The sequence below is a fragment of the Rhincodon typus genome, chromosome 3, assembly GCF_021869965.1.
Source record: "Rhincodon typus isolate 14 chromosome 3, sRhiTyp1.1, whole genome shotgun sequence".
In the NCBI taxonomy this organism is placed as follows: Eukaryota; Metazoa; Chordata; class Chondrichthyes; order Orectolobiformes; family Rhincodontidae; genus Rhincodon; species Rhincodon typus.
This window is the reverse complement of record NC_063334.1, coordinates 8,240,107-8,291,300: the sequence shown is the minus strand read 5'-3', so window position 1 is coordinate 8,291,300 and position 51,194 is coordinate 8,240,107. Positions and strand designations below refer to the sequence as shown.

General features: G+C 40.8%; 1 protein-coding gene across 1 annotated transcript; it reads right to left on the bottom strand.

Annotated features, from left to right (window-relative positions):
- Positions 1–314: 314 nt before the first annotated feature.
- On the bottom strand, positions 315–32,036 carry ak3 (adenylate kinase 3). The gene is made up of 5 exons (XM_048592360.1): positions 31,658–32,036; positions 12,734–12,853; positions 9,447–9,619; positions 4,389–4,507; positions 315–2,770 (listed from the first exon to the last, which is right to left on the bottom strand). Exons 1-5 carry the CDS (start codon positions 31,803–31,805, stop codon positions 2,671–2,673), a joined length of 660 nt encoding a protein of 219 aa, XP_048448317.1. The 5' UTR covers positions 31,806–32,036; the 3' UTR covers positions 315–2,670.
- Positions 32,037–51,194: the final 19,158 nt, after the last annotated feature.

The window sequence follows — 51,194 nt, the reverse complement described above, 5'->3', positions numbered from 1 at the left end:
ATTTTATTGAAGAGTCAGAGATTTAGCTCCATTGCCCTGGCCAATATTAATCTGTCATATCAAGATCTCAAAAAGAATTGGTAATCTTGGTCATTATAACAATGCTGGCTGTGGGACTTTACTGTGCTCAGCCTGCCAACCACACTAACTAGTATATGAGTATGCTTCAAAAGTACTTCACAAATTAGTGGCATCATTTGCTTCAATCCTGATACCAAATTACTAATAGCCCTGAACTATTTTTATGTTCATGAAAAACAACTTACTGCAGCTATGTGTGAGACATACACAAAACTGATCAAACAAATGATTTTCTTCAGAGACACCTTTTTGATTTTTATTGATCTAATTGTACATAAACATTTAGTCATAGCATGACATAGGAAATTCAATAATAGTTTAGTTTGACTAATCTTTCATTTTTCTTTTCAAAATCATTCATACAATGAAGGAAGTCTGAAGACAAAGGTTCCTGTATCTAACCAGTAAGGTCCAAGATGCCCTCTACATTAGTAATATTTAAAAATGTTGGTTTTTCTTGTAATTATGCATCTTTCGATTTTTAGCCTGTGCCTTCCTTTCTTGATAAGAATAGAATGAATTTGAATAGCACTCATGAGTAGCTAAAGTCAAATGTACTGCCAATGAAGATGGAAAATTGCACCGTGAGACAAACAATGAGATAGAATGTTCTTTAGTGCAAAACAGTAGATGAATATAGCAGAGTGTAGATGATAAAAGAATTTGAAAGATACAGTGAATGCAGCAGGATTATTTCTTCTGGTTGCAGAATCCAGAATAAGGGGAGGCTAATCTTGATTTCATTCCAAATGGATTAGCTAATTAAGTAAATCCCTCACACAGAGTTGAAAAAAGTTTGAATACTCTTCCCTCAAACCTGGGGATGTTGGGCCAATTAAAGTTTAAGAGCAAGTTTGATAGACTTTGTTGAGTACATAGGATGGTGTACTGTTTAGTTTTTTTTGCAAGAAGAAAACCAGGCCAAAAATTGAAATACTTCCAGATTAAAATATTACAGCATAAATCACGTCCTTTCATATGTCCACAAAAGTCCAGCAATATTTTACATTCCACAACAAAACTTGCATCTCTGAATGCATGGTCCTGTGGTTGTGTTCATTCTAGATACTCCTGGAGTACTCAAAAGAATAGACACCTATAAATGTCACTATCCTGAGTGTTTTTGCTTACAATAGCAGATGACCAGCGTATAGCAGGAGGAAGCATCAGACCTAAACCACCTGACTCATCAAGGTGTGACATTTCATTGACACATAGGACAGAAAGTGTCATAAAATACTTTTCATTGCTTTCAGATTCCTGCCATGATAGGGGACTGGAACTATGAAGAGAACTCAAAGCTTGGGAGCAAACTGGTACAATCTAGGTTGGTTGCTTAGTTATCACTTTGCCCGAAATGCTGCATTTATGTAAATTAGCTGGAGCAGGCCACTCATAGGCTGCCTTCCTTAGAAGTAACATTTTTTGATGCTTCATATCAAAGCTATACAGCTGGGCAGTTAGCACAATTCAGTAATAGACAGATCTCATTATTTCTTGCCATGAAACTTAATTTATCAAGAACAAAATTAGTGACTTGCCTTCATCCAAAACATGTTTTAAACAATTCTACTAAAATTTTAACATTTTACTCTAAACTACCATTTCCCTTTTATATGTATTTAGATTTAATTGTCCCAGGTACTAAAACACACCTTGTAATGCTGCTTTCTCTATATTAAGAGAAAAACAGAGGTTCCTGCTACACCTTATGTATTTGATATAGAACCATGCTGTACTCAAGAAAAACACTGCATGTATTGGAATTTGAAATTAAAATGAAAAATACTGGAAATGTTTCACAGATAAATGAGGGTTCACAGCTCCCCATCTTCACTCCATGGCACCCCCCTGTGCGTCTACTGTTTGTATGCATGGCGTGCCAACAGTTCCCCTTGACACTTGGTTAGTCTGGTATGGTCAGTCGCACAAATACTGTACTGTACATCCACTCACAAAAGGGAGCGACACTACTGGACATGATTAAGGATACTTCTGAATGACCCAAGAACTTTATATCCCGTCCTGTACTGGATTTTAGTTTATAAATTTCACACAAGCCAAAATCAGAAAGAACAAATGGATTGGTTAACTGTCGGAGAGTCACATGCCTCATGTTCAATCAACCAACTGACTTGCAGTTCCCAGCTATCAACATGACAATATGTGAAAACTTATTTTTTCCTTCCTCTCTCGTTTGGAAAAAAAGTGCCAAAATCAAAATGTTTCTAGTTAACCATTCAGAGCATGCCCTTCCAACTGCATTTTAAATCAGTTGTGTCAAGTTTTGGTCATTTACAATAAGTATCAATAGTACAACAAATGATCAGCTATGTAAACAAACCTTTTGCAATTCTCAATTAAGAAAGTTTTGCTGGTTTACTCTGGTCAGACATGAAAAATGTTTTAAAAATTTTGAAAAATTATTTGTATTTCTGAGAAATACTCATTTTAAAAGTCCACATCAATTTTCTTTTAAGACTGCAATTAAAAGACCATTTCAAATTTTCTTCCTTCTCGAGCTGGCTAGATGATCAGTCAAGGTGCCACCAGATTCTCTACCATTGTATTGCAGCCGCACTCTTTACTTTAAGAAATTGTTGCTATCTTCTGGCTGAGAAAAGCCTGCACTTCAGGCCAAATCTTGTTGGTTTCTGTTCCCGAGAAGACTTCTAAAATGCCTTTATTTCTATAAAACACAAAAATTATCTTTCATTCACAGAAACAGAAAATAGACTGTAGTTCAGTTGGTATCATCTTCGCTGATCCAGATTAAATTCCCACTCCTGAATTTGAGCACAAAATTAAAAACCAGCACTTCAGCACAGTACTGAAGGGGTTCTGCACTGTCTTTTGGATGAGACTGTATCTGCATGCTCTAGTGCAAATAATTGATACTTCCACATTATATTGAGAGCTGGGGGATGTAGCTCCCATGCCCTGACCAATATTGATGCGTCAGGTCAACATCTCAAAACAAACAGGTTATCCTGGTCATTATAACAATGCTGCTTGTGGAATTTTATGGTGCTCATACTGACAGCCAAGTTATCTACTTTCAACAGTGAGTCACTTCAAAAGTAGTTAGCTCATGGTCATGAGAAGTGCTAGGTAACTGCAAATCTTTATTTACGAAGATAAAGGAACCTGACAAAATATTGGCATAAGTGAAGATAATGGAGGCAATGGATAGTGCAAAATTTACAGGGAGGATGTTCTTGGAAAAGCTTTGCTTAGAACAGTTAAGCTACATGCTTGGTTACCTTGGAAATTGCTAGAGGAAGTGGAGTTAGAGATTGCAGAAGGACTTGCTTTGATCTTTCAAGCTTCTCAGATAAAAGGGAAATGCCAACGAATTGAACAGTGGCAAATATTCTTCAAGAAAATGGCAAAGACAGTCCAAGCAACTACAGCCAGTTATACTGATATCAGTAAAAGGCTTTGCGATCTTAAATCTTGGGAAAATAAAATCAACAGGAACTTGAATAAGTTTGAGTTAATCGAGAAAAGCCAGCACAGAATTGTAATAGGCAGATCGTGCTCAACTATCCTAATTGAATTTTTTGATGAAGTAACAGACAATGTTGGTAAATAGAATGCAATGAAGTTGTCAAAATTAATTTTAAGAAAGCAGTTGACAAGGTCATACCTAAAAGGTTAGTTTAAGAAAATTTTGGCTCATAGAATTGAGTGGTTTCAGGGATGAGTAGTTTTAGTTACAGAGTTAGATTGGAATGGCTAGGTTCATACTTCTTGAAGCAAAGAAGAGTGGGGTGATTTGATAGAAGCTTACAAACCAATTGTGATGGGTTTCGATAAGGTAGGTAAGGGAAAACTCTTTCAAGTTGCTGATTGTACAAGGAATAGGGGGAAAACAGATATTGTGGTTTGTGGGCAATAGATGCAGGGGGAATGTGAAGAAGAGTTTTTTTTTAAGAAAAGTGTGGTATTGAGCTAGAGTTCTCTGCCCACAAGTGTGATGGATGGGGGAACAACTAAAGAAGGAAATTGGTCGTGTACTTAGACAAATAAATTGCAAGTCTATGGTGAAAAAGCAGAGGTAAGGCTGGCTGGGTTGTTCTGCTGAGAGCTGGCAGGGACTCAGTGGGCCAAAAGGCCTCCTTCTGTTCCACAAATGACTGACTTCTCAATCATTTCTTTCCTGTTGAATATGTACCAAATTTACAAATGCTTATTTTTAAAAATTTCTTTTACTGAACTACTCTGTCTCACGAATACCCAAGATGCATAATTTATAAAGAGTTCAGATTTTCCTTCTGCACATTAAATAGAATTTCACCACTCACCGATAGTATTCCAAAACTGGCTGCGTTAGTTCTTCATATGCCTGGAGTCTCAAAGTGACAGTTTCTGGTTTGTCATCATTACGCTGAATCAAACGTTCACAAGTGAGATCATCAATTCCCTTCAAATAATAGAGAATGAAGAAAGACAAAGTAGTTTAGATTCTCATTCCAACTACCCCACCAACAATTAACATTTGCCCTTAGAATAACACTCTTACCACACCACATGCCACACCAAAAGCATGCCTCCAGGTACACTGTTAACACATGATCATGGGGGTGCAGCAGGTGATTGCACAACACATGGTTTCTGAAATCAACTGTTTGAAACTGTTACAATTATGAGCTTCATAAGATTAGACTAATCCTAAATTTAAAGCTACAGACCTGGAAAAGTGAAGATGGAGTTATGTGACCAGTTCTACAGTCTGCATGTCAGGTGGTTTGGATTGTGCAAAATCAGGGGAAGGCTTAGATTATTTTGCTGGGAAGAAGGTACGAGATATTTGTACTTGTAGATTCTGAATTTATGATGAGTAGATTTGAAGCGCATAACATCCCAGAGGTAGTGTTGGATTGTAAACAGTTGTGCTTTAAACCATCCATTACTTCTATGTTGAAAGGGATCTGGGGGCTAATGATAGCTAATTAATCTCCTATTCAGGTAGAACCGCTAATGTGTTTCATGTTGCAATGGGAAAGACGACTAGGGGAGCCATTTTTGAGATCAGGTTACAGGCTTCCATACTTACTAGGAAACGAATACAAAAGTAAGGAGGTTATAAAAACTTACAGGTCTCCATAGATGTAACAAAAACAAAGAGTATAACTCTGAAGAATTTTAATGAAATGGAACTGCATAGGAGGCTGCTAATCAGAACATTGTGCCTATGCTAACTATTTGATATGATGTGGAGGTGCCAGTGTTGGACTATGGTGGGCAAGGTTAGAAGTCACAAGACACCAGCTTATAGTCCAACAGATTTTTTTAAAATCACAAGCTTTCAGAGTGCTGCTCCTATGTCATGTGAAGTGAATTTTAATCTGAAGCTTCTGGCTTAGAGAGAAGAACAATATCATCATGCCATATGATTCATCTATGTCATAGAATCATAGAATCCCTATAGTGCAGAAGAATTCCACTCAGCCCATCAAGTTCACACCGACCTACACCCTTACCCTATCCCTGTTACCCTGCATTTCCCATGGCTAATCCACTGAACATACACATCCCTGGACACTCCAACCTACATAACCTGCATACTTTGGACTGTGGGAGGAAACCAATGCAGTCAAGGGGAGAATGTGCAAACTCCACACAGACAGTCACCCAGGGGTGGAAACAAACGCGGTCGCTTATCCCCATTTTATCCCCTACATTTCAGAATTTTGTATCACCTGAAAATTGTTCCCTGTATATCCAAGGCTAGGTCATTTATATTTTTTAGAAAAGGCGGTGATCTTGATATTGACCCTTTGGGAGAACCACTGCCATCCTGGAGAAGAGTCACACGGGACTCCCAAAATGTTACCTGTTTCTCTCTCCATAGTTGCAAAGTTTCTCCAGTGCTTTGTTTTTATTTGGGAACACCACTGCACTTTTCCCTCCAGTCTTAAAAACAATTGTACACTACTACAATCTACTTACCTAGAAAATTTAGTATTTTTATATTTAGCACTGATGCTGTCACTGTTCCATTAATCCTGTTCCATTTTAGTAATACATCGATTGTGTGGGACTCTGTCTAATCCCTTTGAAAATGAATAAACACATGACCACACTATCCTCATTAATAATCTCCATTACTATAAAAGAACTAGATTAAATTTGCCAAGCATTTGCCTTTAGCAAATGAGTGCTGAGGTTCATTAATAATCTGCTGTTTTTCCAAATTCCAATTCTGGATTGCTGTTTCTTGAAACTTATCCATCATGCATGTTTGGTTGTTTGAGCTCTGATTGCTGGTTTTATCTCTGTTTCCTATTGAAACAGAGAAGTTACAATTACACTTTGGCAACAGCTTTCATATATGAGGAGACTTGGAAGGTTAAAGCTCTACAATTTCCACAATAACAATGGATGAGTCCCATCTGGTCCAGCTGATCTCTCTACTTTGGTGATTGCCAGCCTTTAAGGTGCCTCTTCTATCAATTTTTATCTGCTCCAATATTGCGACTGATTTAATCTTTACTGTTACATTGGTCTACACCAAACTCGTAAATGCTGTCTTCGTATTTATTTAACATCTTAGCCATGCCTTGTGCCTCAAGATTTCCATTGTGATTCGTAATCAGCTCCAACCTTCCACTATTACTGATTATTTCTAAAAGATTTTTAGCTAGGTATTCTAATGTATTCTAATACTCACTCTTTGCCTCTCGTATTTCCTTTTTTAAAAGCAAAATCACTCTGTACTTTCTACATTCAGCTTCTAGTGTACTATAATATGGATCTTTCCATTGTCATAAGCCTCCCTTCTCCAACTCATTTTAAAATCACTATTTTGTTTTTTTGTTTCGTTCTTGCTTTGGATGCCCTTCCTTTCCCCTACATGGAAATGTGTCTATTTTGTACTGGCGCCAGCTCCTCTCTGAAGACTTTCACTGTTCAATTCTGTATAACATACCAGTTCTTAAATCCGATCCACTTATCAACTCTTTGAAGTTGACACTTCACCACATGAGAAGTTGCCTTTTTTTACATTTACAGTCAATGTTTAGTAGCAGTACTTCCAGATTAGCTGATGAGTCCGAGTGACAATCACTTCAAGACCCAAACTGACAAAAGCATTAGTCAGCATCCCATCATTCTGTTGAGAACATTAGCGGTAACATGAAACCAGGGTATGTTGTGAATTGCACCAGTCAGCTTGACATTTACAAAGCAGGGGATTGTACACATTGTGATTATGCTGGTAGTAATTGGGAGGCCTGGACTACTGGCCTAGAGAACACATTCAAATCCCACCAGGTCAGTTTGAGTTGGTTTGGTAAAAACTAACTATCAGTCTGTTAGATTGTGACCAATGGGTTCATTTAAATGCTTCAGTGAAGCAAACGTACTGACCTTTTTGGGTCTATAGGTAGATCTAGTCCCACACCAATATTATTGACTTTAAACTGCCCTAAGTGTTCTAGAATCACGCCACAACAACATAGTGTAAACATCTTCACCACACCGATGGCAGTTGTGACTGTGGGTTAAATAGTTATGCGAGCCATCTACTAAACTACTTCAGTTTTCACCTACATTTCTACATGTTGTGCAGACCAAGAAAGGTTATGTCTACCAGCCCTAGATTAGTAAAACAGGAAGAGAACATTTCTTTAAACGTTTGCTTTCTTTCTTGTGGCGTTAAACTCTTGCGAGCACTCTCTTTTAAATCTTGATTAAAAGGATGATGAAAGAACCGTTAAGTTATTGGGTATGTACTACAGACCGCCACATTGTAGGAAGAATTCAGAGGGGAAACATTGTGGGCAAGTAACTGAAAGACACAAGATTCACCATGTAATGAGAAATTTTAGTAATCCTAGAAAAGACTGCGATAGTGTCAATGAAAACAGCAAAGTGGAGGAGAATTTCAGCAACGTGGGCGAGAGAACTTGATTAATCACTAAGGTTTTGGAGTAGATTTGTAGCTCGGGTTGTGGGTGTTGAGGTTGGTTGGCTTGCCGAGCTGGTTTGTTGTTCCGCAGACGTTTTCCCCAGGCGGGAAAACACACCGGCGCTTCATTGGAGGCTGCACTGATGATGTTACCCAGCAGGGTAATGAAACGTCTGCAGAACAACAAACCAGCTCGGTGAGCCAACCAACCTCAACATTTGATTAATCAATATGTTTCCATTCCCAATTTTGGGAAATGAAGTGAAGCAAAGGGAATATGTTTTCAGGGAGCAATTGGGAGACATTGGTCACATCAGCATCAGGTTTAGAACAGTTCTGGAAAAGAACAAAGAACAATCGAGGGCAATAATATTGAACTGGAGGAATGTTAACTTCAATGGGAAACTGTGTAAGCTTCTGTTCCCTTGTCAGAAATATTCCATGACAATATATACAAAATTAAAGCGAGCATATGCCCAACAAGTTTCAAAATTTATACTTTGAGTAGAAAGAAGTATTGCCCAACAAAGTCTGATTGAAGAACTTTATTTAGAAAATTAATTCTAATGGGAGTTAGACAGGTAAAGAAACCAAAATGTTTCAGCTTTGTAAAATGGCTACCTACTGGATTCCAAATCAATACTTACTTTTTAACAAGTTTGACAGATTAATTTAAACTTTCCTCTACATAAACAATAGGCGTCAGCCTTGGATGAGGAAGCTATGGAAGTACTGCACAAGTAGTAGTTTTTATCTTTCAGGTGAGTTTTTTTTCAACTGAGGCCCCATTTGTGCTCAAGAGGGTAGAAAAGATTCCATGACACTGTTCAAACAAGAATGCAGAGTATCTCCCAATGTCCTGGCCAATGTCTACCTCTCAACCAAAATCAGATGATCACCTGCTTGTGGCATCTTTCCACTGTCTCTCATTTCTTGCACTTCAAAAATTATTAAATTTCATACAAAGCTATCCAGATTGTAAAGCACCTTGGAGTGTCATGCAGTTAATGAAATATGCCATATAAATGGAAATCGTTCTTCCTACACCTTTGAATTATAGTCCCCAGGAGACAAAGGTCAACATTCCATTGCCCATTTGAATTACTTTTGTACCTGTTCGGTAGATTTGTGATTTCTAAACACGGATCTCAGCTTCTCCCCATCTAGAAAATACTTTTAACCAACATTTAATGTCCAAAGGTCCAATTTGCTTAACTACTTTTTAAGACAGTATTTTTGAACTGTGAATTAAAGGGACTGGAATTCATAGGAAATAGTAATAGGTATTATACTTCCACAGTACAGAGTCATAAAAATGGCTCAGTGACGCGCTATGCAAACATAATCACTTCTAACAAGTAGCAGACAAGAAGAATAACAGAATTTTCTATGCATTTGTGAAACATCATATGCTTTATAAAACCTACTACTTTTAAACTGGATACTTAACTGTTACTTTTGGAGGGTTGAAGTCAGTATTGTACACTCTACCACTGCCTGGATGGATCCAGCGAGATGTCAGTCGCTTTTTGATCGTCTCAAATGGGACATTCAAGTTAATCACAGTGTCTGGTTGGTAAATTTTATGCAGTTCTTCTGCCTGTGGGAGTGTCCTGGGAAACCCTTTAAAATCATGGTGAGAAATAGATAATGTAATGAATCATATTTTAAACATTACCATGTCACCATAAAGGGTCACAGGATTTCATATAGTCATAGAGATGTACAGCATGGAAACAGACCCTTCGGTCCAACTCATCCATGTCAACCAAAAATCCAAAATGTATCTTGTCCCATTTGCCAGCATTTGGCCCAGATCCTTCCTAGTGTTTAAAAAGGAGCTTGTATTTATTAATACCAAATAACTACACCAGTACTGCACTCACAGGCAAACTACAAAGATTGTTTCTGTGATATCTTATGGAGTTTAAAAGATGCACTTAAATTAGCCACAGCCATTTATTTAGCAGTGAAGAACTAATCATTGCCATTACTATTACTTACCAGTCTTACCTATGCTGTAAAAATGTTGTAAACAACTCATATTGAATTAGGGAGGAACTTTGCTTCTTAATTAGCCCTGTATACAGGCTATTTGGACGAGCCGGATCCAGATTCAAAAGACTGATTTTAAGTTCCAGAAAGAGAGACCAGAACAACATTTCTATCAATTTACTTCAAAAAGTAATTATGTTAAATATCCTAGTAAATCTTTGAATATTTATTTTCTCTCCTTTGGACCCTCTTAAATACATGACAATTTGAGGTTTCACCCAGTCCTTTTTATGGTTACAACAGGAATTGTACACAATATGATTGTGCTAGTAGCAATTGGGAGGCCTGGACTACTGGCCTAGAGAACACATTCAAATCCCACCAGGTCAGATTGAGTTGGTGCAGTGAAAAATAACCATCAATCTATTAAATTGTGACCAATAGGTTCATTTAAATGCTTCAGTGAAGCAAACCCATTGACCTTGTTGGGTCTATATGTGATTCCAGTCCCATGTGTGCGCAAGTAGCTGAACTAACAGGGAGTTTAAAATTTTTCTCAATGCCTGTTTGAAATCATCCAGTTGTTACCAAGTTCGTCCAGCTATCTGAGATTAGGAAAACTTTTTGTGCGAGCAATCACGGATACAGTACAAGCAAATCCTCCACTGTCATTACAGAGGCAAGTGTCAACTCAAGGATAACTAGGTCCTCCATTTTCATAAAGAAAACATTTTTGTTGCTAATTTGAAGTGTGAAAGGATCACCTCTTTCCCCTAGATCTGGCCTTTACACAAGTGCAAAAATTAGAACATTGCTACACCGTATTCTCTTTATGCAGAATACTGACTTCCAGAAACAGATTAAATGGGAGGAGGAAACTGCCTTTGATGTGCTAATACTTGATTCTTGCAAAACTACGAGGGTTTATCTCATCAGTCTTGACTCAGTGGTTGCACTCTCGTATCTGAATCATAAAAAAGTTGATCTCATAATACAGCTGACAATTCAATGTTGCACTAAATAAATTAGGGCTCAACTGTTGAAGGTGCGGTCTTTCAGATGAAACCTTAAAGCATCTACACTCAGGTGTCTGGAGAAGTTCCCATTACAATATTTGGTGAAACCTGGCATTCTGGATAGCCCTAACATTGATTAGATGGTCACTTATCTCAATTCTGAGATGCAGGAACTTGTTTGAAAATTGGCTGCCACATTTGAAGATGGAATTCCTAGTACACATTGTTCACTAAGCAAGAGCTCAACTCCATGCTCATCACTTGCTTACCCAACTCTCCCCTTTATTTTGCGGTTGGAGGGGATAGGGTGTGGTTGAAGAAGGGAAACAATTTCTCCTTGCAACCATGTTGATTTCAGGATGAATAAAACCAAATTACTGTAGATGTAGCTTCTACTGTGATGTAGAAACTCAGCATGTCTGGCAGCTTCTATAGAGAGATACAGTTATCGTTTTATGTCTGGTACGACCCAAAGGGTCAGTCTCTCCACAGAATAAGTTAACCTCCATGAATAACTCAAACTGTCTCTTACAAGCCTACTCCATTCTACAATGCAAGTATCTCTTATTGATTGGCAGTGCAAACTGAATGTTCTACTCCTGCTCCTAAATGCTACGTTCTTAATTATACAAGAACTTCTTTATTTTTGTACTCGAATCTCCTTGCAATGAAGACCAAACATGCAATTTGTTTTCCTAACTATCACTGTACTCACATGCTCACTATCGGTATTGTACGAGTATCACCAAGTCTCTCTGAAAGTCGATATTTATAATTTTCGTACCTTTTAAAATTTATTTGGTTTTTCTATTCATACAGCCAAAGTGAATGATGTCACACATCCCACTCCCTCTGCCACCTAGTTGCCCATTCGTTTGACCCCGTATATCTCTGTGCAGCCTTTGTCTGTTGCCCTCAGCTTGCCATCCCACCTAACTCGGGATTGACAATAAACCCAGACTTAGCACAATCAGAATCTTACATCTTTCATCACATTGTGCCTGCATTGGCTCTTCATACGAGCATAATTACCTCGTGACAATCTCCTGCTTTTTCTTTATATCATCGCACACTATTTCTATCCAAATCATCATCCAATTCCCTCTCGCATTAAACTGCAGTCCCTTAGAGTTAAGAATAGTGAGCACTCGATGACTTGGCAGCAGTATGAGTTACTCCCTCAAGATCAGAGCCATTTTAAACCGTCGGTCTGAGCTCATTTGTTTCAGTCCCACCTAGCCTGATTCTTCGCAGGATGCTGGCTTTTTGGAGATGTTAACAATTCACTCGCAGTATAACACAAAAATCAGGTGTGAAAGAAGAGAATTTAGAAACCTGAATAAATAAACATAATTGGAAAAGTGGTTTTCCATAAACAGTGTCAACATGCTTCCCAGATCCCATTGTGTCTGAGTGTGGGTGTCCTTCCCAGAGATGGAGAGACTGAGTAACTCCACTTCAGCCAAATGACCATTTGCCAAATTGCCAGAAAAAACTGATGACTTCTGCCCGTCGCAATTTGCTGTCATTCTCACAGGCTAGAGCGCATCAGGCCACAAATTGAGGCAAGACACTTGGATTCATTGATAAAAGTAGTGCAATGCAGCAAATATCCCAGCATTCTACGTTTTCCGATACTAGGCACTTATATAAAAATGTTTTAACTTTGTGTAAAATCATTTCAAGTACACAGTTGGAACCCTGTCCATTCTGCAAACATCCTTACCATCAAGCAGCCAGCTGTACTGGGTCATTTGTTTCAGTTCATGTAGTATGATTCGAGTGATTGCATCATCTGGTACCAGCTTTCCCTCATCAATAAAGGACTTGGCTAGTAAACCAAACTCTGGAAAACAAACCAAAAGTGGAAAGAATGAAGTGATAACCATCCAAAACCAAAATAAAGATGCTTTACTGCAATTAATAAAAATTCTCTTTCCAGTTTTCTCCACTTCATCTCCTGAAGGTGCTGGCTAATACCGATGATGCATCTTACATTAAAGATGGTCAGAGTGTTGTTTAGCAATGTAAAATGGGCTCCATTTTGCCAGCTCTGAATAGTCACTACGACCCATGGAACTGGTCCACCATCAACTACACACTTCACCCTGGGTTAGCAACTAAGAGTTGCCCTTGGGATATGCCAAAGGCTGCTCATAGCTGTGCATCTGCAAATTAGATAAGGCAAACATGCCCTAGCACCTGCCTCATACAGCCAGCGTACCACATTCCCTTTCCACTACAGAGGTCATAGGACATGTCAAATATAAAACTATTTCTTTCTGCATTCAGTAGGATGGGGACAATGCTTCCCGAAGACCCCATGTTGTGCTGAGCCACCCAATACCCCTGAGGGAATTGTGTCCGTTCCAATTTCACATTGTACAGAACTATGCATTATATAATGACAGTCCATTACCACAGGGCATTGGGAACAAACAAATAATGTCTCACAAATTCCTTACACATGGTCCGTCCACAGTGGCTGGGTGAGAGTTATCAAACTACAGTGGTTCGTACAAACTAGGAGCAAGAGTAGCTCACTCTGTCCCTTGACCCTGTGTCCACATTCAGTAAATAGTCAAAATTCACATAAATCAAAACGAATTTAGTCACCCCAAGTGGCATAACTTACATACGAACAAACAAATGCATTAATAGCCACTTGGTCCCTTCAGCGTCCTCTGTCTTTACACATTTGGACAAATGGGACTAGTCTACATTTGGAAAAGCATGGCTTAATTAGGGGCAGTCTTCACAGCTTTATGCAGGGCAGGTCATGTCTTACTAAATTGATTGACTTTTTCAAAGAGGTGACGCAGGTGATCGATGAGGGTAGGGCAGTGGATGTTGTCTACATGGATTTTAGTCAGGCTTTCAACAAGGTCTCTCATGGTAGGCTCATCCAGAAGATTAATATGCATGGGATCCACGGTGACTTGGATGCGTGGATTCAGAATTAGCTTGCCCATAGAAGACAGCGGGTACTGGTGGATGGGTGTTTTTCAGGCTGGAAATCTGTGACTAGTGGCATCCTGGAGGGATACGTACTGGGACTTCTGCTGTTTGTGATATATGTAAATGACTCAGATGAAAATGTAGATGGGTGGGTTAGTAAGTTTGCAGATGATACGAAGATTGGTGGAGTTGTGGACAGTGTAGAAGGTTGTCAAAGGATACAGTGGGATATAGATCAGTTGCAGATACGGGCAGAGAAATGGCAGATGGAGTTTAATCTGGGTAAGTGTGAGCTGCTGCACTTTGGAGATCAAATGTGAAGGAAAAGTACACAGTTAATGGCAGGACCGTGAACAGCATTGATGTACAGTGGGATCTTGGGGTTCAAGTCCATAGCTCCTTGGAAATGGCCTTGCAAGTAGATAGGGTGGGAAAGAAGGTGTATGACATGGTTGCCTCTATTGTTCGGGGAATTGAGTACAAGAGTCAAGATGTCATGTTGCAACTTTGTAAGGCTTTGGTTCGGCCAAATTTAGACTATTGCACTCAATTCTGATTACCACATTGACAGAAGGACGTGGAGGCCTTGGAGAAGGTGCAGAAAAGGTTGACCAGGATGCTGCCTGGATTAGAGAGTATGAGCTATAAAGGAGAGGGTGGAAAAACCTTGGGCTGCTTTCTCTTGAGCTGCACAGGTTGAGCGGAGACTTGATAGAAGTCTAAAAAATTATGAGACGCAATGATAGGGTTGACGTTCAGAATCTTTCTCGCCCCCCCACCCTCGCCAAGAGTTGAAATGTCTAAAACTAGGTGGCATGCATTTAAGGTTAGAGGGGGGAAGTTCAAAGGAAACATGAGGGGCAAGTGTTTTGTTTTAAAAAAACAGAGAGTAATCTCTTTTTTACACAGAGAGTGGGAGGAGTGTGGAGCGCACGGCTGGGGCGATAGTGGAGGCAGATACGATAGGGGTGTTTAAGGGACTTTTAGATAAGCACATGAATATGCAAGGTATGGAGGGATATGGACCAATGGCAGGCAGAAGGGAACAGTTTCATTTGGCATCACATTCGGCAAAACATTGTGAGCCGAAGGGCCCATCTCCGTGCAGTACAGTTCTATGTTCTAATTATGAAAACCAGAGAGCATGGGTAAGTTGGGCCGAAGGCTGCAGACCTCCGACTCTATGACATTCCCTCCCAACCTCTGATAACCTTTCACCACCTTGCTTACCAGGAGTCTGTCTAACTCAATGTTAAAAATATTCAAGGATGCTGCTTCCACTGCTTTATGAGGAAGAAAATTTCCAAGATTCACAAACCTGAGGAAAAACAAATCTCCAAATCGCTGTCTTAAATGGGTAATCTCTTATTTTGAAACAGTAACCTCCTGATTATGAATTCACCCACAAAACACTTTTCACATTTATCCTCTCAAGACCCCTCAAGCTCTAAAATGTTTCAAACAAGTCACTTTTCACCCTTCTGGACTCCAGCCTAACTTGTCCAATTGCTCCTCATAATGCAATCCACCAATTCCAGATAGCAGAACTGCTTCCAACACATTAATACCGTTCCTTAAATACTGTAAGAAACCAATTCTGTACACAGTACTCCAGATGTGGTGTGACCCCCTGTATAACTGAACATAATCTCAATACTTTTTATATTTTGGTATCGATACTGCACAGGAGGTCGTTCATTCATCATACTTGTGCTGGCCCTTTTGAAAGATCTATTCACTATCCCACTAGTCCCAATTCCAGCACTCTTTCCCTTCAATTGCGTATCCAATTCCCCTTTGAAAGTTATTCTGAATCTGCTCCTATCACCGATTCATTTTGGATGACATTAATTCTTTGTGCAAAAAAGAAGTTTCCTCACGTCACCTCTGGCTCTTTAAGCAATCACCAATCAGCTTAAAACTGTATCCTCTGGTAACCTACACTTGTGCCACTGAAAACAGCTTCTCAATCAAAACCATTCAGAATTTTGAACACATCTATTAAATCTATGGTTATGTGATCTGAGAGGCACAAAACACCAGCTTCTCCAGTCTCTCCAAATCCCTGGTATGATTTTAGTGCATTGTATCTGTACCTTCCCCAAGGCCTTGACATCCTTCCCAAACTGTCTTACCCGAACTGAACAACATATCAGCTGAGATCTAACCATAGTTTATGAAGGTTTCACATTTCAGTCTTGGTTTGTACTCCTTCCTACTTTTACTAAGGCTAAGATTCACATATCTGTGTTTTATAAAAGAACAGTTTTCTCAATTTAGTCTGCCAACTTAAAGACTTGCATACAACCAAAATTCGATCAGTTTTCCTACACTCCTATTAAAATTGCATTTAGCGTTATATTGCCTTTCTACATTCTTCCTTCCAAAGTATATCATCTCCTAGACTTGAAACTGCCCATTTCATTAATCCAAGTTCTTTACTAGATCACTGCGTTTGCAATGTGGGAGCCTGTTTTAAATTGAGCAAGGCAAACCACTGCGGCTCATTGCCTAGGGATGCCAATTATTACTAAGATATAATTCTGGGCTAGTTCACAGTAGGTAATGCAGCAAGGAACACATCTGTAGGACATTGTGAAGCACAAGGTCCCAATGGCTTCACATTTGATCAAGTAACTAAATTTAGAGTCAACTGAAACTATTTCTGGGAACCTGTACTTTGACCCAGACAAAAAGAAAGAAGTGGTCTTTATGCTGCAACTTCCATGGGAGATGTAAAGCCAATTATGCACTTCTGATGTGTAGTTACCCTCACAACTCTGGCAATTTGACAGCCTACTTGCACGCAGGAGGGTCATACATACAGCAGTGATCTCATTTCATGGAAGTGACCAAATCATTTGTTTTATTAGGTTACTTGAGAGGTTTTGACCGACATATCAGAAAAACAGCCCTGTTTTTAATTGAAATAGGGTTGTCTCAGCCCTTCCTACCACCTGATCGGGCCATCATACAGCATGGAAACAGAACCTTCGGTCCAGCTCATCCGCACCTACCCGACATCCAAATCTGATCTAGTCCATTTGCCAGCAATTTGCCCATATCCCTCTAAACCCTTGCTATTCGTGAATCCAGAATCCTTTTAAATGTTGCAATTATACTTGCCTCCACTACTTCCTCTGGCATCTCATTCCATACATGCACCACCCTTTGCATGAAAAAGTCACCCCTCAAGTCCTTTCTAATTGTCTCCCCTCTCACCTTAAACCTGTGCTCACTAGTTTTGGACTCCTCTATCCTGGGAAAAAGACCTTGGCTATTCACCCTGTCCACGGCCCTCATCGTTTTATAAACTTCTAATAAAGTCACCCCACAGTCTCCAACACTCCAGAGAATGAAGTCCCAGCCTAATCAGCCTCTCCCGATAGCTCAAACCTTCCACTCCCAACAATATCCTTATAAATCTTCTCTGCACCCTCTCAAGTTTCATAACATCCTTCCTATAGGAGGGTGACCAGGATGGTACACAATATTCTAAAGGTGGCTTCACCAATGTCCTCCACATCCACAACACAACTTCCCAACTCCTATACTCAATGCACTGACCAATGGAGGCAAACATGCCAAACGCCTTCTTCACCAACCTATCTACCTGCGACTCTACTTTCAAGGAACTCTGCACCTGCACCCCTCGGTCTCTTTGTTTGGCAGCATTCCCCAGGACACTACCATTAACTGTATAAGTCCTGCCCTGGTTTGTCTTACCAAAATATAACACCTCACATCAAACTAAATTAATCTCCATTTGCTGCTTCTCAGCCCATTGGCCCATCTGATCAAGGTTCCATTGTGCTCGGAGATATTCCTCCTCACTATCCACTACACAACCTATTTTGGTGTCATCTGCAGACTTACTAACCATATCTCCTATATTCCTTTGCAAATCACTTATCTAAGTGATGAAAAGCAGCAGACCCAGCACCAATCTTTGTGACAAACCACTGGTCACAGGCCTCCAGTCCTAAAAACAACCCTCTATCACCATCCTCTGTCTCCTACCTTCAAACTAATTTTGTATCCATGGCTAGCTCCCCCTGAATCTCAAGTGATCTAACCTTTCTAACCAGTCTACCATGCGGAACCTTGTTGAATGCTTTGTTGAAATCCACATAGACAATGTCTACCACTCGGCCATCGTCAATCTTCTTTGTTACCACTTCAAACAAAAAACTTAATCAAGTTAGTGAGATGTGATTTTCCATGCAAAAAAGACATGCTGACTACCCCTAATCAGTCCTTACCTTTCCAAATGCACATAAGATCCGTCAGAATCCCCAACAACTTGCCCACCACTCACGATGTTCGCTGGTCTACAGTTCCCTGGCTTTTCCTTATGGCCTTTCTTAAATAATGGTATCACATTAGCCAATCTCCAGTCTTCCAAAACCTCACCCATAGCTTTCAATGATACAAATACCTAAGCAAGGGGCACAGCAATCTCCTCCCTAGCTTACCAGAGTTCTGCACCTGATCAGGTCCCAGGAATTTGTCTACTTTTAATTGTTCCAGCAACTCCTCTTCTGTAATATGAACTCTTTCCAAGACATCACTATTTATTTCCCCAAGTTCCCTAGCTTCCATGCCCTTCTCCACAGTAAAGAATGACACAAAATATTTGTTTAGTATCTCACCAATCTCCCGTGGTTCCACACATAGAGGGCCACATTGATCTTTAAAGGGGCCCTATTCTATCCCTAGTTACTCTTTTGTCCTTCATGTACTTATAGAATCTTTTTGGACTCTCCTTAACTCTATTTACCAAACCTATCTCATGTCCCCTTTATGCCCTCCTGATTTCCCTCTTAAGTATTCTCCTACAGCCCTTATACTCTTCTAGGGATTGGCTTAACGCAGCCATCTATACCTGATATATGCCTCCTTCTTTCTCTTGATCAGAGCCTCAACTTCTCTAGTTATCCAGCACTCCCTATAGCTACCAGCCTTGCCCTTCACAATAACAGGAAAATACTGTCTCTGAACTCTCATTATCTCATTTTTAAAGCCCTCCCACTTCCCAACCATCCTTTAGCTGCGAATAGCCTCCCCAATCAACAGTTGAAAGTTCTTGCCTAATACTGTCAAAATTGGCCTTCATCCAACTTAGAACTCTAACTTTTAGAACAGTTCTATCCTTTTCCATAACTACTTTAAAACTAGAAGAATTATGATCAGTGGCTCCAAATGCTCCCCTTCTTACACCTCTGTCACTTGCTCTGCCTATTTCCCAACTGAAGGTCAAGTACTGCTCGTTCTCTAGTAGATACTTCCACATATTGAATAAGAGAGTTTTTTTTGTACACTTCGCCTCAGTATATCATTTCACAGGAAAGACATCCCATCCAATAGTGCAGCACTGTTGTAGTCCTGTGCTAAAGCACGAGCTTTAATTATTCTCTGAATTCTCTGAAATAGGGCCTGAACTCTCAACCTTCTGACTGAGGTAGTATGTTTTTCAGAGTAATTGCTGGCACAGTACATTATGGCCCTGCTTTCCAACCATATTTCTTCTAAATAGGATAATGCCTTCTTCAAAATTGATGTCTACATTCTTAGCTTCTTAACTTTAATCATCAAACTACAAACCCCAAAAGCATGCTTTGCAAAATCATAGTGCATTTAACTGGCAGGATTAACACGAAAGAATGCAATGTTTAACATTGCCTCACAGATGGTGGCTTTCACTTCTGTCCTACCTGTTGTGGCTCTCTAATAAATTTAATGCATAGTATCCATATCATCAAATTTTAAAATTTGAAGTAAGGTTTGATTTCAATCCCAAATTCCAGAATTATTCTCTTAACCAGAGGACAGCAGAATTTGTACAACAATGGCACTATTACAAATCCAAGCAACATCAAGTCAATGACCAATATTCCCACACTGCTCACAGTCAATCCATTTTTAGACCAATGTTTTGCACGTACAAGTCCTTTTCTCATCCTCCACAGAAACCTTCAGTCTTTGACTATAAGCAAGGAACAAAACACCTTGAGGCCTTTCAACTATTACCTAAACCAGGTAAAAGTTGTAGAAGGTGGCTTGAACACTGTGAAGGCAACATCATTAGTTTTCTAATTTAATCACTCTTGCTCTCCATCCTATCGCAGAATTTCTGTTTTGATGCTTTTCTTCTCCTTTTCAATGGCTTATTACATAGTTAAAGTTCATCTCTTCAGTTCTGATGAGAGGTCATTGACCTAAAAACTTAATTCTGTTTTCCTTACTCCACAGACATTACCCCACTGGAGTGTTTCCAAATTTCCTGTTTCAAGTTCAGATTTCCAGCAAACTCAGTGCTTTACTTTTGACCCCAAATATAAACTGATTTTGATAATTCAATCCCAAATTGGAAAATAGGTTTTCTCAGCTGTTTGCTGAAAAACAAGGGTATTTCAGTTTAGAAAACGAAACAATAATGCAGTATAGATAAGTACAGAACTTGCATCAATTCTGATTATTAGTGTGTGGAGTATAGGACTGAACATGACCGCTTTCACCCCTTCACACAAAGGAACCGCAGTGATTTCCTGGACCTTTCATCATCATATCCCCTTGATGTAACAGACATTCTGGGAGAAATTAATTTAGTATTCGAGAAGCCTTTAAAGCAGTAAAGTCAAAATTGAATGCTTGCGTTAATCACACGAGTGAAAATTGAATACCTAGAAATAAGGAGTTATACTCTGTTCTGTGGTGGGGCAAGAGAAAGAGGCATCACCCACAAGACAACACCCATCTTATTCATACAGACTAAAACTTAATTGGCACAAGACAATGTAGGAAGAAAATGTTTTGGATCAGTTTATCAAAAAAAAAACCAAACCAATAATTAACCAACTCAAGTTTATTTTCTCATCAGCTTTATAAGGTATTGCATTGGGTTTCTTAAAACAATAAAATGCAATTTCACGTAAAACCAAGTGTTAAAATGACTAGAAATCTTAACAAGTTCCTATGTGACTCAGCAAAATATTTTTAAAAGTACTCAAGGTACTGCTTAGCCGCAGCCCAGTAGTTGGTATTATTATGTAACTTACATGAACTAAAAACTGCAGTTAAATAAGACCATCGACCAATACAGGAGCAGAATTAGGCCATTTGATCTATCAAGTCTGCTCAATCATTTGATCATGGCCAATATGGTTCTCAATCCCATTCTCCTGCCTTCTCCCTGTAGCCCTTGATGGCCTTACTAATCAAGAACCAATCTATCTACCTCTGTCTTCCAATACACTCAATCACTTTGCTGCAAAAGGCTGTGGAGGCAACATGTTCCGCAGTTTAATAGCCCTCTTGCTGAAGAAATTCTGTCATCTCAGTTCTCAAGGGTCGTCTCATCACATGGTGGTTGTGCTCTTGATTCCCAGTCTCTCCTAGAAGGGGAAACATCTTCTCCATGTCCACTCTATCCAGGTCTCTCAGTATTTTAAGTTTCAATGAGATTCCTCCCCTCATCTTTCTAAACACCACTGAGTTAAGATCCAGAGTTCTCAATTGTCCTTCATCTCCAGGATCATTCTTCTAAAATAACTGGCTATTGTCTGTGTATAACCAATGGAAATAAAACTTCTTGCACTAAGTACATGCCTTACCTACAATTTAACATGTCATACTTTCACTTCCGAACTCCTGAGCAGGACATTTTAAAAATGATACTGAGTCACGCTGTGAATTCAATTCCAGACACTTCAGCAAAAAAACATCTAAGGCCAACCATGCACTGCAGTAATAAGGAAGTGCTACACTGTTAGAAGTTCTAGACTTGTCAATGATCTACTAAACTGAAGATTCTGCTGTCCTCTCACATGAATGTACTATTTGAAGAGCAGTTGGGTTCTCCTTCTATCCTGATCACAGATTTTCAACTGAAACTTATAATTGACTTTATTGCTGATTGTGGGAGAAAATTGACAGCCATTTTTGTTCAATATGCTCTCTTTCCAATCCCACCTCCATTCTATCACACTACTTTTGCATTTACATCTAAAAGGCCATATAAAGTTACAAAGTGGACGGAAGCAATTAGCATTGCATCATTCAAATGAACAAGATAAATCTATTTCAGAAGATAACATTCAAAACTCCAGTGCAGGAGGAATTGAGAGAAAGTGATTAAGTGTAGCATTCTTGCTCAGTGCAGTTTTTATTTATTCATAGGATGAGGGTAATGCTGATAAGGATAGCATTTACTGTCCATCCTTCATTTCCCTTGATAAAGAGATGGTGAGCTGCAAGTTGAATCGTCTCAAGGGTGACTGGAGATGGACAATAAATACTTTCCTAGCCAGTGACATTTAAATCCCAAAGCTCTCCTGGCCAATTTCCCATCTGATAACTTCAAGCTCATCCAAACATCTGCTGTCTGCATCCTAACACACACACGACGTCCCACTTGTTTATCACCCATGTTTATCGATTCACATCGAATCTGACTCCAACAACGCCTGGATCTTAAAGTTCTTGTCCCTCTCTATGTTTGTAGATCCTCTTGTTCTCCACACTGCCAATATCTCTGCACTTCTTCAATTCTGGTCACTTGAACATTTCCAAGTTTCATCACTTCACTACTGACAGAAATTGAAGGCATCAAACAGACTCAAAGCTCCAGACTCTCACCGTAAAAGCACTCCATCTCCTACCTCTTTGGCTGAGCTGATCTACCCATGTATCCCCTCACATGCTTCAATGTCAAATGTTAGAGAGTCAGAGTCAGAAAGCACTTAGACCCTACAGTCCCACTCATCCATGCCGACCCGACATCCCAATCTGACCTAGTCCCATTTGCGAGCATTTGGCCCGTATTCCTCTGAACCATTCCTATTCATGTATCCATCCAGATGCCTTTTAAATGTTGTAATTGTACCCACCTCCACCACTTCATCTGGCAGCTCATTCTATACACGCACCACCCTCTGCACGAAAATGTTGCCCCATGGGTCCCTTTTAAATCTTCCCCTCTCACCTTAAACTTATGCCATCTAGCTTCATATTCCCCTACCCTGGGAAAAAGACCTTGGCTATTCACCATATCCGTGCCCCTCATGATTTTACAAACATGCCTCAGCCTCTGACACTCTAGAGAGAAAAAGCCCCAGCCTATTCAGTGCAGCAATATTATCTGGAAACTATTCCGATCTTGCTTACTAAAAGTCCAGGCTAATCAGTTCCACTTTTAGCCAGAACTGAAAAAGTGCTGAAAGCCAAGAAAGGCATTCTGGAATTTATTTGGCACGTTTAATAACATCATGATAGTCCAAACTACTCTACAGCTAATTACAAGGACTGCATTTCAAAAAGTACTTAATGACAAAAGCCAATGATTTTTTAAAAAATTTCAACTGGTGGACTTCTTTGTTAATATTCTGAAGGTTAAGGTGCATGGTGCTTGACTTGGTAAACATCGTTGTAAAACTGTTCAAATGGGTTATTTGGACTTCGACTTTAACTCACTAAACTCTGCACCTGTCATTTCTCCCTCCTGTATATGTGAATCCCAAATGAATCCACAGGTCTGTCCTAATAAAACCAGCATGAATGTGCTGGGTGTGTGAAATTAAACACAAAACTACTCCCAATCTCACTGGCTTGTTCCCGCTGCTTTTTAATTCAAGCTCCAAACTCAATTAGTATTCAGCTTCATTCTAAGGGGATAATGTGAAACCAGAAAAAGTTAGCAGTTAAATATTTGTCAAATTGCAGTCGAGTGTATCAAGAGTTATTTGAGAATATTCTTGTGAGGTGCCTTTGAACATGCTGCTTTGTTAAAGGTGCGGTGTTACATTTACAATCAAGATCTTAAACATTTATAAAACTACAATTATCACAAGATAGGAAACCTTTACTTGTTTTAAGATTGCTTTTAAGATAGAAGGCTCACTATGCCAGTTATATGAAATGTCCTCATGGAACATAAAGGCAGCAGTAGGCCATTCAGCCCCTTGTACCTGCATGTCATTCTGATGATCATTCACCCCAATTCCATATTCCCACATAAGCCCCACATCACTTGATCATTTGAAACTAGAAATCAAGCAATCTTTGTCTTAAAATTAAAATTAAAACTAAAAACTTCCACAGCTCTCAGGGGTAGGAAATTTCCAAGGTCTCCACATCTAAATGACCTGTCTTATATTTTGTAACCTGGTTCAAGACCACACACCAAAGAAAACACCCTTTCTGCATCTGTTCTATCACTAAGAATTTCAAGTTTCTGATGAGATCATCTTTCTTTACTCTAAACTTTAGAGAATACAGACTTAGCCTTTCAACCCTCCCTCATAGAACAGATCCACCATCCGAGGAATCAGTCTGATTTACCTTTGCTGCACTTTCTCATTGCAAGTATACCTTTCGTTAGGCATGGGAAGCTGTGCATAATTTTTCAGGTGTGGTCTCGCCAGTGTTCTGTACAGTTGAAGTTAGTCTTTCTTGATAGGGTGGTAAATAGTGAGAATGATAGTCTCCTGCAGTTCACGGCTATCAATAGACTGCGCGGGTAGGTACAGCAATTGCAAATGGAATTCAACACAGGAAACGGTTAGGAATTGCACCTGGGAGGTCTGACAAGACAAAGGATAAATCAGTCATCACAGAATCCCAGAAGTGTGGAAGTAGGTGATTTGGCCCATTGAGTCCACACCAGCCATGACACAATGAACACTAGGATCATGGAAATTACTGAAGATCAGAGGGATCTTGGTGTGCATAAATTACAGATCTTTGAAAGTGGCAGTGCACATAGATGAGGTGATTAAGGCAGCAGAAGGATACTTGGCTTTATTTAGAATGGACGTGATTACAGCAGTGAGGATGCAGAGGAGATTTACCAGGATGCTGCCTGGGTGGAGGATCTCAGCCTTGAGGAAAGATTGGACAGGATGAGGTTGTATTCCCTGGAGCAGCGAAGGTTAAGGGAGGAGTCAAAGAGTAATACAGCTTGGAAACAGACCCTTTGGCCCAAACTGGTCCATGCTGACTATGGTGTCCATTCTGCTAATTCTAATTGCCTGCATTTGGTCCATATCCATCTAAACCCTTCCCATCCATGTACCTATCCAAATGTTTTTTAGATGTTGCTATTGTACCTGCCTGAACCACTTTCTCTGGCAGCCCATTCCATATACGCAACACTCTCTGCATGAAGAAGTTGCCCCTCAGGTCCTTCTTAAATCTCCTCTCACCTTAAACCTATGCTGTCTAGTTTTCAATTCCCCATCCCTGGGAAAAAGACTATATACATTCATCCTATCTATGCCCGTCATAACTTATACACCTCAATAAGGTCACCCCTCATTCTCCTACATTCCAAGGAATACAGTCCTAACCTGGCCAACCTCTCCCTATAACTCAGGCCTACTAGTCCTGGCAACATCCTCAAGTCTTCTTTGCACATTTTCCAGTTTAACTATGTTTTTCCTATAACAGGGTGACCAAAACTGTACACAATATTCCAAGCGAAGCTTCACCAATGACTTATACAACTGTAACATAACTTCCCAACTCCTATACTCAATGCCTCGACTGATGAAGGCCAACATGCTAAATGCCTTCTTCACTACCCTGCCCACCTGTGACGCCACTTTCAATGAACTATGTACTTGTACTCCTAGGTCCCTCTGTTCCAGAACATTCCTCAGGACGTTACCATTTACTGTATAAGTCCTACCTTGGTTTGACTTTCCAAAATGGAGTCTGATAGAGATGTATAAGATTATGAGGGCCATCGATAGGGTGGACAGAAAGGTACTTTTCCACTTGTAGAGGGGTCAAAAGCCAGGGGGCATAAATTTCAGGTAACAGGTAGAAAGCTAAGTGATGGGTAAACATTTTCACATAGAAGGTGGTCAGAATCTGGAACTCATTGCTTGAAAGGGTGGTGGTTGTCTCAGAAACTCGTATAATATTTAAGCAGAATTTAGGTATCATTTGTGCTGCCGTTGCCATTGCTGTTGGCCAAAAGCCGAAAAATGGGCAAGCATAGTCAGATACAGAACAGAGGTTGCTGGAAAAGGTCAGCAGGTCTGGCAGCATCTGTGAAGATAAAATAAAAGTTAACATTTCAGGTCCAGTGACTCTTCCTCAGAACTAATCAGATTTTTGTTGACTGTTATGGACAGGATGGACTGAATGGCCTCCTTCTATGCTGTAAATGTCTATGAGTTTTTGCGTTGCTCCTGTAGTCCAACCCTCAGCGCTCAGCAAATTTATGCCTTTCCTTTCAAGAACTGTACTGTGTGTGAAATAGGCAATAAAGGAAGTTCTGAAGGTACACTCAAGGTACTTTTTCCTCAAGTCCATTTTTCAAATATCAATAAAAAATTTACGAAGATATTGCAAAAGCTGCAATGAAATATGTACACAAAACATGTTAATCTTATTTTGAAGTTAATTACTGCTATTCTTTACAAAATCCTTCACATTTGTTTCAATATAAAATAAATTTAGAAAGCAGGGCTGACTTAAAATGTTGCTCTTTAAAAAAGTGGTTTAGCATTTCCTCACACAGTTTCGATAACATTTGAGATAACAAGGTGTAGAGCTGGATGAACACAGCAATCCAAGCAGCATAACATTTATTTACACTGTCTTCAACTTGCAACGATTGCATTTTTTACTTTGAAACATATGGCAGAAATCATATCAGACCACTACTTCCATAGAAACACAAAACTTTGTTTCAATTCAAGAACTTACATTTACACAGCACTTTTCACAACTTCAGGACATCCCCAAGTGCATTACCATTAGGCATAGTAATAATGTCACTAAACTAGTAATCCTAACCTCAGGCCAATGTTCTGGGGTCAGGGTGTGAATCCCACCAAGGCAGATGGTGAAATGTAATTCCAGATTTTATTGAATTCACAAGTTCATTGAATAGCGACCATGCAACCATGGTCAATTGTAGTAAAAATCCATCTGGTTCACTAACATCCTTTAGGGAAAGAAATATGCTATCCTCACCCATGCGCCTTCACGTGACACCAGATGCCCAGCAATGATGTACCGACTACAGAAGGAGCAAAATTCGGCCTGTTCTTGGGAAATAAGGCAGGGCAGGTGACTGAAGCATCAGTGGGGGAGCACTTTGGGGCCAGTGATCATAATTCTACTTTAAAATAGTGATGGAAAAGGGTAGACCCCAATCTAAAAGCTAAAGTTCTAAATTGGAGGAAGGCCAATTTTGACGGTTTTAAGCAAGAACTTTCAAAAGTTGATTGGGAGCAGATATTCACAGGGAAAGGGACGGCTGGAAAATAGGAAGCCTTCAAAAATGGCACGAGAGTCCAGAGACAGTATGTTCTTGTTAGGATGAAGGGCAAGGCCAGTAAGTATAGGGAATGCTATGTGATTAGAGAAATTGAGATTTTGGTTGTGAAGAGGAAGGTTGCATATGTCAGGTATAGACAGGCGATTGAGTGAATGCATAGAACAGTATAAAGGCAGCAGAGATATACTTAAGAGGGAAGTCAGGAGGGGGAAAAAGGCAACATAAGATAGCTTTGGCAAATGAGGTTAAAGAGAATCCAAAGGGATTCTACAAATACATTAAGGACAAAAGAATAACGAGGGAGAGAATAGGGCCCCTTAAAGATCAGCAAGGTCGCCTAGGTGTAGAACCACAGGAGGTGGGGGAAGATACTAAACAAATATTTTGCATCAGGTGGAAAAGGATATGGAAACTAGAGAACTTGGGGGAATAAACAGTGACATCTTGAAAAATGTCCACATTACAGAGGTGGTGGTGCTGGACGTCTTAAAATGCATAAAGGTGGATAAATCCCTAGGCCTGATCAGGTATATCCTAGAACTCTGTGGGAAGCTAGGGAAGTGATTGCTGGACCCCTTGCTGAGATATTTGTATCATCGATAGCTACAGGTGAGGTACCGGAACACTGGAGGCTGTCTAATGTGGTGCCAGTATTTAAGAAACGTGGTAAGGAAAAGCCAGGGAACTATAGACTGGTGTGCCTGACATCAGTGGTGGGCATGTTGTTGGAGGGATTCTTGGGAACAGGATTTACATATATTTAGAAAGGCAAGGTCTGATTAGGGATAGTCAGCATGACTTTGTGCATGGGAAATGGTGTCTCTAACTTGATTGAGTTTTTTGAAGTAGTAACAAAGAGGATTGATGAAGGCAGAGCAGCGGATATGATCTATATGGATTTCAGTAAGGCGTTCGACAAGGTTCCACATGTTAGACTGGTTAGTAAGATTAGATCATACAGAATAGAGGGAGAACTAGCTATTTGGATAGAAGACAGAGGGTGGTGGCAGAAGGTTGTTTTTCGGACTGGAGGCTGACGACCGGTGGTGTGCCACAAGGATCAGTGCTGGGCCCACAGCTTTGTCATTTATGTAAATAATTTGGATATGAACATAGGAGGTACAGTTAGTAAGTTTGCAGATGACACCAAAATTGGTGGTGTAGTGGACAGCAAAGAAGGTTACCTCAGTGTACAAAGGGATCTTGATCAGATTGGCCAATGGGCTGAGGAGTGGCAAATGGAGTTTAATTTAGATAAATATGAGGTGCTCCAGTTTGGAAAGGCACATTAGGGCAGGACATATAATTTAATGGTAAGGTCCTGGGGGAGTGTTGCTGAACAACGAGACCTTGGGGTGCAGGTTCATAGTTCCTTGAAAGCGGAGTCGCAGGTAGATAGGATAATGAAGAAGGTGTTTGGTTAGCTTGCCTTTATTGGTCAGTGCATTCAGTATATGAGTTGGGAGGTCATGTTGTGGCTGTACTGCACATTAGTTAGGCCACCTTTTGCAATACTCTGTTCAATTCTGATCACCCTGCTACAGGAAGGATGTTGTGAAACTTGAAAGGGTTCAGAAAAGATTTACAAGGATGTTACCAGGGTTGGAGAGTTTGAGCTATAGGGAGAGGCTGAATAGGCTGGGGCTATTTTCTCTGGAGCCTCAGAGGCTGAGGGGTGACTTAACAGAAGTTTATAAAAATCATGAGGGGCATGGGTAAGGAGAATAGCCAAGGTCTTTTCCCAGGGTAAGGAAGTGCAAAACTGGAGGACATAGGTTTAAGATGAGAAGGGAAGATTTAAAAGGGACCTAAGGGGCAATGTTTTCCACACAGAGGGTGGTGCGTGTTTAGAATGAGCTGCCAGAGGAAGTGGTGGAAGCTGGTACAATTATAACATTTAAAAGGCATCTGGATGGATATAAGAATAGGAAAGCTTTGGAGGGATATGGGCCAAATGCTGGCAAATGGGACTAGATTAATTTAGAATATCTGGTCGGCATAGATAAGTAGGACCAAAGGGTCTGTTTCCATGCTGTACAGCTCTATAACTCTATACTGCTGACTCCTAACTATCTTCTGAAATAGCCCAGAAAGCCAATCAGTTCAAGGGCAACGAGGGATGGTCATCAAATGGGGAAAATGCCAGCAACACCAACATCCAGTGCAACAACAAAGTAATTTTGACATGGTCACTTTTGATGTGTAGGACATGCAGCAGCCAATTTTCTGTCAGCAATTCCTATAAACAACATTGAGATAACTTGCTTTTGTGATAATATTGGCTAATTCACTGGCAGAGCTAACAGAAAAGCTAAATATTGCAGATTGTGGAAATTTCGAATAAACAACTTTTTTCTCATGTACAGTCACCATAGAGCTGACATAGATTCAACATGCTCCTTCCGCACTCTATTTTATGATTCTTTCTGCCTCTACCAACAGTGCTCCTTTAGTAATGCAAGACTGGATCAAAGGTTCAAGTGTCTGGAATGGGGCTTTTACCTGTAAATTTCAGACCAAGAGTGCTGCCACTGAGAGACAAGATTAAAACTTGCAATAACTACTCAAAATCAAACTTCTGCAGATTCCAGAAATCTGAAATAAAAGCATAACATGCTGAGAAATACTCAGCAGACTGGAGGGAGAATCTGTGAAGGAAACAAAAATTATCAAAAAGATATTGCTTCAAGTCGAGATTTCTTGTTGAAAGGTCACCTGGACCTTAAATGATAACTCTTCCTACTCTCCAAAGATGCTCCCTGGCGCACTGAACATTTCCAGCATCTTTATTTTTCTCTAAGCTCAGCAGAATAAAATAATCTAACAAGATTCAATGTGGTCCCATGAACACCTAATGTTAAACAATGCCATTTCATTTCCAGACTGGGCTTCATGCAATTTTTCCTCAGGATTTCCTTCTCAAGCGATGTTGAAAAAAAAGGAAGAAAAAAGGTTGTTTTGACAGACGCAGCCACCAATGCTGAACTAAAAAAAGTATCAAAAGACCATGTTGCAAAAGAAATTGCAGCAAAGAGACCTGCACCCACACTTAAAGTCATAGAGCTGTATAGCATGGAAACAGACCCTTCAGTCCTACTTATCTATGCCAACCAGATAGCCTAAATTAATCTAGGCCCATTTGCCAGCATTTGGCCCGTATCCCTCTAAAGCCTTCCTATTCACATACCCATCCAGATGCCTTTTAAATGTTGTAATTGTACCAGCCTCCACCACTTCTTCTGGCAGCTCACTCCATATATGTACCACCCTCTGCATGAAAAAGTTGCCCCTTGGGTCCCTTTTAAATCTTTTCCCTCTCACCTTAAACCCATGCCGTCTAGTTTTGGACTCCCCCACCCTGGGGAAAAGACCTTGTCTATTTACCCTATCCATGCCCCTCATGATTTTATAACCCTCTACAAGGTCACCCCTCAGCCTCTCCAGGAAAAATAGCCCCAGCCTAGTCAACCTTTTCCCTTTGGCTCAAACCCTCCAATCCTGGCAACATCTTTATAAATCTTTTCTGAACCCTTTCAAGTTTCACAACATCCTTCCTATAGCGAGGAGGTCAGAATTGCACGCAGTATTCCAAAAGTAGCCTAAACAATGTCCTGTACAGTTGTAACATGACCTCCCGATTCCGAAACTCAATGCACTGACCAATGAAGGCAAGCATATCAAACGTCTTCTTCACTATCCTATATACGTGTGACTCCACTTTCCAGGAACTATGAACCTGCACTCCAAGGTCTCTTTGTTGAACAACATTCCCCAGGACCTTACCATTAAGTGTATAAGTCCTACCCTGATTTGCCTTCCCAAAATCCAGCACCTCACATTGATCTAAACTCCATCTGATCAAGATCCCAATGTACACTGAGATAACCTTCTCCACTGTTCACTACACCTCCAATTTTGGTGACATTGCTAAACTTATTAACCATATTCACATCCAAATCATTTCTATAAATGACGAAAAGCAGTTGATCCTTTTGCAAAAGAAATTTATCAGAAAAACCTGCACCCGAACATCTTACAAGAGAAACAGTATCAGAAAGATCTGCACCCAAAAATGTTGCAAACGAATCTGTATCAGAAAGACCAGCACCCAAACATGTTGCAAGAGAAACTGTATCAGAAAGACCTGCACCCGAACATGTTGCAAAAGAAACTGTATCAGAAAGACCTGCACCCAAACATCTTGCAAAATAAATGAACACTTGGTCGCGCTTTGCAATGGAGTCAGTGATGCTACGGGAAAGGCTGAATATACAGCGCAGAACATCAGGACTCCTTCACTGAGACTAATGGGGAGGACGCAGAGAGAGAGCTCTCCCCACTGGGGAATCCCTTTCCTCCGGGTGGGCTAAGGCGTGAGACCGAGTCGCTCGCTGCCGATACCTGTCTCATTATCGATGTTGGTTCGCAGCAGCTCTCCGCTGGACAGGTGCTTGAGTCCGAAGGTCTTGACTATGCGCTCGGACACAGTCCCTTTCCCCGAGCCGGGAGGGCCCATAATGATAGCACGGAACAGGAGCCGGGCCCCCATGTCTCAGCACAGAGGAGCCGTGCAGCAAACCCCCCTTCTTCCCCCCGGTGTGTTCGTGCAGAAGAGCCGAGCTCCCCTTCCCAACAGCAATCCCTCTCCTCTCCTTCCCTTCCCTTCCCTTCCCCAGCAGCCAAGCTACAACACCGTCCCCGCTATCTCCCGAACTTTGCACAGTCCGAGCGGCAGCATCGGGCTTTATTTTCCTGCCACAGGAAGTGACAACTGGATAGGGAGGAGGGAAAGAGCAGATGAGCTGTAACCCAGCCTTGTGCAGAGGCAAACTAGACTCTATATTGTTCAGGTGGAGAGTGTAACGTGGTGGAATAAATAATGGGGAGTTGTAATGTGGATCATGTTGCGGGATGTACTATGGTGTAAACAGGACTGTAATGTGGGTGAATCTACACAGAGGTGCAAGCTGAATAATATACATGGGTTAACATGGATGGTATAAATAAAGATACCACCCCCCCAACCGTGCTTCAAATATGTGTCTTGCACAAGTAAGTCATATGTAGTCTTGCACAAGTAAGAAATGCCTTTGATTTGTCTGTTGGAGGGAGTCAAACTCTAATGTTTGTTCCTTCATGTGCTATTCTACAGAACCGAGCTATTTCAGTGACTATGTATATACATGAAGATATTTTTATGAATAAAGTATATATTTTAGTTTAAAAAGTTGATGGATGTACCAAGGGATATGAAGTCTGTGGAATAAATAAGGAGTGAAATGTGGGTGGTATAAACAGTGTAAGCTTGGTATAATTGGAGGGTATATGTGAAGTGTATAAATGGGGCTGTAATGTGGATAGCATATGTAGGGGCATGATATGCATTGAAGAAATAAGGGGTGAAATGTGGATGATAAAAATTCTGTAAACTTGGCATAATTAGAGGTATACAGGTGGTGTACAAACAGGAGCTGTAATGTGGCTGGTTTAAGCAATGTGTAACGTGGATGGTGTAATCTAGGCCACGTACTTTGAGATATTAACAAACAGCGTGTGTAATGTTTGTGGTATATTTGAGGCATTTAGTGTGGGATATAGGGGATATTTTGTGTGTGGTGTAATTTTGATATGTAGTGGGCAGTGTGGTGGTGTAACCTGGACATTTAATGTGAGATATAAATACAGTTCCACATGAATGGTGTATTCAGGGTTGGGGTGGAGAGATATTATCAAGAAGGATGTATATGTAATACAGGATGGAGAAGAAGTAAATCCAAGATGGATTAAGGTCATAACTTGCATTGGCTAAATATATCTGTGGGATCAGTTGCAGAACTCCACCAGTGCTGTCCCACAGTGATCAGTGCTAGGACCTCTGTTATTTGTAATACAAATAAATGATTTGGATGAAGATGTAAGTGGTCTGATTAAGTTTGCAGACGACATGAAAATTGATGGATTTGTGGATCATGAGGAAGGTTGTCAAAGAATACAGCAGGATAAGATCAGTTGGAAAGTTGGGCAGAGAAATGGCAGATGGAGTTTAATCTGAACAAGTGTGAGGTGATGCATTTCAGGAGGTCAAATGCAAGTAAATAGCAGGACCCTTAGGAGTGCTGATATTTAGAGGGATCTTTGGCTGCAAGTCCATAGCCCCTCAAAGTGGTAACACAAGGGTATAAGGTGGTAAAGAAAGCATACAGCATGCTTGCCTTCATCAGACGGGCATTGAGTATAAACGTTAGCAAGTCATGTTGCAGATGTATAAAACTTGAGTTAGGCCACATTTGGAGTATTGTGTGCAGTCTAATCGCCACATTATGGTAAGGATGTGGAGGCTTTGGAGAAGATGCAAAAGAGGCTTACCAGGATGTTGCCTGGATAGAGTGTATTAGCTATCAGGAGAAGTTGGACAAAGTTAGAATGTTTTTGCTTGAGGATTGGCGGTTGAGGGGCAATCTGATAATTTATATATTCTTTTGAGAGGCATGGACAGGGTGGATGGTTGGGGTCTTTTTCGCAGGATGGTAACGTGAAATACTAGGGGATAGGTTTAAGAGAGTGGAAAAGATTAAAGGAGATGTGTTAGGCGTATTTTTTACACAGATGGTAGTAGGTGCCTGGAACATGCTGCCAGGGAAGGTGTTAAGAGCAGATGCAATAGCAACATTTAAGAGGCACAAAGACATGAACAGGCAGGGAATAGAGGGATTATGGACCATGTGCAGGCAGATGGGATTAGTTTAAAGTGGCATCATGGTCGACACAGGCATGTTGGGCCAAAGGGTCTGTTCCTGTGCTGTTCTATGTACATCCTTCCATCATTCACTTGTGGCCTGCTTGCAGCCTGGCCCTTGCTTCGTTGTCTTTTGATGCTTAATCCTGAGCTATTTTCTTGTGGTTACTTTTCCCAGTGCCTTCCATTCTCAGGGGCAAAGTTAAGATGCAAACTTGAATCGAACCTGTGTTGTTGGCATTATTGTAAGCTGCATGCTAGCCATGTAGCTGAAAGAGCTAATCTGCTGCTGAAATGTTTTCCAGTCCTGGTTAAATATATTTCAGCTAGTACATTGTAACTTGCAAACTTAAATCTTGCTGACTTATCAACAAGGAACTTGTGATTTTATGACATCCCAAAACACTTCACAGGCATGAAATTGGCCCTTGTAACTGTACACATCTGCAGTGTGAATAAACATTACAGGCAGTTTGCATGCAGCAAGACTCCACAAACAGCAATTAAACAAATGATCAGATAAGCGACAATGAGTGAGATACAAGTGTTGACGTGGGCCCTGGCTAACTTCCACAAAGAGTGAGAGAAAGCGATCTTTTGCGTCCTGCTAGAAGAGTCAGAATAAGAATCTCTCATCCAAATGTTGGAACATCTGACATGCAAAAGATTGCGAGAAATGACTGGTAATAAAATCAGAAAGTGCTGGAGAAACTCAACAGGTCTGGCAGCAACTATGGAGAGAGAACCAAAGTTAACGTTTCAAGTTCAATATAATCCAGCTCAAAACATTAACTTTATTTCTGTCTCCACAGATGGTTGCAGACTTGCTGAATTTCTCCAGGATTCTTCTGCTATTATTTCAGATCCCAAGTATTTTGATTTTACCTTAGCGAGAAATGACCACTTTAACGCACCTCAATTAGCAATTTAATTCAGGGTTCTAGGTCTGTGAGTACAAGTCCATTTTGTTTATATTTCATTTCGTGCAGAGAGAGTTTGAACTTCTGATGATTAGAATGAGCGGAATAAAGTTGCATTTACGTAGCGCCTTTCCTAACTTTCACAACATTTCAAAGTACTTTTGCAGTCGAGTATGTCTGAAGTGTAGCAGCAGCAATAAAACCGGTCATGTTCCTCTCTTTTTTGGTATTGGCATCACCAGTGATAGCGATGGGCCCGAAGAAGGGTCCAGACCCAAAACGTCAGCTTTCCTGCTCCTCTGATGCTGCTTGGCCTGCTGTGTTCCTCCAGCTCCACAACTTGTTATGTCGTCGTCCGCTTCTGTTTTTATTTAAACACATTTTTTATTTAGAGCCTTTTGCAGTGGGTGAATTAGCGGCTTCAGCAATAGTGAGCCATGTGTGGAATGAGAGCAGCCTCCCGGCACGTGTGAGGTGTCAGTAACCGACACTGTTCGTCTCGAGCTCCTCTTGGGCAATAGGCGCGACGTCAGCGGGCCGCGCGCACGCAGAGTGGCGGCAATCTGCTAACGGTCAGAGGCTGCGGCTCCTACCCGCGGTGAGGATACGGCTCCTCCAGGGAGGGAGGGGGTTCCGGCAACAGAGCCGATATGGCTCCTCCAGCGATTAGGGGCGACAGCGGCAGCGAGAATGTGGCTTCTCACAAGTGATCGATGCGAGGTCTCGCAGGCTGACGGAGACTTGGGTAGGCCTCCGGGTGCCCTGCATCGGAATTTCCACAACACCGTTACGGAGATAAGACTTAGACTTTAAGATCTTTAAGATTCTTACCTTTTGGCTTTCTTGTATTTCTGCCATTTTTTAAAAATTCTGGTTTTGTAACCAAGGTGGTGCCAGAGAATGGAGACTTTGTGTACACTTTTCACTGTGCTCATGTATTCCTATACTTGAGTACACGTGACAATAAAATCCAGTTCTATATTTACCTTAAATCATTGAAACATTTTTCTTTTCTCTTAATAAACCTGTGATCACAGTCTCAAAAATTGTGTTTCCATAGCTTCTACCTTGAGGTACTTCAAATTTATACAATCATTCATTTCAGATCATTTATCATAAAAATCAGTGTTCCCGTCTTAAGAAATGTGAACATCTTGTAGAAAATATCGGCCCAAAACTTGCAGAAATGACATGAAAGTGCAGGGATTGTCTACCTGTCAGTCATCAATGCCAGCCCAATAGATCTCAGTACAATGTACACAATCTTGCAACGACATGTCGCTATCGTGATCAAGTTAAGACTGGATAAGATTGTTGTAATAATTGACCAGGCAATTTAGGTGACTGCACAGGACACTTTTTGGAGGTATACTCTTTTCATGCAGACTTATTTTTCACATGGGGGCATTCACACTGAATGAAATTCATAGCTTGCATTGGGAGAAGATTGGCTGAGGCCAGGTTTCAGGACATGGTGTGACTCTGTGTGAGGGTGGTTCAGGTGTGGAATGAACTTCTTGAGGAAGTAGTGGATATGGGCACTGTCACAACATTGAAAAGACACTTAGGTAAGTACATGACTAGGAAAGATTTGGAGGGATATGGGCCAGGAGCAGGCAGGTGGGACTAGTTTAGTTTGGGATTATGTTCGGCATGGACTGGTTGGACCAAAGATTCTGTTTCTGTGCTGTAGGACTCTATGACTATGTTCCAGGACTAGTTAGTTGCTACATCTTTTTTAGAATAGAAGAAGCAGTGTGACTGTTCAGTTCTTAAGCAATATGGTAAACCACTGAGACGTTCATCTTTCAAATGCTCATTCCATGCCACCATAATTCTTCTGATTAAATCAACCATGCTGGCTATCTTTCAGCATATTGGCTAGAGATGTACAGCTTGAAAGATATCTTGATATCAATGCAGAATTAAGCAGGATAACTTGATTCCCAGAGACACCAAAAGGTATGGCTGCTCTGAGATGGCATGTGGTCAGGTTTTTGAACAGGTGTCTGTTGCGACTTACAACTAAGAAAGGTTTGATATACTTTATTGTCAATTAGAGAGCTACACAAAGATGGACCATGTCAAGCGTGAGAGAACTGCTTTAAGCAGAAAATGTCAAGCAATTGCTGATTACATCAATGAGATCTCAAATCACTTTGGATAAAACAAGAATGAACATGATTGAAAAGGTGTGAATGATGTCAAAGAACATAAGAACCAGGAACAGGAGTAGGCCATCGGGCCCTTCGAGCCTCCGCCATTCAATAAGATCATGGCTGATCTTTTCATGGCCTCAGTTCTACTTAGCCACCCTCTCACCATAACCCTTAATTTTTTGAACAGTAAAAGAATTATCTATTTTAGCTTCAAAAACATTCAGTAAGGAAGTCTCAACTACTTCACTGGGTAGGGAATTCCACTGATTCACAACCCTTTGGGTGAGGAAGTTCCTCCTCAATTCAGTCCTAAATCTGCTGCTCCTAATTTTGAGGCTATGCCCTCTTGTGCTACTTTCACCTGTCAGTGGAAACAACCTTCCTGCTTCTATCTTATTTATTCCTTTCATAAATTTTATATGTTTCTGTAAGTTTGCCCTCATTCTGCTAAATTCCAATGAATATAATCCCAGTTTATTCAGCCTCTCCTCATAAGCCAAACCACTCTTTTTTTCTACCTCCTATTTTGAACAGTAGTGTCACATTTGCTGTTTCCCAATCTGCTGGAACTGCCCCAGGGTCCAGCGAATTTTGGAAAATTACCACGAGTGCATTTGCTATTTCTTCCACCATCTCTTTTTGTACCCTGGGATGCATTCCATCAGGGCCATTAGCTCTATTAGCATGCCCAACACTACCTCTTTCGTGATAATGAGTGTGTCTAGGTCCTCACTTATCTTAGTGTCTTTGTCATCAATTACTGGCATGTTGTTCGTGTCCTCCACTGTGAAGACTGACACAAAACACCTCTTCAATGCCTCAGCTATTTCATCATTTCCCGTTATTAAATCAAAGACCCACCTTTCAAAATATGGTTACTTGTCTTGATCCTTCTTTGGAGCGAAATTAGTTTTATCCTTTCACATAGGTCAAGTTGTACTAGCATCTTTCAACAAGGACATTACAGAGGTGAAGGTTTAGGGTAAGGAACCATTGATGATGTCTTTCTGGAAGGTACTAAAGGACCAAGATGCTGGTTTTCATGACTCTGTCAAGAAAATGAAACTGAAGGCTTTCAAGGATGCAAAGTGTATGGTGACCAAAGTAAAGGATAGGGAAATTGCTCTGCAAGTGGATTGTAACTTATTTGCCAGAAGATTATCTGTTGGAGCATTGAGAAAAGTAGATATTGGTGAGATGTTAGTTCAGTCATTGTAAAGATTACCCTTGAGCCTAGCTAATCATGACTGATCCTTCATTAAGACAAGCAAGGCAAGGCAAAACTCTTACACTTTTTTGAGGAGACATTCAACCAGTCCCTTCCATTGAAGTGATCCCAAGTGGTACAATGTTGCTATGGGAAACTTTGACATTGATTCAAGCCATGAAATCAGAATCAACATTTGGGCATTTTTACTGACCAAGGTTGGAGAGTTCTTCTCAGACAAAATAAAGATGGATAAATTTTGGATAGATCCATGACCAATAGCAGCAGAGTGGTGAAAGGGGATGAAGGTTGGCTTGCAGGAACTTAAATCATTTAAATTTTCTCTCCTGACTGGAAAATCCCAGAGCAGTGGAGTGCATAGAATGGAGATTTTCTTTATAGTCTTCTAAGAAGCCTTTCAAACCATCATGTCTGCACCAGTCATCAAACATTCATCTATTCTCATCCCATTTTCCAGCACTTGTCCCGTAGCCTTGTATGCTATGGCATTTCAAGTGCTCATCTAAACAGTTCTTAAATATCCTGAGTGTTCTTGCCTCTACCACCCTTTTAGACAATGCATTCCAGATACCCTCAGCCCTCTGAGTGAAAATATTCTTCCTCAAATCCCCTCTAAATATCCTGCTCCTTACCTTGAAATAGGTCCCCTACATATTGACCCCTAAACTAAGGGGAAATATTTCTCCCTGTCTATGTCCGACAGAACATTGTACATCTCAATCACATTCCCCCTCAGCCTCTCTGCCCTAAGGAAAATAACTCCAGCCTATTTTGTCCCTCTTCATAGCTGAATCACTCCAGGCCTGGCAACATTCTGGTGAATCTCTTCTACACCCTCTCTCGTGGAACACAGAACTGCACAGTCTCCAGCTGTGGCTTAACTAATGTTATAAACAGCACCAACATAACTTCCTTGCTCTTGAAATCAAAGCCCTGACCAAAAAAAAGGCAAGTATTCCATCTGCCTCCTTAACCATCTTATCTACTGACCTGCTGCCTTCGAGGACCTATGGACATGCTCACAGGGTCCCTCTGATTCTCTGTACTTCCTAGAGTCATTTCCTTGTTAATCCTCCCAAAATCCATCACTTCACACTTTTAGGGATTGGAGTTCTACCTGCCACTGTTAAGCCTATCTGACCAGCCCATCTAAATCATCCTGTAGTTTAAAGCCTTCCTCCTTTCTATTTGCCAAACCATCCATTTTCATGCTATCTGTGAACTTATTGATTATACCTTCTACACTCATGCCTAGGTCATTAATAATACATCTATCTTGCAGTGACACCAAAGAAAATCTAGTCCAATTTGTTGTGAACGGTACTGTAACTCTGCCTTTCAGTTCATTGATATCATAAGCTGTCCTGACACAGACAGCAGTTTGCTCCAACAAGGACATTATTGCTAAGTTCTACTTTCACCCAACAGAAGGAACGAACATTTTGTTTTTATGCATTCACTGGCCAGGCCAGCATTCATTGCCCATCTGTAAGGGCATCCCAGAGGACATTAAGGGTCAACCAAATTGTGGGTTTGTGGAGTCATATGTAGGCCAGATCAAGTAAGGATGGCAGTTTCCTTCCCTCAAGGACATAGTGAAGGGTTTTTGCTGACTATTGACAATGGTTTTACAGTCTTCCAGATCCTTATTCCAGATTTTTATTGAATTCAAATTCTACCATCTGCTGTGGTGCGACTCAAACCTAGGTCCACAGAACATTGCCTTGGTATCCAGAATACTAATCTAGCAATAATATCATTATGCCATCACGTCCCAGTGTACGGTTGATGGTTATCACATCTTTAACTAGTAGAGATGTCTTTGGTCGACATGACTATCATTGGATTTCACTGTTTGTCAGGGTGCGATTCAGTGAGTGTTCTGTATGTACTGGAGGTGGTGAAATCAGGAAGAGCCCTATTTACAAGTAAAAACTACTGTGCAACATCTGAGAAATTAACAACTTTATTTTTTGCAATCTTCATATGAAAACTAGAAAACTAATAGAAGTATTGGAGATAACTTGAGAACTCCAATGGTAGTTTGGATGTAGTGACATCAAGCAGGCCAAATGTTAAACGGTCAAAACTGGAAATTATGCAGAGAACTGCATGTCACAAGCAAAGATTCATTTAACAAGCATTAACAGTGTCACACATCTTTCAGACACACCAAGAAATCTCATCTCCAAAAGAGCGTAAGTCAAAATTAGAAAATCGATGTACCTGTCATAGATTAGATGACGCTTCCTCCGGTACTAGGAAGTGTAATGGTGCCTGCACATTGTTCATGCAAAAACAAGAAGATATTAATAGAGTGCTAAACAAGTACCTTGTATCTGTCTTCAGGCAGGAGAAGGACAACATAGGTACAGAATTTGTGAAGGTGGACTGCAGTGTTCTTGAGCAGGTTAACATGAGGAGTGCAGAGGTATTGGCAGGCTTAAAAGTGGACATATACCCAGGTCCAGATGACTTGTCTTCCATGCTGCTGTGGGTAATGAGGAATGAAATCACAGGGGCTCTAACCAAACTTCTTAATTCCCCTCTTGGCCACAGGAGAGGTGCTAGAGGACTGGAAGACAGCTAATATCGTTCCACTTTTCAAGAAGGGTGGCAGAAATAAAGCAGGGGATTACAGAACAGTGAATCTCACATCAGTGGTCGGGAAACTATTGGAGAAAATTTTGAAGGAGATAATTATTCTCCATTTAGAGAGATGAAGTTTAATCAGGTCAATCATCATGGTTTTGTTAGAAGGAGGTCATGCCTAAATAGCCTGGTTGGATTTTTCAAGGAGGTGACCAAGCGTGTAAACGAGGATAGTGCAGTTGTTGTAATCTATATAGATTTCAGCAAAACCTTTGAAAAAGTCCCACGGGGCAGACTGATAAAGAAGGTAAAAACACTTAGGATTAAGGGTAGGTTAGCAGGTTGGATCCAAAATTGGCTCAGTGGCTGAAGACAGAGAGTGGTGTAGAAAGCAGTTAGTGTGACTGGAGCACAGTATGCAGTAGCATACCAGGGTTCAGTGCTGGATCCATCATTGTTCATGATATATATAAATCATGTAAGTGAGAATGTAAGGGATAATGAGTAAGTTTATGAATGATATGAAGATTGGCCAGGTGGTTGACAGTGAGGAAGAAGATCTTAAATTAGAAGAGGATATAAATGGATTGGTAAGTGTGATGATACTTTGGTTTTAAGAAGTGTATTTTGTCCTGGTTTTTAAATGAAGAGAGGTTGAGACAGAGATAGTGAACGGCCTGTTTCAAGCCAATGAAGTAAACAGTGTGGGAGCCTTGGTTTTTTTTTTAAGTTCGAACAATAGAAGTAGCATGAAAGAATGGGGTGAAGCTCCCACAGAACCAGCATTTTAGTTTAACTTTCAGCAGTTGCTGGGGTCTTGGTGCTGGATATGGAAGCCGTTATTCCTATCTCTGTTACAGCTAAAAGATTGGGTTCTCTACCTACTGCTAGAATTGCATGTGAGACTGTCTATTTTGTTGAATTTGCCTTTGCCAAGTGTGTGTTTACAGGATGTTACTATATTGGAACAGTTGCTGTTTAGTAGTTAAATAATCTATGATTCTATTAAGTTCTCCAATAGAGTTAAGGTATTCTAATTCCTCTTTTCTTTGTATTTTAACTATAGTGTATGAATAAACTGTGTTTTGTTTCAAGCCCGGTTGTTTGATCAATCAAATTGCATCCGGAACACAATGCCTTACACTTGCCTTTAAAAATAAGAAAAAGTTGGGATCTAGGATATCTTCTTAATGTATTTTGAGAGAATTTGGTCTGATCCATAACAGTAAAGTATGCACATCAGTGGCAGATGGAATCTAACCCTGAAACTTTGGAGGAAGTAACAAGAAAAGGGAGTAGTCAATGAATGGTGGGACACTAGAATTCTCAGAGGAACAGAGAGTGATCTTGGGGTTCTTGTCCACAAATCTCTGAAGATGGCAGGGCAGGTAATAAGATGGTTAAGGAGGCAGACAGGGCATTTGCCTTTATCAGTTGAGACATCGATTATAAGAGCAGGGAGTTTATGTAGGATCTGTGCAAACTTTGGTTAGGCCAGAGTTGAAGTACTGTGTATAGTTCTGGTCACCACACTATAGGATTGCACTGAAGGCCAGAGCAGATTCAGTAGGATATTGCCTGGGATGGAGCACTTTAGCTGTGAAGAGAGGCTAGGCAAGCTTGGGTTGTTTCCTTTGGAATAGAGAAGGTTGAGGGGTGATTTGATCAAAGCATACCAGATTATGAGAGGCATGGAGAGGGTGGGTAGAAAGCAGTTGTTCCCCTTAGTTGAAGGGTCGATAACAAGGTGGCACATTTTTAAGGTGAAAGGCAAGAGGTTTAGAGGGGATTTGAAGAAAAATGTTTTCACCAGAAGGTGGTGGGAGCCCATAATGTACTGGCTGGGATGGTGATAGAGCTGGCTAACATTCAAATCCTTAAAAAATACTTGGATAAGCATTTGAAATGTTGCAACATTCATGGCTGAGGGCCAAGTGCTAGAAAGTGAAACTAGTATAGATTTAGCATAGTTTTGGTAGTACAGACTCAATGGACCAAACGGCCCCTTCTGTACTGTATGATTCTACGAAAAATTGTGTTGTTGTCTTCTCAATAAACCAACTGACACTTACATCTGCTCATGCTCATGGGCCGCTTGAAAGAAAGCTGCATCTTTTTCTGAGACATCTGGGATTCGGGAAGTAGATACCCTTGATTTGGATGACATTGTTCGGTATATTAGGCAAAATAACTAACAATGAATCAGAAAAATATCTTTTTTATTAATGGGATAATCAAAGTGGCAGAGGTAGCCATAAGGAAGAATTCACAGAGAGCATTCGGAACAATTCCCTAAAACAATATGTTATGGATTGAAGCAGAGATCAGGTTATTTTGGATCAGGAAATGTGTAATAAGGTAGGTTTAATAAATGATCTCAGAGTAAAAGATACCCTCAATGAATGTAACATGGTAGAATTTAGCATTCTTTTTGAGAGTGCAAACCTGGGTCAGAAACAACTATACTAAACTTAAACAAAGGTAAATAGGGATTATGACAGAGTTGGCTGGAGTGGACTAGGAAAGGAGTTTAGCAGAAAAGATGACTTTAAAAAATTCATTCACAGGATGTGGATGCCACTGGCTGGACCATCATTCATTGCTCATCCCTAGTGTCCATTGAGAAGGTGATGGTGAGCTGCTTTCTTGAATGATGATTAACAATGGCAGACAGTTAAGCAAATAATTCATGACCTGCAACAAAGATATATATCCCAGTGAGGAGAAATGATTCTAGGAGGGGAATAAATCAATCATGGTTTACCAAGGAAGTTAAGGATAGTATCAAAATGAAAGAAAAATGTATAAAATGCAGCAATGAACAGTGGCAAGCAAGAAGATTGGGAAAGTTTTAAAAACCAACAAACGATCTTAAAATAAATAAAGAGGGAGAAAATAAACTGAGGTTATGTTAGCTAGTAAGATATAAAGATAGTTAGTACAAGCTTCTTTAAATATAAAAAAAGGTAGTGAGAGGCCAAAGTGAACATAAGTCATTTACAGAATGAGGCTGGGAAAGTAAATAGTGAGCCAGAAACGGAAGAGGAATTGAATAGATACATTTCATGTCTAGATATGGTAGAACTGCAGAGCTTCGATCTGATCCATTGGTTATGGGATTGCTTTGCTTAGTATATTGCAGGTTGCTTACACTGTTCAGCATGCAAGTAGTCCTCTGTTGAAACTTCATCAGGTTGACACCTCAGTTTTAGGTATACCTGATGCTGCTCTTGGCATACTGTCCTGTACTCTTCATTGACGCAGCGTTGTTTCCCTGGCTTGGCGATAATGGTGAAGTGAGGGAATATGCTGGGCCATGAGATCACAAGTTGTGTTTGAGTATGATTCTTCTGTTGCTGATGGTCCATATTACCTCATGGATGCCTAGTGTTGAGTTACTAGTTAGAGGTTACCTGTAATGTAAAGGCAGGATTTAATCCCCACAAGGACAGTGTGACGGTCACTCTCATGGATACTTGATAGACAGATGCATCTGCTGCAGGCAGAGTGTTGAGGTCAAACAAATTTTTCCCACTGGATGGTACAGTTGCTCAGTGGTTAGTACTGCTGCCTCACAGTGCCAGGGACCTTGGCTCAGTTCCAATCTCAGGTGACTGTCTGTGTGAACTTTGCATTTTCTCCCCATGTCTACGTGAGTTTCCTCCAGTTGCTCTGCTTTCCTCCCATAGTCCAAAGACATGCAGGTTAGGTGAATTAGCCATTCCAAATCATCCATAGTGTCCAGGGTAGTGGAGTTTAGGTGGATTAGCCATGGTAAGTGCAGGGTTACAGGGATAGCATAGGGGTGTGAGTCTGTGTGGGTTGCTTCCCGAAGGGTTGGTATGGGCTCGATGGGCTAAATGGCCTGCATCCACGCTGTAGGGATTCTATGATTCACTGTTAGTTCTGTCATCACCTGCTGCAGACCCACTCTAGCAGCTGTGTCTTTTAGCATTCAGCCAGCTCCATCATTAGTGGTGCTGCTGAGCTACTCTTGAAAATGGCCATTGAAAATCTCCAACTGGAGTACATTCTATACCTTTGCCACGCTCAGTCCTTCACCCAAGTGGCATTCAACCTGAAGGAGAACTGATTAATCCCCAGGGAAGGGAGGTGGCAGTACTTGGTAATCAGCAGGATGTTTCTTTGCCCATGTTTGACCTGATGCCATTTGACTTCATGGAGTCTAAAGTCAATGTTGAGGGTCAACTCCCTTCACACTGTATACATACATACTGCCACCTTTGCTGAATATGTCATGTTGGTGGGACAGGGCTCTGGAACTCCCTCCTTAAACCTCTCAGCCTACTTTCCTCCGATTCTCCATTTAAGACATACCTTAAAACCTAGTTCATCGGCTAAGCTTTTGATCATCTGCTCTAATATCACCTGATGTGGCATGGAGTCAAGTCTTGCTTTATAAAGCTTCATTGTATATAAAGTGCATTTTTTTTTTATTCCAGTGAAGGCAGTGCTTACATACAAATTGTTATTTTTATGTGTTACATAAATCAATGTCATCTCAATATCCCTGCAATTTCACTTTCTGTCAACTAAGTTGGCCGTGGCACCGTCAGACTAGAAAATGCGCTCACGTTTTGTAAATCACAGATGTGTATTTCTATGATCATAACTTCATTAAAGTTTTGTGCAAACCACAGCTTGTTTGTTGTAAAAATCTGCCAGATTATGCAAGAATCTGTCAGGAAAGGCTGCCAGTGGCAAAAATGAGTGAGGGGATGCTTTCCTGCTCTCCTCATCAGTTACACTCGTTGCTATTTTTAGGATTAAAATGTGCTAGCCAGCAGCTTGTTGTCTCAAATACCGCCTTTTCTTTCACATCTCAGTTTTCAACAGGAGGTCTGCAGATCAATGAGGGGGCTTGGTGTTGTATCTTTTGCACGGAGTAGCACTTACTTTGCCAAAGCAATGCACTACTGTTGGCATAAGTACAAAGGTTAGCTGATTAATTACTGTAGCAATGTGACTGGCAATAAAGTTGTCAGTGGAGCTGGTTTGTGAATCCTGCAATGCAGTCAAGCTGACCAAGTCTGTAACCAATAGGAACAGTCTTATTGAAGAAGGAATGAACTTGCATTTATATAGCACCCTTTCACAAATCTAAGTTGTCCCTAGGTACATTATAACTAATGAAGTATATTTGAAGTGTAGTCAGACTTAACATAGAATTAACACAGCAAGTTCCCCACAAACAGTAACGATGTAATGTCTAGATAACCTGTTTTGGTTGAGGGATAAATGCTGGTGAAAACTCCCATCCCTTTCTAAAGTGTTAATGGGATTTGATAAATAAATCACTGTGAATTCAGTTTCTAGATTACAAGGACTTTGTGCTCTAGAAATAAGGTAATGTCTTGAACGTTTCTACCTGGTATTGCAGGATATTTAACAACAATTCACCCACATCTCAGTCACCACTGGGACACAGACATAAAAACAATTCTAATTACCATTATTTAGTAATGCACACTTTAACCACAGAAAGAAAATAAGGATTAGACAGCTTTTCAATACCATAGTCGTAACAAAAGTTCAATTTCCCTGTATAAGATTATATACAAAGCATCTATGATTGAACGTACTAAGATCCAGGAATTCTGTGTTGTGAAATTATACTTCTTGTGGTTGTAATTGTTTGCCTCAGCAAGATTTTCTTTGCTTTTAGATAACAATGGAGTATTAGGGACGTTAGCCATGATGCAGTGATATTAAAGAAAAAAATACTGCAGATGCTGCAAATATGAAACAAACACAGAACGCTGAAGAAACTCAGTTGGCCTGGGAGTATCTTGGGGCAGAGAAACAGAGTTAATGCTTCAAGTGTGGTATGACTCTTCTTCAGAACAAAAGAGTCATACCACACTTGAAACATTGACACATCCAGACAAATTCTCTATCATATCACATTTTACAGCACAGAAACAAACCCTTTGGTCCAACTCATCCATGCTGATCAGATATCCTAAGTTAATCTAGCCGCATTTGCCAACATTTCACCCATATCTCTCTAAATCCTGCTTATTCATATACCAATCTGGACACCTTTTAAATATTGTAATTGGACTAGCCTCCACCACTTCCTCTGGCAAGTCATTCTGTACATTCATCACCCTCTGTGTGAAAATTTTGCCATTTAGGTCCCTTTAAAATCTTCCCCTCTCACCTTAAACCTATGCCCTCTAGTTTTGAACTCCCCTACTCTGGGAAAAAGGCCTTGGCTATTCACCCTATTCATGTCCCTCATGATTTAATAAACCTCAATAAGATTCCCCTCAGCCTCTGACGCTCCAGGGAAAATAGCCCCAGCCTATTCAGCCTCTCCCTATAGCTCAAACACTCAAACCCTGGCAAAATCCTTGTAAATCTTTTCTGAACCCTTTCAAGTTTCACAACATCTTTCCTATAGCAGAGAGACCTGAATTGAATACGACATTGCAAAAGTGGCCCAATCAATGTTAGGTACAGACACAACGTGATCTCCCAACTCCTGTATTCAATCCACTTCTTTTTGGGAGATTTCTGTGTGCAAATTGTCTATAATATTCCCTTTTTCAAAAAAAACTGATTACTCTTCAAAAATAATTAATTGGCCACAAAGCAGTTTGGAACATCATCAGGATGCAAAAGCTTTTCTTCAATGGCCAGTATTCCCCTTTAAGGAATCTATGCGCATATACCATCTGAACTATTGAGAATTGATTCAAGTGCTTTTTCATAACTCATTACTTAAATTTGCTTAGTTTTTAACAGGTAAACATTGCACTAGGGAGAGGACATCAACAGAAATCTAAAGAGCCACGGTTACTTTCAGGTATGTGGAAATTACAACTGGAGAGTAATGTGGAAACACACAAGTATCATTCGTGCTGGAGAGATGTCGTCTTTCATGAACATAAAACATTTTCACCATGGTTTTCAGGAATGCTTGCAATGCATCCATTGTACCTGAAGGAACCAATAATTCAAGAGCAATTTACAGCAATTATATCTTTAGTCATCCGCTAACGCACATAATATGGAAATCAACTGTTCTGTTTTACATGCCAACTAGTTTGCTGCATTAATGGAAAAAAAGCCTGCTTATTGGTCAGTAACCTCGTCTTGAATACATTTATATTATTTTTGGATGAGTCATCAGGGATATGCCGCTTTCAGTTTACAAAGTAAATCCTTAAAAGAAGCTTGACAATCTCCTTTGCGGATTACCAAATGAACAAGCTTTGTCAATAGGCTTTTAATTTTCTTTTGAGATAGCAAGCACTGAGGATGCTCGAGTCAGAAGCAACACCATGTGGAGCTGGAGGAACACAACAGGCCAGGCAGCATCGCGGATGTACAGGTGAACCCCTGTCGGATATGAAAGGCCCAAAGCAAACCTTTCATATCTGACAGGGGCTCACCTACACATCCTCCAACCTGGTCAACTGTATCCGTTGCCCCTGATGTGGCCTCGTCTGCATCGGTGAGATCAAGCCTAGGCTCGGAGACTGTTTTGTAGAGCATCTGTGCTCTGTACATGGCAAATGACAACATCTTCCGGTCGCCAACCATTTTAACTCCCCCTCCCATTCCCTGGATGACATGTCTGCCCTGGGCCTCCTCCAGTGCCACAATGGTACCACACGCAAACTAGAGGAGCAGGACCTCATATTCCTCCTTGGGAGCGTACAGCCCGATGGCCTAAGCATAGAATTAAGCATAAAATCCCCCCATCCCCGGCCTCATCCCATGTCCAAACCTCTCTCTCAACCCCGCCTGCTTGACCTGACCAACCTTTCCATCTTCTCTCCCACCTATCCGCCCCTCCCATCCAACTGACCAATTCCCACCACTCCCTTTCTGCATCCACCAGCACCATCCCACTTACCTTCTTCTCGTCTCTGTTTATTTCCCAACTCCCTTCCCCTTTCCCATTTCTGAAGAAATGTCCCGTCCGAAACATAACTTTCCTGCTCATCTGATGCTGCCTGGCCTGCTGTGTTGCTCTTTATAATTTTCTTTTCTATTTTTAATTTTATTCCTCTTTTTACAAAGGTGTTGCCACCTGGTGGGTGATAGATTGTATCAATCTTTCAACATTAGGGAGGCACGGTGGCTTAGTGGTTAGCATTGCTGCCTCACAGTGCCAGGAGCCTGGGTTCGATTCCACCCTCGGGTAACTGTCTGTGTGGAGTTTGCACATTCTCCCTGTGTCTGTATGGGTTTCCTCCAGGTGCTCTGGTTTCCTCCCACAGTCCATAGATGTGCAGGCTAGGTGTATTTGGCCATGCTAAATTGCTCATACTGTCCAGGAATGTGTAGATTAGGTGGGTTATAGGGGGATGAGTATGGGTGGGATGCTCTGAGGGTTGGTGTGGACTTGTTGTGCCTGATTCCACGCTGTAGGGATTCTAAGATTCTAAGACCAGATCGTGTGGTTTATTACTGAGTCGCTGGGTTCCTTGCATCCTCATGATTGGTGGCAACTGGGGGGAGAGGGCAAATAGGAATAGGTGTTATATTCACACAAAAGACTGCAACAAGATATGGAGACAACAATGGCAGTGATTCTGAGTCTACATCCTTGCAGGGAGATGGAGCCAGGCTGAACCAATCACATGTTCAATGCCCCTTGCTAATTTGGAGGCTATTTATTCCAAGCTCGTTAACGGTGATGCAAGGCTTTAACATGCCCAGCCGGGACATCCGGCATCTTAGTATGCATGCCCATTGTCACGACTCACTGGGATAGCACAGTAGGGAAATCAAGCCCCACTATTCCATCGCAAAAGTTAAAAGAAACACCCAAAATCCCCAGGCTATCTGATTTTCAGTCCTAGGTTGAGAGCAAGCAAAGACCAGAAGACCAGGTTTCCATACTTAACAAGACATCTCTATTTATTACCGGCCAATAGATTCTATAGAAGTGAGAGTGCAACCATCATTGTAAATTCTTGGGTTTCAAAACAGTTCTTTTTGATTTTAGTCCACAGTTTTTAAGAAGCATAATTTTTTTGAAAAAACACAGACCTTACAATACTTCCACTCTTACTAATAGGAAAATGCCTTTCATTACAAAACATTGAATATACTAATGACAAAAACAGGACTTGCATCCTTTCATTCTTCCTCCCCCACATGCAGCCGTAAACAATCTTAACAATTATCAAACATTTTATTTGTTCCAATATTTTACATTCAGGACAATGCATCTGCAATTACATTCTCATTTCCCATAATATGAATACTTTTTATATTAAATGGTTGTAACAAAAGATTCCATCGAACTAGTTTCATATTCCAATGTTTAAACTTTTAATGAGGTTAGTGGATTACAATCAGTGTAAATTAGCATCATATGGTGTTGGATTTCAACTTCGGATTGTTGAAGAACCAAAAAACCATCCTGAACTTTATTTTTCCACAGTAGAATACGTCTTCTGGTACGAATTAAATGTATTAGAGAAGTTCCCCGCTGGCTTCTCTATTCTTGACTCAACATCCTGTAACAAGACAGCATTCATCCACTTTACTAACACCTTCCACCCCAACCTTAAATTTCCTGGACCATCTCCGATATCTCTCTCTCCTTCCTGGAGCTCTCTGTTTCCATCTCTGGCAACCAACTGGAAACTGATATCTATTTCAAGCCTACCGACTCCCACAGCTACCTAGAATACACCTCCTCTCACCCACCTTCATGCAAGAATGCCATCCCCTATTCCCAATTCCTTCGCTTCTGCCGCATCTGCTCCCGAGATGAGGCATTCCACTCCCAGACATCCCAGATGTCCTCGTTTTTCAAGGACCGCAATTTCCCCTCCACAGTGGTCGAAAATGCCCTCGACAGCATCTCTCGCGTTTCCTGCAACTCATCCCTCACACTCCCTCCTGCAATAACAACAAAGACAGAATTCCCCTTGCCCTCATGTATCACCCCACCAACCTCCGGATTCAAAGCATCATCCTCCGCCACTTGTGCCACCTGCAATCTGACCCCACTACCAAGGACATTTTTCCCTCCCCACCCTTATCTGCTTTCCGGAGGGACCGCTCTCTCCGTGACTCCCTCGTCCGCTCCACACTCCCCACTAGCCCCACCACCCCTGGCACTTTTCCCTGCAACCGCAGGAAGTGCTACGCCTGCTCCTACACTTCCCCACTCACCCCCATCCCAGGCCCCAAGAAAACCTTCCACGTTAAACAGATGTTCACCTGCACATCTGCTAATGTGGTATATTGTATCCGCTGTTCCCGATGTGGCTTCCTGTACATCAGGGAAACCAAGCGGAGGCTTGGAGAC

Bases quoted from the DNA above. Each gene is read 5' to 3' on its own strand.
- ak3 (XM_048592360.1), bottom strand. From the start codon at position 31,805: ATGGGGGCCCGGCTCCTGTTCCGTGCTATCATTATGGGCCCTCCCGGC. The intron at 12,854-31,657 runs GTATCGGCAGCG...TTTGTTTTCCAG, and splicing joins CAACATCGATAATGAGACAG to AGTTTGGTTTACTAGCCAAG. The intron at 2,771-4,388 runs GTGAGTGGTGAA...TGTGTTTTATAG, and splicing joins CCAGTTTTGGAATACTATCG to AAATAAAGGCATTTTAGAAG.